A 72,089-nucleotide genomic window follows, 5' to 3' on the forward strand; every position below is an offset into this window, starting at 1 on the left:
TAAGTTACCTAGGTCATCATAATCGAAATAGTCAGTTTATATAGTCAACGGTGTTATAACTAAAAAGTGACTATTTCATGGTTCCAGTCTTATGCAAACTCTTAACATAGGATGCTCTCACTCCCATGTCTCTACATGAACGATTCAGGATCACATCGTTTGTACTAACTATAAAGCGGACCACGTCCATAGTGTTCCTGAAATAAGGCGCCCAACCTTATTCATGCACACTAGACCGTTTGGGCTATAAACAAAAACTTGATCCACATTTATGTCTCTACATAAAATTCAAGTCTACACTAGATAGCCTTGGGACATTAGTTATTTGATTCAAGATTATAGTATTCTATTTGCTGGAGAACATACAAACGCAGCGGAAACAGGATCGAAAAACTTACTCTATATGCAACTAAACACTTTAGTAATTAACATGCTTAAGACTACCCCTAATTACAATGATTAAGGTTAGAAGAAATTCTTTACCTTTGAAGCTGTCTGATGCTCTAAATCTTCTCACGATCACATACTTGGAACCACCACTAGAGATCACCCGCTATAATTTGGACTAAGAACCGGGTTGTGGTACCCGTCGAATGAAGGAATTTAGAGAGATATGGAATGAAGTTTTGATAAAAATTAGCCAGGAACAATCCTTTTTCTGCTTGAAAAAGAAGAACTATTTATATTCTAATTACATGTAGGATAATTTCTCAACAATTTGTATTCCACTAACATTTAGTGGAATTACTCACCATTCCATTTAATGGGATTTTTGGATATTCCTATTAATTTTAGTTAAGGGTAAAATAGTCATTTGACCATTTTAGTCAAAGTCAAACTTTGACTTTTTAAGTCAAAAGTCAACATTTTGACTTTTTATTTGAGGTTTTGGTTTTGAGGGTCCAGTTTTATTTTTAGAGGATGATCCTCTTGAAAATTTTCCTTTTGTGGTAGCAACATTTGCTTCCACTTGTTTTTCCTTACCTATGGTAAGGCTTGGAATCGCTGGAGCTCGTTAAAAAAGGTTGTCAGATTAAACTCTATCTTGTTCAGGGACGCATTTCTTTGAAATGGTATGAAGCTCTTGAGAAGAGACCTTAAGATAAAACTAACCTGATTAGTCTCATCGATGACACCACCATTTACTTCAGCAATGTTGAAGTGTATCATCATGTCCAGGACATGTTCTCTAACAGATGTCCCCTTCTTCATACGCTTAGTGTAAATGTATTTGATTGCCTCGTGTCTTAGGGACCATTCTGGTTGCCCAAATATTTCCTTTAATGCATCCATAATTTCTTTAGCTATAGCTAAGAATTTATGTTTATTTGCCAGAACATCTGTCATGTTGGCAAGAATGTAGACACAAGCTTTTTCATTAGCCTTTACCCATCGATCATATGCTTCCCGACCAGTTCGGTTAGCATTAGAGGCAGGGGTTTGAGGACATTCCTCCATTAAGACAAATTTGAAATCATCGACTACTAGTATTGTGTTTAGATTTGATTTTCATGCCGCATAATTATCGCCATTATGTTTTTCGAAAGCTAACAATTGAACTATTGAGCTATTCATGCTGAAAAACAAACATATTCTTTTTAGAGAAAAAACTATAATCCTTTAAAAGAACCAATCTAATTTGTCAAATATTAATAATGTACCCTTTCATTATTATGTTTTTTGCGACGATATTTCAGAGGTTTAGAATAACTTCTATCGAAGGGTAGTCGATTACTCTTCCTTTGAACCAAGACAATCTTGACCAAATGCTAACTTCTGAATATCTCATATTCGCTTTAGCACTTAGTTACCGCTAGTTCAGTCAAGAATATACTAACAACTTAGTAATTCTTGTAAGTGTAACTTTCCATTTTCAGATTTCAGAGATAAGAATCATTATGCTTTCGAAAGTGAAAAGACAATTTGAAAACTGATATAAGAAACCCTATCCATATATGGGGTTTGCGGTGTTCTGAATCCTATAATACAATCCTCCGAAGGGAATGTCGCTCCAGGATAGACAAGCAGGTGTATTATAGGAATCTCACGGTGCAACCCAATGGAAGAGACTGTGGGATGTGTTGTTACATATCCCTCTCCCACTTACTATGAACTACTTCCCTTATTCACCTTGATCTTGATCCATGCAAACACTCTCTGAAGGGAGTCCGCTTTTATACACGGTGCATAGCCCTGCATGGATCTCACGGTGTGAACTCTTAGGGACGCTAAAGCTAAAAATACATTACTTCTCTCTAGCAGAAGTGTTCTATAATGATTTTAAGGGTATTTGAAACTTTTTAGGATTATATTTAGGCTAACGTAAATAAATCCTAAGTCTAGTTAAAACATCCGAGCATAACTTATTATACTGGATTTTAACCTACGATGTCTAGGTGATAAACCATTTTTACACCTCTCATGCATGCTCATAAAACTAGGTTAACTAGGCTTAAGAACCTCCAACCTTAGTCATCTTATCTGAATTGTTGACAAGATCAAATCAGGTGAGCCTCTTGTAACCAGTTTTACAAGATATTGACCTAATTCTAAGAATTTTGGAAGATATGTTTAACCTAGGTGAACATGTACCTTATCTTTGTTATAGATTTTAAACGTCTAATTCATTTTATAACACTTACAAAAAAAAACTTAGGCAAACCTATAACAAACATCTAGCAACATATAACCATTATATAAACAAAATTAATTAATATGAATTTTGAATTTATTTAACTTTTAATTAAATCATATTTAATTAATATAAATAAATTATTAATTAATTAATTAATTATATTAAATCATATTTAATTAAAATTAACTTAATTAATTAAACAATTAATTAATCATATTAATTAATTTCCATATTAATTAATTAACATGCAAACTATACATTATAACCATTATAACATACTTTCAATGCATGAACATGTTAACCTATGATGGGATTTTAAAACTATATGGCATACTATATGCACATACAATTAAACATTAATTAAAACATACATCAAATGCATAATTAATTAAACCATCCTAAAATGGACTGGTTTCTAATTAAGCTAAAAACTAAATTATTACAATAATAATTTGGTGGAGTACATAAATCGCTCTCGAACTATTCCAACCGGGTACACGATCGCTGAGGGGCAGGCCAGACATGCACAATCGTTTAGGGAAGGCCGAATGAACACGATCGTTTAGGGAAAGCCCGATCGAACACGATCGTTTAGGGTAGGCCGGATGAACAAGATCGTTTAGGCCAAGCCGGATGAACACGATCGTTTAGGCCAAGGCCGGTCAAACACGATCGTTTAGGTCGGGTTCAGCTTCGGGTTTGTCTTCAATTTTCTCTAGAAAAAACAACTTCTCTCTTTGGATTAAAGAAATTACAACCTAATTTCAACTCTAATGACTCCAATAAATTTACAGACTCTTAGCCAAAAAAGAAAAAAAAAGCCCCAAACTGGGTTAATTACAATAATTAATACAGTAAACACTTAATTTAAGGCCAAAAACCATAATATATCCATTTTAGTTCAAACCACAACCATTTATCAAATAAATTGAAATACCCATCATATGCATATGAGTAAAATAAACATGCTCTGATACCACATGTTGGAGAACATACAAACGCAACGGAAACAGGATCGAAAAAATTACTCTATATGCAACTAAACACTTTAGTAATTTACATGCTTCAGACTACCCTAATTACAATGATTAAGGTTAAAAGAAATTCTTTACCTTTGAAGCTCCCCGATGCTCCAAATCTTCTCACGATCACACAATTGGAACCACCATTAGAGATCACCCACTATACTTTGGACTAAGAACCGGGTTGTGGTACCCGTCGAATGAAGGAATTTAGAGAGATGGAATGAAGGTTTGATAAAAATTAGCTAGAAACAATCTTTTTTCAGCTTGAAAAAGAAGAACTATTTATAACCTAATTACATGTAATTATTTGGATAATTTCTCAACACTTTGTATTCCACTAGCATTTAGTGGAATTACTCACCATTTCAGTTAGTGGGATTTTTGGATATTCCCTTTAATTTTAGTCAAGGGCAAAATAGTCATTAGACCATTTTACTCAAAGTCAAACTTTTGACTTTTTTAAGTCAAAAGTCAACATTTTGACTTTTTATCATTTTGTCCATTTTGACTAATTTCGACCTCTCGAGCATGAATCCACATTCATTTCTTGAAATACAAATCACATTTGAATATAAAGTCTTATAACCGACGATTATATCACATATATTCGTCGGTTTCTCTCTCTTTACCTAATTCGAACAATTCGAATTATTCTAACATGTTGTTCTAAGTTAAATCCGTATGAGCTAGCAGGGGAACCTAATGGACCTATAGATCATGGGCTCCAACTATTCAAGATTAACTAGCTAAACCCTTTTAGACCAAGCTAATCAACATTCGTTAACTAACGAGCCATTCCACTAAAGTCTCGTAGCTGCACTCCCCTCACTATAGATATATTTCTATCCATCTCATATAACCATGATCAATAAGTTAATCCTTCACAGGTTGTTCGTAACCTCAGCTAGGTCAATATACCATTTTTACCCCTAAGACTACATTTTGTTCCTTAAGTCCCACTGATTTACTATCGAACATTTGGTTTAAGGTCCAACCTATAAACCGAATCCCTCTCAAGTCAATGAGAGGTTAGGACCCCTATGTTCAAGACTTGGATTCAGTACTTAAGGGAACAACCTATCTACTAACCCTAAAGCGGGTAGGAGTGAATTTCATCTTACATCCTATGGTCCCAACTATTCACCCGATCTTATCCCTGAAATGGGAGGCTTATTGGACCAACGCTAATGAATTGTCTTCACCTATGCAGATCTAAGGATAATCTCGTGTGAACAGAAGTTCACAGTTAGCTCAGGATTAAGATTATGTTACCTAGGTCATTCAAAATCGAGATAGTCAGTTTTAAACAGTACACGCCGTTATTATGTAAAAGTAACTATTTTATGGTTCTGTCTTATGTAAACCTTTTACATAGGATGCCCCTCTTTAATGTCTTTACATGAACGATTTAGGATTACATCGTTTGTATTATTTACATTGTGGATCGCATTCATAGTATCTCTGAATAAAGCGCCCAACCTTTAATCATATACTATAGACTATTTAGACTATTTACTCGAACTTAATCCATGTTTATGTCTCTACATAAAGTTCAAGTTTACTAAAAAAATAGTCTTGGGATCTATGTTTATTGGATTTAAGAATATAGTAATCCATCTCTCAATAACAACTTTATTGAAAAGAATATGATTACAAACTATGAGTTTTAGGACATTAATTCCAATAATATTTTCACTAATAAGTTCTCAATAACTACTTTATTGAATAGAATATAATTTTAACTACAAACTACGAGTTTTAGGACATTAATTCCAACAATATTTTCACTAATAAATTCTCAATAACTACTTTATTGAATAGAATATAATTTTAACTACAAACTACGAGTTTTAGGACATAAATTCCAACAAAGACCAAGTGGGGAGCTGGGAACATAATCACACAAGATGGAATTCACTCATTCCTGCCTTTAGGGTAAGTAGATAAGTGTTCCCTTAAATGGTATCTCTGGGACTTGAACAAGAGAGGTTTCTGTTTAGTGGTTGGACCATAAACAGGTTGTTCATTAGAGGAGCACCAATATTTAAGGACTAGAAGTAACCGAGGGATAAAACAGTAATTTGACCTAGCTGGTGTTACGAACACTCGTGAAAGACTAACTTACTAGTATTGGTCTACATCCATGGACATAGAAATATATCTATAGTGAGAAGCGTTTAGCTGTAAGTCTTTAGTGAAGTGTACACACAGTTAACGAATATTGATTAATGTGTTAATGAGTTTAGCCAATTAATCTCATATCATTGTAGCTTCTGATCTGTAGGTCCATTAGGTCCTCTTCCTAGCTCGTAAACATAAATCTCATTTATACATAAATCTCTATCTCTAATTTGATAACCGACGACTATATCACATATACTTGTCGGTTTCTCTCTTCTCATCTAATTCGAACAACTGAATTCATTACAACATATAGTTCCAACTTTATTCCATATGAGATCGTAGGGGAACCTAATGGACCTATTAGATCATGAGCTCCAACAATCGAAGATTAACTGACTAAACTCTTTTAGACCAAGCTAATCAACATTCGTTAACTAGCTAGTTATTCCACTAAAGTCACATAGTTGCACTCCCTTCACTATAGATATATTTTTGTCCATCTAATATAACAATGATTAGTAAGTTAATCATTCATCAGTTGTTCATAGTCTCGACTCGGTCAAATTACCATTTTAGCCCTGAGACTACATCTTTTTGCTTAAGTCATATTGATCCACTATTAAACAATTGGGCCAACCTATAAATTGAATCCCTCTCGGGCCAACGAAAGGGTTGGGCCCCTTGTTCAAGACTTGGAGGCAGTCTTGAAGGGAACAACCTATCTACTAACTCTAAAGCGGGTAAGAGTGAATTCCATCTTGCACCCTATGTCTCCAGCAATCCATCCGATCTTACCTCTAAAATGGGAGGCTTATTGAGCCAACGTTGATGGCATAATTTTTTCTTTATGTAATTCTTGTAAAAAATTTCACCCCTCAACAGAAATTCCCAACTCAAATCTCTTACCTCAATTGATGATCACTCCTCCATGAGATTTCAAGAACAATTATGAATTAATTTATGAGAAAATATGCTAGAAAAGAGAGGAAAAATTCTAGAAAAAATGATTTGGAGAGAGTTTTTGGTGAAAAATGAAGTTGAATTGGAGAATTGATTTTGTGAATTGATGAGAAATTAGGGGAAAAAGGTTTATATAGAAAATAAATGGAAATAACGGTCAATAGGGCTCGAAGCCAGGACCTCTAACATGCATGTGTGCTCCAATTGACGGAAGAAAAGAGAGTTTTCAGGTTTTTGTTATTTAATTACAAGTTTGCCACTAAAAATTCTTGAAATAAATAATTTGGAAAGGCCGAAAAAATGTGATTTTCGTGCATCGCACGAGATGTTTACTAGTTTACATAAATGTAACAAAACCCAAAAATATTTACGGTCCATGTAACAAAAAATTAAAGCCTATGAAACCACCGTTGTTTTTCATAAATTCCATATTTGCCCTTTGTTGGTTTTGAATATTGTGAGAACATTCTTCACTTCATTTCTTTTTCTTCTTTTGCGATTTATTCTTCTCCTCTTCATATTAATACTTCTCCTTCTTTATATTTTTGCTTATTCTTGTTCACGATTTCTTCACTTCCTCTTCTAGAATTTATTCCTTCTTCTTGATCTCTCGTCAACTTTTTTTCTTCTTAGTACAAGATCTAAACGATATTGGTATAGGATCTAAACGATCGTGCACTAATATCTAAACAATCTGTTGTCTATCCCAGATAGACAAAGATAGACCGCTATCTCTAATAGATTAGGTTTGAAACAAGATTGTTTAGATTGGGTACTAGAGTACAAGATTGTTTAGATTGTGTACAAGGTTACAAGATCGTTCAAACTGAGTATAGGGGTACAAGATCGTGTCGTAAGATCTTTTAGATTTTGTACAAGATTGTTTAGACTAGGTATATGAGTACAAGATCATTTAGACTGAGTACAAGAGTACAATATCATTTAGACTAAGTATAAGTGTAAAGACCCAACCTCTTATACTGAGTTGTGGACTTTACTTTAAAAGAAAAGAATTAAAATTTATTTAAAGTAAATAGAAAATAAAACAAAACTGCAAATTGTCGTTTAAATTATAAATAGAATGTACGAAAATAAAAAAACAGAATTCCTATCTCGGGCCCTACTAGTTTTAAAGGGAAAAACAAGGAAATAAATAGAATAAAATAAAATGAAAAGAATATAGACACTGAAATCTGACACATGACGTAAGCAGAAGAAAACGTGTCCCTATGGCTCGCCACAGTCACTTCTGGTCATTTGCCAGCTTGCCTTTGCTCTTACCTCTACCTCTACCTCTGCCTGAAAATAGAAATAGAAAGAGTAAGTATAAAAATATACTCAGTAAGGGACCCACCACTAGTCCCGCTAGGTGCCTGTTAACTTTCTATTAGAGTCCTAAAGAGTGGCACCCCTGAACTGGCACGTTTCCAAACATGTGCAATCTGTGATCCCGTAGGAACAAGCGGTCTTTGGTGAACCCAAAGGAACACCTAAGACGATTGAGCTGTGAGTGATCCCGTCAAATCACTCAAATCATGTCTATGTCAATGTCAATATCAGACTGGTGGTCCCGTCGGACTACGCAGTCATAAGTGTGAGCAATCCCATCGGATCTCCCAAATCATGTCTATGTCAATGTCAATGTTAAAATCATGATCCCGTCGGACTACACGGTCATAAAAAAGAGTAGTGATCCCGAAAGACATTCATATGGGTACGACTCTAATAGGTAAAGCTAACATACACCCTATCCATAGTATGCATATAACATATCATCAAATCATATCATATCATGCCATAACATGTCATACCATACATATCCTATCATATCATGTCATATCATCCTCAATCACAATACTGTATCATTAAACGTTGGTGATAATATCAATGCATTATTAGCCCTAACCACAAAGTCATCCAGCAGTCATATTTACAATATCAGTTTCTATTTGTAACCTCAAGTTCTGTAGCTAGCCATCATCAGTACATAACCATTCATACATGCTGTCTCTTTAAATTAAACTCGAGGGTCTAGTAGTAGAATCTCTTACTTGGAGATTTGCTCAATCGAATTCTAACAGTAAAATCACGCTTTCCAAGCAGCGACGTCCTAAATAGTTAGAAAACACCAATTTAATAATTTATCCTTCACAGAATTAAAGTCCACAATTTTAGTCGAAGTAACTTACCCAAGATCAAGGTTGAGATCAACTTAGCCTTAACCTGGAAATTCCTCAGTTCCACTTCTAACGATCCATCAACTCTTTAAGAAAAATAATTTAATTTCAACCAAAATTAAATTATTTAAAGTCCAAAATTGAATATTTGTTGGGTATATCAAAAACCCAATCAACTTACCAAAAATAGGTGGGAAAACAACAAAAAATGGCTAGGTGGCTCAAAAGGGCTTGGCAGCTCGGTTGGAAGGGAGGAGGCAGCTCAGGTAGGAGGCGGGAACGGTTGCGCGCTAAAGGCGGCTTAGACCTGAAGCTGGAAACGGCTCACGCGGCATGGACCTGAAGCTGGAAATGGCTTCACACAGCGCAGACCTGAAGGCAGCTCGTGCGCGGCTACTCGGCTAAGCTCGACGGCTAGCTAGGTGTGTGCGACTCGGCTACGCAATGAAGACAGCGGCGAAGGCGAAGCTTCACGGCGAATGGTGTTTGGCTGAAGGGCGGTTGGAGAACGAATGATGAAGGCGGCGCGCGGATGAAAAGTGGCGGCTCCGAATACGGCGAACGATCTGACGCACCAACGGCTGCCGGTGTGTGGTCGTCGGTGATATGGGTTGACGGTGATGCTTGGCGGAGAAGAGAGGAGGGTCGACGGAACTCGCGAGTTAGGCGGCGGTGGCGGATTATTTAACCAATTAGGGTTTCTCTTTTCTTTTCCTTTGTGAAGAAGATGATGACCCACTTCTCAAGAACCTATTTAACCCAAAAAAATAACAATAATACATTTATTATTATTATCCCTTTTTCCTATTCCTTATTTAATTCCAAAACAACCAAATCTTCTCTCTCTTCATTTAAAACCCACCAAATCTCTCTTTTTATCTTTTCCCAAAAAATCACATATTCTCTCTCCTCAACCAATCCAATCATCTTTATCTTATCAAACTATCTTTTCATAATAATATATTATTTCATAATACAATTATTAATTCCTTAAACCAAATAATACCTAAACATAAATAACCAAAACAAACATAAATTCCAACCTAACAACAATTAGATATTTTCAAATATCCAATAGAATCAAATCTCCATAAAGTAAAATACTTCAACATTTAAATAACACCCAAAATTTCAAAATTACACTTAAGATAATAAAATTAAATTCCTCAAAATTTTGGGGAGTTACAATAAGGTACATGATCGTTTCAACTTGGTACAAGGGTACAAGATTGTTTAAACTTGGTATGGTATAAGATCATTTAGACTTTTGGTACAAGGGTAGAAGATCGTTTAGAATGCGTACAAAATATTTTTTCATGCGCATATGATTAATTAATCTCAGGGTATTTTTGTTATTTCACGTTGTGGGCTTGTAGGCTTTTTTCTTTTCAAAATTGTTCTATATAGTGTAAATATTTTCAAGTTTTGTCCATTTTTTAAAAAATCTCTTAAATAAATCAAATCTCATACAATTTTAAAAATCTCTCATTAAATGCTTCAAACTAAAATGAATAATAAATAGCCAAAGTCAAATTTGAAATGAACTCAATAGGGAAACTATTTTTAATTTTTTTTTTCATATTTGTGTCATTACGAATTTCTTACTTTTTAAAATAAAATAAAAAAGACAAGAAATTAATGAGGGTGTTATGGTTGTTTCTTACTTTTGTGTAAAATGGAAGCCTATTGTCCCTTTTATGTAGAAAATGGTATATTAAAATTTGGGCTGACAAGAAAAATAGTAAAATTGAAGGTTTACTTTGGATAAATAACAAAATTTAATTTAAGTTGGTGAAAAAACAAAATCGTAAAAAATGAAAAAATCCTTGCTATAAAAATGTCTTAAATGCCCCTATTCTAGTGAAAAAAACTAACATCACAAATGCAATTATTCCAAAATCCTAAATACCCCATAATTGACTCAATCTCCCCAAAAACAATGATTACAACTGTCCCCTTAATTTTTCCCTATTCAAACAGTAAAATCAATTAAAACCCATCAAAACCCCAATTTTCCTCAAAAATCCCAATTTCATGTCTATCAAAACCCCAATTTCAAAACAGAAATTCGACAACCGTCGCTTCAAAATGTGGAAGAGATTCAAAATGTGGAAGAGCTTACGACAAATAGCAAGTGTGGAAGTGCTTAAACGTTCTAAACCTTATTGAAAATGTTTAGCAAAATAGCTTTCGTGGAAGAGGATCACCGAAAAAGCATCTTCAAAAACTTCAAACCCTTCTTACAGATGTCTTCTCCGGCGAAAGAGCTTTAGAAAAAGAGCATCCCCAAATTTACAGTCTTCTTCTTCAATGAAAGAGCATCAGTTGTCGCTTCAGCGGAAGAGCTTCAAAACTTCCGAAACTTGTAACCAATCTTCAAAACCTTCAATGAAAGAGCATGAGCAGTGTCTGCAAAAAAATCTTCATCAAAAAGTGTCCAGCTTCACCTCTATATAAACAAGGTTTCTTTTGCTCCTTCTTCTTTCGTTCCGCTTGAGTTCCTGCAACTTAATAAAAATGTATAATGTAAATAGCCTACTTTCGTCTTTAATGATAAGTTATATATAGAAGAGACACTTTCGATCTAAATAGTTATTTGGTTTTTTAGTTATTGTTTTAAAATACATTAACATATATCATTAAAGATCTTCCATTATTTATAGGAACAACTATAACAGAAATTCTTTTAATACTTATAAATTTTTATTCAATTTGTAATTTGTAGCAACATTAAACATGAAAAAAGAGAAGGGTGAAGGACGAACAATATTGGGCAACAGATAAAACCCCATCAACAAAATTAGAAGTAGAAACTCTGTCAAGTTCGGACGAGTTATGCATCTAAATTTTTTTCAATGTGACAAAACTTCTAATGTAGTTATATGCAAATATTCCTTGAATAATAACACAGATACCTAGTTAGAGAAAATATATAAAGAAGGAAGACGTCACTACAATATTTATAAGGTCAAAAAAATTCCAAATATGCATAATTTGCATTGTTAAATTCTTATATGCATATCTACAATAGAGACAAGAAGATCCAATGGTTGTATGCTTCGGAAGCAAGCATGACAATTCTAAAACTTCAAAGAAGAGGGGAAGAATAAACCTTCAAAAGATGGTAATGTTGTGCAGAAAAAACCAAGGATGAAAAGCTTGGTAATCCGTCTTATTTACCTGACTTTTTAAGCAATACATTGTAATTGTAACCCAAAACAAATGTATAGGCTAGCAAAAGGAAAGTATTGAAACCAATAAATGAAGAACAAGAGGAAGAACCACAAAAAGACTAGAAGGTATAATATCTACATTGTTGTACTTCAATTAATAAAGTATATTGTATTTGGTACATTGATGTTGTTGCACTTCGGTCTTCAATTCAAAAAATTGTCCAAGTCTGGCAAATAATGATGAAAGAAACGAGGCAACAACTGAACGGATTGTTAAAAGAAACAAAGACTGCAATACAGAAATTGGATTAGTGAAAGGTTGAGTCGCGGAACACGCTCTCTTTAAGATGTTTCGCGGCTATGCTCTGAATCGTGCAAACAGAATTATGCCTCGCCTCCAGGATAAAACAATCCTTTTTCGTCAATTAGTTTTGCATAGAAACTAATTGGAACCGAAACACTAAAAAAAGAACAACTCGAAAAACTTTTAAGAGAATGAGAATTTGAGAGAAGATTGTTTGTTGTGTCTAGAAATGAAAACTGAGGGATGTATATATAATGGTAGAGGATCAGTAACGGTCAAAAGAATTTAATTGTGAAACGTCACAAATTTATTATAATAAAACTTTTAACGATCAAAAAATTAATTTTGTAACGTTTAACGGTCAAAAAATTAATTCGTAACGTTTAACAGTCAAAAATTTAATTTTGTAATGTTTAACGGTCAATAAATTTTTCATCCAATAATCCCCCACTTGAAATTTTTTTTACTATCGGTCCCTACTTGAAAATTTTTAAAAATATTTTCATTGAGCAGTGTTTGTCTCCACAATGTTGTGTTTAAGTAAAGGTGTCTGATGACTTGAACCTTTACGTAGTGACAATAGTTTAGAGTATTGTAAAGTAACTCGTAGTTTTGAACTTTACTTCTAATGTTATCACAAACACAACATTATTTGAGTGAAGTTCTAAAATAGTCCCTGCTTTATGGCCTTGCATGTATATCCTAGTTTAATGAATGCTCTAGGAATCTGTCCAGAATTCCATAGGAAGCGACCCTCACTTCCACATTCACAAAGGTGAATCTATCAAGAGTACTCGTGTAGCTAGGTACCTTACTTGATATCAAGTATAGATTTTATTAAGAACAAAGTTCAGCCTCATCATACGTTTCAGAATGTCATGCTAATCACTAAAACATAAGAATTAGACTTTTAAATATTTAGCATGATTCTCATCATCTTACTTGTGATCAGTTATTACCCATTGAACTTGTTTCTTTAGATCTCCAGTCTTTCAAGTTGGGTTTACCTCACAGTAATTCAAGTTTTAATAGGCTTGAGTCTCATTCTTTCTGATGTTTTAAAAATCTTTTCTCTAGCGAACCCTTTCGTCAAAGGATCAGCCAAGTTATCATCAGACCGTACATAATCTACTGTCACTGCACCAGTAGTAAGCAATTCTCTAATGGTACTGTGCTTACGACGTATCTGTCGTCTCTTACTGTTATAGTAACGATTTTGAACTTTTGCGATAGCTGTAGTACTATCACAATGGATTAGTATGGCTGGTATTAGTCTTTCCCATGTGGGAATCTCTGATAGCAAGCTTCGAAGCCAGCTTGCTTCTTCACTAGTAGCAGCTAGTGCTATCATCTCTGACTCCATCGTTGACTAGGCTAAGATTGTCTGTTTCTTGGATTTCCAAGCCACAGCTCCTTCTGCTATATTAAAAATCTAGCCACTTGTAGCCTTCGAGTCATCTGAGAGGGATTTCCAATCAGCATCACTGTAACCTTCAAGTACAACGGGAAACTTGTTATAATGTAATCCTAGGTTTTAGGTTTTCTTAAGGTATCTCATTATTCTCTCTATCACATTCCAATGTTCTAGACTGGGTCTGCTGGTAAACCTACATAGTAATCCTACGACGTAAGCTATGTCTGGTCTAGTGCAATCGACAACATACCTTAAACTACCTATGATACTAGCATGCTCAGATTAGTTAACACTGTCATCAGTGTTCTTGAATAATTTCACACTAGAGTCATAAGGTGTACAAGCTGGTTTACTATCGAAGTAGTTGTACTTCTTTAGAATCTTTTCTATGTAATGAGATTTATCTAAGGAAATTCCTTTTTCAGTTCTTGTAATTTTGATGCCTAAGATTACATCAGCTTCACCTAGGTCTTTCATGTCAAAATTTGCACTTAACATAAATTTTACATCATTTATGACGTGCCAGTTTGATCTAAAGATTAACATGTCATCTATGTATATGCATATGATAATACATAACCTACCTTCAGTCTTATAGTAGATACATTTGTCACTTTCATTTACTTTGAATCCTTTTGACATGAGTAAGTTGTCAAACTTTTCGTGCCATTGCTTGGGAGCTTGTTTTAGACCATAGAGGGATTTATCTAGTTTGCAAACTTTGGATTCTTGATCGTGAACTATGAAACCTTCAAGTTGTTCCATGTAAATCTCTTCTTCTAAATCACCATTTAGGAAAGCCGTTTTAACATCCATCTAATGGATTATGAGATTATTCAGGGCAGCTATAGATATCAACACTCTAATAGAGGTGATTCTAGTGACCGGGGAAAAAGTATCAAAGAAGTCTATGTTTTCCCTCTGCCTAAATCCTTTTACTACTAATCTAGCCTTATACTTATCTATTGATCCATCAAGTTTGAGTTTCTTCCTTAAAACCCATTTGCAGCCTATAGCTTTACATCCAGAGCGTAAGTGAACTAAGTGCCAAGTTCTATTGGATTCAAGAGAGCCCATTTCATCATTAATAGCTTCTTACCATAAATTGGCATCTACTGAGGATAATGCTTCTGTTAGATCTTTTGGATCTTCTACGTTGTACATTTCGAAGTCTTCTTCAAAGTCTTTAACTATTCTAGCTCTCTTGCTTCTTCTAGGTTCAGGATCTACTTCCTTGTCTAGGGTTTGGATCCTAATTGAAGGTAGATTACTGGAACTTGAGCCCCCACTAGTTTGACTATATAGGCCCCCACTAAATCTTGATTTAAAAGGAAATCTATCCTCAAAAAAATCTACGTCATTCGATTCTATGATTACTTACTATTTTCAGCGTATCCTATGAAGACATATTCATAGGCTCTACTTGCTAATTTCTTTCTTTTTGGATCAGGTATTCTAACATAAGCTAGACAGCCCCAAGTTCTAAGATAAGACAAGTTTGGTGTTTTATGTTTAAGGACTTCGTATGGTGAAGTTTTACTGTTTGATTTAGGAATCCTATTAAGAACATAATTAATAGTCTTAATTATTTCACCCCACCAAGATGGTGCTGCTTCTAACTCAAGTAAGATAGCAACTATTAACTCAGTTAGAGTTCTATTCTTTCTTTTTGCTTTTCCATTCATTTCAGGAGAATAAGGTGCAGTAGTTTCATGTATTATTCCTTTTGAGTTATAAAACTCATTGAAAGCAACTGAATCATATTCAGTTCCTCTATCACTACGAAGTCTCTTAATTCTTTTGTTAAACTGGTTCTCTATTTCAATTACAAAGACTTCGAACATTTCATAGGCATCACTTTTATTTTTAAGCAGATAAATAAAAGTGTAGTTAGAACAATCATCTATAAAGGTAATTACATACCTTTTACTGTTTCTAATTAAAGTGTAATCAAATACACATAAGTCAGAATGAATTAATTCGAAAGGCTCTGTTACTCTATTTACAGACTTATGCAAGGTTTTAGTTATCTTAACTTGACTACAACATGCACATTTCTCAAAATCATGCAGAGATAACTTAGATATAAGATTTAACCTACTCATGTTACTAATTAATCTTTTATTAACATGACAAAGTCTAGCATGCCAAACATTAAATAAAGTCAATATGTAAGCAGAAGATAAATCTTATTAATTTTTAGATTCAATTTGAACATGTCATCAGTAGCATAACCCTTGTTGAGGAAATATCCAGAGACCAAATTCTTTCGAATTTCTGGAGTATGTTGAACATCCTTCAGCACAAGCGTCTTGTCGGATATGAATTTCAGTTCTACTTCTCTAATACCAGCCACCTTGGTTGTGTGATGATCTCCTAGAAGGATATTTTTATCCTTAACTTCATTATATTTTCTAAAAAGACTAAGGTTGTGTCGTGGCAGACATGGCGGGATGCACCGGTGTCTAGCCACCAACCTTCAGACCTCCAATCACATTAACTTCAGATATCATAGTTACTAATTCATCTTCTATCAGGTTCGCCTGAGCAACAGGATGACTCATGTTTCTACAATTTCTAGCTACATGACCAAGCTTATTACAATTATAACAAACAATTTGTACCGTACTTCTGGACTGTGGGTTGTTTTGTTTGTTGGATTCTCGTTTCATCTTGTTTCCTTTCGGCTTCAAGTCTTGTTTCAGAACGGCAGTAGGCTTCTTTCTGGGGATAGCGTTCACCTCTTCTCTTTGACCATGCTTCCTTGCTTCCTCTTCTATCCTTAGCCTCGCAATTAGACTTTCCAATCAGATTCCTTGGTTTTGTGCCTTAGGGTGTTCTTGAAATCCTTCCACAGTGGAGGTAATTTATCAATAATAACAGCAACTTGAAATTGATCATTGAGTGGCATACCTTCATTGATAATCTCATGGGCTATTTTCTGGATTTCATTTGACTGTGCCTCCACGAATTTGTCATCAGTCATTTGATATCTCAAGTATCGGCTGACAGCGTACTTCTTCGACCTCGCCTCCTCAGTATCGTACTTCTTTTGTAGTACATCCCACACTTCTTTTTCAGTAGTCATGGTACTATAATAATTATATAATCCATCAGTAAGACCATTAAGAATTAGGTTCTTACAGATGAAGTCAGTTTCTGTCCAGGTGGCGAGGTTCTTTAGTTATTTTTTTGTAGAATCTTTTTCTGAGACCGTTGGTTTTTCAGTAGTACACGCAGTAGTCACCTTCTTCAGCGTGAGGAAAAATAACATCTTTTGTTTCCACCTTTTGAAATGTGCTCTTTCAAATCAAAATGGACGGTTGAGATCGGAAGACATCAAATCATATTGGAATTGTCCGGCCATCACAGTAGAGAAGAACGTCTTAAAATTGTTGTTGCACTTCGGTCTTCAATTCAAAAAATCGTCCAAGTCCAGCAAATAATGATGAAAGAAATGAGGCAGCATCTGAATGGATTTTTAAAAGAAGCAAATACTGCAAAACAGAAACTGGATTAGTGAAAGGCTGAGTTGCAGAACACGCTCTCTTTAAGACGATTCGTAGCTCTGCTCTAAATCATGCAAACAGAACTATGCCTCATCGTCCCCAAGATAAAACAACCATTTTCGTCAATTATTTTTGCACATAAACTAATTGGAACCGAAACACTAAAAAAAGAACAGCTTGAAAAACTTTTAAGAGAACAAGAATTTGAGAGAAAATTGTTTGTTGTGTCTAGAAATGAAAACTAGGGGATGTATATATAGTGGTACACTGTAACAAATGAGTCTTTTAATAGCATCCAAGCATAGCATGTTAATGTTAATGTTATAATAAATAGAAGGAAAAGACACAGTGGAAAACAAAAATAAAAGCGCGGAAAACAAAACCCAAATGCCCTTTTTCATTTTTTTCAATCTTCCCCCAATTTTTCTTTTCTCGCTGACCCCTCCCTCAACGTGGCTACCACCTGAACGTCACCGCCGACTCACTGCACTCCTCGCCCAACGGCTCTCTGCTCATCGAACTGGTCGCCGACTCGTCGCACCGAACAGGTAACGTTCTTTTAAGGTTTTCTTCTTCTAACTTTACCTTTCGTCTCTTCCTTTTCTCTTCCTTTCACTTTTTCGTAGGTTTAATCTACTATTTTTTGTTCTTTTGAACTGCAAATGGCAGATCCGCCAGGAATTCGCTTTCTTGATGCCTTTTCTGGTTTTCGTGAAGCTTCGAGTGTTTTTCGATTTCTCTTCTAAGTCGTGTTGTGAGATTGTTTTTCATTTTTCAATAATTCTAAAGCTAACCTTTAGTAAATTTAAATTCACACAGCAATTCCTCGGTTCCATCATCTTCTTCATATTCAACTTTCTGATCACGGACGTTTCTGCAACTATTGGCAACTGTATTTTGATCACTGACGACAAGCATTTCTTCCTAATCAATAATAAGGTATTCTCCTTTTTTTACCCTTCTTCTCCTTCTTCTGTTTCTTCTTTAGGGTTCTGATTATTTCATCCTTCTTTATTTTGTCTCTCCTTCTTCTCTTTTAGGTTTTACATTTTTAGTTATGTTCCTTTTTTTTTTTTGTCCTTATTTAATCAAATCTAAGAGCTAAAATTTGAGTGATAGGCATGGGAATTAAAGTGATTTTGGTGGATTATTTTCTTCTTTCTTCTAAATTTCTGTTTTGGATATTTTAAATAAATTTTAGGTTTAACTTAATCAGTAAAGGCATTGAATTAAAGTGATTTTAGTGGATTAATTTGAATTTAGTATATGTCATATATTTCTATCACTGATTTATAGAGTTATGGAGTTTTGTATTTTTCTCCTTCTTCTTTGTTCTTTTCTGTTTCTTTTTTGTTTTTGTTTTTTTTTTTTTTTTTGAAGATGTACATAATATTAGTTCTTCCTTATTTTTAATTTGTTTTTGTACTTTGATGATATACATATAATTTGAAATTATATTTTCTTTTGTTTTTGATGTGAAGATATAAGCATTGAAAATTTATCTATTCGATAATGATAGAATTCAATCACTTTCTATTCGTTGTTTATTGTGTGAAAATACAGTAAGCTAAAATTAGTTTTGAATAGGATTATATCACTTTCTATCATTGATAGATAATGATAAATCTCTGAGACAATGATAAGTTTCTATCACATTCGATAAGTTTTCTTTTGTGTGAAAATGAATTGACTTAAAATTAGTTTACAATAGAACTCTATCGCTTTCTGTCACTAATAGACAATGATAGATCTCTATCACTTGCTAGTAGTGATAGACAAGGATGGATCTCTATCACTTTCTATAAATGATTGAGATAGCTATATTCATATCTTACTCCAGTTAGCGCGCTTTTTATATAATGTTTTTTTTGGTATATTTGTAAATGTTGATTTCTTTTTCAATTTTCATTTATTAGGTTTGTTCGATCAACAACATTAAATACAATGTAATAGTTGGTGATAAACAATTCATAATGCAACTGAACTTGGGATCTTGCCCCCGTTGAGTTTGGGATTTCCATTAACATAGATACTTATGCTTATGCTTTTTTTATTGTTATTCAAGAACATTGTTGTCAACATATAGGGATTATGTTCGACCTGCTGGAATTCATTCAAATTGAAGAGAACAATATCTTTATATCAATAAAATGAAACCAATGTCTTTCATAACTAAAGTTGCTTAGATAAACAAGGACAATCAGAAAGTTGATGCTAAATCATATATTTCTTTGTCTCTAAACCTGTGTGCTAATTTAGTATATAGGAAGATTTAATCATTGTCTCTAAAACTGTGAGTCATTTATGTGTTTAACCTACGTCCCTTCTGTCATGATGATTTTGCACAGATAATGGCTTCTAGTTTGACTGGATCGACGATGAGGGACCCCCTTTCAGAGAATCTTATGGGCTACTAAATATTCTAGTTGTAGCAATAGTTAGTAAAATTTGCAAATGTGGCTTTGAGAATCTTTTATTTTACTAGTCATTGATATTTTTCTTTTCATACATGATTGGCTTATTAATTGAAGTATTCCATAGTTGAGCAATGAGTTCCATTCATACTAAACTAAGGAAGCTGGCTATTTTTACTTTGGTCTGTGCTCAAATTTTTAAGCCGTTTTAGTACTTATTCATTTTCTATTGAACAGTCTCATAGGGCATATGATCAAATGGAAATGGCATCTTTCTTGAATTTTGAAGTGTTTTTTTTTCCCGAATATGTTGACAAGCATGTTAGAATGAAGGAAAAGCTAGGGAAATCTGGATAAGGCAGTTGAGCATGGTGAATTATCCAAACCACTTATTTAGGTACTCTCTTTTCTCTATTTGAAACATTTAAATTTTTCTCTCATAAGCGTCGTTTTCATGTGGTCAAATGTATACTTTTTTGCCTCCACGATTCATCCAGGCCTTGATACATTTTGAGGCAATTCAGTCTACGGCAAAGAGAATTGATTATTTAGATTCATTAGTTGAAAAGGTCATAGTGCCCAACACAGAGAAAGCAACGGTCGTGAGTGCTTCAATGAGGGAGGAGTTATCAAGCATTTTCTTCGAGGTACATTATGAGACTTCGGTATGTATCTTCTTGTTGTTGGTTTTTGTTTCTTTGCTTGATGGGATTGTACGTTTAGGCTTATCTAAACTTAAGCACCTTTGATTTGGTTTTTGTTTCTTTACTTGGTGGCATTGCAAGTAGTTGAGATTCCTATTTGGTTACTGGTTTTTTTTTCCTTATTTCTTGCTGGTTTTGGTTCATTATACTAGTGCAGAATTGGTAGCATTTTCCTACTTGGTTTCTTCTCTTGTTTGAATGAGTATGTTCAATTATTTCGATTGTATGATTTATACTTTGGTATGTAAGGTATAATTTCTTCTCCCTTTAGCTCCATTGATTTAAGTTCCTTATGAAGTTGAGATACCGATATTAGTTATGATAATGTTTGCTGCTCTACTAATGTTATGATAATGTTTTCAGAGAGAAGCTGAAAAGCAAGGAATGTACGCAAGGCAGTCACAGGCAAGGGAAGAGGTAGAGACGTTGTGTGAAGAAGATGAAGACGAGCACGGTGACACCTTATGTGGGGTATGCGATGAGAACTATGCTTCAGATGAATTTTGGATTTGCTGTGATATTTGTGAGAAATGGTTCCACGAAAAATTTGTTGTATGAAGAAATGCTTCAGTTTATCAGTTTTCTTGTGATGTATTGAGCTTTCTAAAACAGGGTAGTTGGTTTTTGTTTAGGTTTGTTCTTAAAGGATTTTTTTCCTTTATAAACAAAATTGTAATGCATAGAAGATAACATATATTATTCAATGAGATATTATATGTATAGTTCTATGGTAATTCTTCTATTAATAATGTGTGAAATGTTAATAAGGCCAAATGGTTTTAAAATAGCTAGTGAAACTTTTTTATAACGCTTTTGGAACGCAAAAGAAAGCTATAAAATTTCTTTTATAGCGTTTTTCCAATGTCATTGAAAATGTTATTTAAACATTTTACAGCACTTTTCCAACGCAATAAAAAACGCTATCAAAGTGTTTCGATAGCGTTTTTTCTCACGTTATAAAAAGTATTTATAGCATCATATTTTTGCTATCTCTGGGAACATATTACAACATTTTGTATAGCAGTAAAAAAACGCTATGAAAAGTCATGGACTTTCAATAACATCGACTACGACAGCATTTCGAAAACACTATCGAAAATCAACGATAGCGTTTTTTTGATGCTATAGTAACTGATATTTCTTGTAGTGGTGGAGGATCAGTAACGGTCAAAAGAATTTAATTGTGAAACGTCACAAATTTGTTATAATAAAACTTTTAGTGGTCAAAAAATTAATTTTGTAACGTTTAACGGTCAAAAATTTAATTTTGTAACGTTTAACGGTCAATAAATTTTTCTTTGTAACGTTTAACGGTCAATAATTGGTAAGAGAAACTTTAACCAATAAATCTTGATGAACATGAGAGTACTGAAAGTGAAGAAATAAACAAGAAGAAGAAGACCAACATGAACAAGGAGAAGATGGAATAGAGGATAATGAGGAACAACATAATGTAAAAAAAAAAAAAAAAGACACAATGACAACAAAGGAAGAATCAATAGAGATAAATAACAATATTTCAAAATATTATTAAAAATACAAATTTTCTGAATATTTTTTAAAGATAGAATTGAATGATAACTATAAAGATCATATTAAAAATTTCTTAAAGGGATCTTTGAAAAAATATAACAAAGTTGCAAAATATTTACACTGTATAGAACAATTTCGAAAATAAAAAAAGCTCGCAGGCCCCCACTAGAAAATACCAAAAATGTCTGCGATTAATTGGCACCGAGAACACGTAATATATTTGGTAAACGATCGTTTAGATTTGGCTATTCTTTCCTACACGATCGTTTAGATTTGACTATTCTTTCCTACACGATCGTTTAGATTTGTCTATCCAAATCTAAACGATTTTTTTCAAGATTATCTTAGTACACGATCGTTTAGATTTAGTTGTTATTACACGATCGTTTATATTTAATCGTTTAAATTTGGGTAGCGAAATCTAAACTATTTTTTTCAAGATTTTTTTGTGCACGATCATTTAGATTTTGTACTCAATCGTTTAAATTTGGGTAGCTAAATCTAAACAATTTCTTTTCAAAATTTTTAATAAATGATCGTTTAGATTTGATTGTTTAAATTTGGGTAGCCAAATCTCAACGATTTTTTTCAATATTTTTTGGAACACGATCATTTAGATTTTGTTATTTTTGGTGCATGATCGTTTAGATTTGGCTATCCAATAACCCCACGATTTTTTTCACGATCTTTTATATTTGGCGCACGATCTTGAACAGCAAAATAACAGTTTGAAAAAAAATAGATTTTTTATATTTGGTACACGATCTTGAACAAAAAATACAATTTGAAAAAAAATAAAAGAAAATTTGCAGAAGAAGAGAAAAGGACGATTAAAAGGAAAAGAAAAATTGCAAAAGAAAGAAGATTGGAAAGGAAGGGCAAACAGAAATATTTATAAAAAAAATTGCAAAAGAATAGGAGAAAAAGACAATGGAAAGAAAAAATTGCAGAAAGGAAGAGAAGAAAAATGATAAAAAGAAAAGGCAAACTTGGAATATTTTTAAAAAATGACCAACTTCATGGGCTTTTTCAATTTGTTACACATGCCGTAAATATTTTGTCGGTTTGTTATATTTTAAAATTAACCTTTCTTAAAATAAAAATATAAATCTACAGTTTAAAATAATAAAAAGAAAAAATATAAAGAAATGTTACAATTAAAAAATTATTATAACCAAATTTCAGAAATTAAAAAACTGCCCTGCATTTTTGGAATCTAAAATGTTTCAACTTTGCCCTATGTTAATGGAATGTATTAAATATAGATTATGGACATGCAAAAAATAAACATATAAAGATACATTTTAAAATAATAAAAAGGAAAAGTATAAATAAACATATTGTCAACACTTATTAGAATTGCATATCTTCTCCATATGATATTTGCCCTGTATTTTCAAAATCTAATTAAAAATATATATTAGGGGTCTTTTCAAAAATATAAAAAAGCGGCAAAATATTTACACTATATAGAACAATTTCGAAAATGAAAAAAGTCCAAAGGCCCACCGTGTAAAATACCAAAAATGCCCCGCCAATCACGCCGTCAACAACGCGCGCCTAATATATTTGCGATGGTTTAGATTTGGTTATTGATCGTTTAGATATGGCTACAATTTATACGCGATCATTTAGATAATGGCTACAATGCGATCGTTTAAATATGACTACAGTTTATATGCGATCGTTTAGATATGACTACAATTTATACGTGATCGTTTAGATATGGCTACAATTTATACGCAATCGTTTAAATATGGGTTTTTCAATTCCATCGTTTAATATTGTTGCACGATCGTTTAGATTTGGGGACCTAAACCTAAATGATTTTTTTTAAATTTGGTACACGATTTTTTTAATTATTTTGGTATGCGATCGTTTAGATCTTTTTACACAATCCGTTTACTTTTTTTACATGATCGTTTACTTTTTTTTTACATGATCGTTTACATTTGGCTGCTCCAATCCAAATGAATTTTTTTCAAGATTTTTTATACACGATCTTTTATTTTTTTAACACAATCATTTACTATTTTTAAATAGATTCTTTATACACAATCTTTTATTTTTTTTACAGAATCGTTTACTTTTTTTACAACATCGTTTACATTTGGCTACTCCAATCTAAATGATTTTTTTTCAAGATTCTTTATACACAATCTTCTAGATTTTGCTTCTTTTTTTTTACAAAGTCGTTTAGATTTGTTATCCAAATGCAAATGCGTAAAAAAAGAAGGAAAAGTAGAAAGGCGATGGAAAGAAATCGAAGCGAAAAAAAAAAGAGGAAAAAGAAGAAAAACAATTGAAAGATTAAACGACGTAAATAAAGAATTGAAAAATAAGAAAGATGATGGAAAAAAATCGTAGAAAAGAAAAAGAGGAAAGAAGAAAGACGAAATCGCAGGGAAGAACGGAGAAGACGAAATAGAGGAGAAAGACGAATCGCTGAAGAAAGAAATATGGAAGGGCAAACCTGGAATATTTAAAATGACTAATTTTATGGGCTTTGTTACACGTGCCGTAAATAGTTTGGTGTTTTGTCACATCTACAATAGTTTTACTAGATATTATGCATTACTTAATTATATAATTTCAAACTCTTATTAAAAATATATATTATATATTATTTAACTATATCCTTTATCGAAGTTGTTAGTAAATGATTTATGATATATGATATAACTAACTGAAAATCTGAAAGATATATATTCTATTAGGGGGAAGTTGCTACAATCTCGCCCAACAAGAAAATCCCGAAACATTTTGTAAAATACAATGTATCTCCCACATCCGCATGATCTTGCCGCATGATGAATCCATTAAATAAACTATACTTTAAATCTATGAACTATCCTAGTATCAAGGGCAAAGGGTATAGTCGAGATTAATAGAATTCCATAAATGTGCGCGTCCCTCAATTGCTAAAAATCTGGTAAGAGCGACGTTCACTGGCACAAGCGATGCGCATACTATACGCGATCGTTGAGAGGGTGAACGATAGGTCTAAAACAGCTCCATCTCGGGTCTAAGCTTCAAAACAGCACTTCTTCTTCCCAAATGAAGTAATTACAACCTAAATTCAACTCTAATGACTCCAACAAATTACATACTCTTTGCAAAAAATAAATTAAGCCACCACAGGGCTTATTACAATAATTAATGCAAATAAACAACTTAATTTAGAGCCAAATCCATAACTAATCCATTTTAGTTCAACCATAGCAATTTATCATATAAATTGTAAGAACCCACCATATGCATATGAGTAAAACTAAGCATGCTCTGATACCACATGATGAGAAAAACAACAGAAAGCATGCAGCAGCGGAAGAAAAGGATCATGCTTTACTCTATATGCATCTAAACGATTTAGAAATTAACACGCAACTACTAAACGACAGACATAAACGAAGAAAGTAGAAGGTAAACGATGAGCTAACCTTTGTAGTTCTCAACTTTTTCTTCGTTCCAAAGCTTCTTCTCTGCCTGAAGATCACGAGCAAAGGACAACCACTATGTTGACCTACTAATCTCAAGACCAAGAATCAAGTTGTGGGACTAGTTTTTATGAAGGATATCTTAGAGAGATGAAAGGAAGAAGGTGTATCGTTTAAAGATTTTATATGAGAATCATCATCCTTTTCTCATTCTGAGATGAGAAGTTTATATAAAAAAAATCACATGCAAAATGCATGCAATTTATTTCATATAATCTCAACACCTAATTAATTCATTAACTATTTAATGGAATTAGTGGCTTCTAATTCATAATAAACTGCCACATTTCTCACTAACATTTAGTTAATAAAGAAATTAGTCAAAGGGCAATTTGGTCATTTGACCAATTAAGTCAAAGTCAAACTTTGACTTTTCTTAGTCAAAAGTCAACTGTTTGACTTTTTGCTATTTTACTCGTCTTGACTAATTTCAACCTCCTAAGTATGAATTCGCATTCATTTTTCTAAAATTCAAATCATATTTGAATATAAATCCGGTCAAAGTTTTGTTTTTAAAAGTCAAAAGTCAACATGTTGACTTTTACAACTTTGACCGTTTCAAAACTTTCCAAGCTTCTAAATATGAACCTATATTCATATTTATTTAAATCATATTTAAACAGAAAGCTTAAAGTTTATATTTACCAACTTATATCTTATATATTTGTCGGTTTCTCTCTTTTTCTAATTTGAACAATTCGAGTTACTTCAACATATTGTTTTTAGTTGAATCCATATGAGCTAGTAGGGAAACCTAATGGACCTATAGATTATGGGCTCCAACGATTCGAGATTAACTGGTTAAACTCTTCTAGACCAAGCTTAATCAAGATTCGTTAACTAATGAGTCGTTCCACTAAAGACTCATAGTTGCACTCCCTTCACTATAGATATATTTCTGTCCACCTCATATAACCATGATGAGTAAGTTGATCCTTCACAGGTTGTTCAGAATCTTGGCTGGGTCAAAATACTGTTTTACCCCCAAGATTACACCTTGCTCCTTCAGACCCACTGATCCACTATTGAACAATTGGTTTAAGATCCAACCTATAAACTTGAAACCTTCTTGGGCCAATGAGAAGCTGGGGCCCCTTGTTCAAGACTTGGATTCAGTCTAAGGGAATAACCTATCTACTATCCCAAAAGTGGGTAGAATAGAATTCCGTCTTGCATCCTATGTCCCTAGCTATCCACTCGCTCTTATCCCTGAAATGGGAGACTTATTGGGCCAGCGAAGATGAGCTGCCCTCACCTATGTAGATCTAAGGATACTATCGAATGAACAGAAGTTCATAGTTAGCTCAGGATTAAGATCAAGTTACCTAGGTCATCATAATTGAAATAGTCAGTTTATAGTTTACGGTGTTATAACTAAAAGTGACTATTTCGTGGTTCCAGTCTTATGCAAACCATTTGCATAGGATGCCCCCACTCCCATGTCTTTACATGAACGATTCAGGATTACATCGTTTGTACTAACTACGGAGGGAGCCGCATCCATAGTGTTTTTCTAGAATAAGGCATCCAACCTTATTTATATACTATAGACTATTTGAGCTATTAACTCGAACTTAATCCATGTTTATGTCTCTACATAAAGTTCATGCGTATTGACAAACTTAGTAAAATAGCCTCAGGACCTTAATTTATTAGTTTTAAGATTATATCATTCAACAATAAACTTTATTGAATCAAATAACAAAGTACGAGTTTTAGGACAAATTTCAACATCAACATGTGAAAGAAAAATTCCTCATGTCACTACAAATTAAGGTTTTAGGGTAAGATTAGTTCTACAGTCAAATGGGTTCAGAAATGCGTTTGCATGTTCCATTCATCAAATAAGGAGGCTTGTCCTTCACATGGACAAAGTTGAGCAAGTTAGTTTGGGCGTTCGACTCAAAGAGTGCATGCTCCATTCATTGGCAAGGGAGGCCGATTTCCATCTTGGCTAAGGACGAACGAGTTAGTTTCGACCTTCAACCCCTAGTCCCCCATCTCCATATCTAATTGGGCCACTGGATTTAGTTTTCGACTTGATTTCCATATTTCTCTTAATGTAATAGTATGAAGAAAGATTTAGTTCCATAATGGGAAAGCCTATCCTCCATCCAAAAGAAAAGTCTAGACTCAATCCCACGGAGTGGAAGTTTAGTGGAATTCATGAGTCCGACTATAGTAGGGAAATCAAATTCACTTAAAATCGACCATATCCTCTACTTCAAATTTACTCATAACACATGATATCAACATTGTCATGATGTAAGTGGACATACATGAGAAAATGAAATTGAAAAGAAAAACCCTTGATAGACACGATTGTGTAGGATCAAATTGATGAAAGATTCATACAATCCCAGATTCTCAACAAAGTTCAAATTTATTGCAACATTTAAAAGTTCTAAGAGTTTTATTCAAACAAAAAACAAAGTTGAAGAGTATTTTCTACCATCTAACTAAAAATATTTTTCAAACTCTCGGAACCAACTAGAAATCAAATACAAAAAACAAAGTCCAAACATGCCACTTTTGAAATCTCAAAAACAAAAGCATGACAAATAACACATTTTTTGGCCAATTATTTTGAAGGGTTCATGTCCTTATGCCATCTCGGTTTGGATCAATATCGAGACTAAAACTAAACTTAGCATCTTTTGATGGCACACTTGAACCACCAATTCTATGGTTTCTCAAATGGCAATCCCAACTAGGACGACAACTAAGAAAGAACAAAAAGCTTCTGCTCATATATTCTGATTGAAAAGTCACAACTATAATCATTATGAAATTTCAAAAACATCAAAAGCAAAGATAATAGATGGTACCAGGACAACCCATTAGAAAGATTACTATTTTGCAAAAGAAACAAAACTTCACTTTACAGCATTTCTCATAAATTGTTCGTTCCAATTGAATCATTAAACACTCCAAAGGAAACATGTTTCTTTATCTGTCACCATAAAAGGAGCTCTTGGCTATGGCTCCTGTTTATTGTAGTTTCATTGTCAATAATCAAACCCTCCCAATTAATTGTGGTATGCTTGCCGATCATAAAAAGAACTGTGATCTTTTGCTAGTATAGAAAACTTCATTGGTTGAACAAACTTCAAGCTCAAAATCTTGATCTCTTTCCTTGGAGCGTTGAGTCCAACCACGTACTGAAAAGGAAAGACAGATGTAGCATCGCATGTCTTCTCTCATGTAGAAGCCCGCACAATGGGCTCTGCACTCTCCTCCTCTACAGAGATTCTCCTCTGTGCATCAAGTTTTGTTTCGTTGCCAATGGTATTTGATATGGCTTTCGATAGCCAAAACCCGGGTCTCTCAAGGAACAGTGCTCGATCAAGAACCAAAGGTTCTCTCAATGTTACTTCTATCCCATTGTCTATCCACAATGTCAAGGTTGCTTCACCTTTGAGACCTAAAGAAAACCAGCCTAAACCTGCTATTGAAATATCAATGCTATTGACAACCCAACTCGTGCCAGAAATTTTGACCTCTCTCTCTGCCCATTTGCCTATTTCAGAAGCACGGTCGACACCAATGGGGGGCTAGAAGAAATAAGAAAATCAAATATTGATCAAGTGGCAATCATAAAATACTGTATTTTCCTTTTCTTCCACCTAATATAGCTACAATTAGGAGTGCTTTCAGGACCAAAAGCACTTCATTCGTGTTCAAAATAAAGTGTTTTCAAGTACTTTTGTATAGCAAGGAATATTTTGTTATTTTGTTATACAAAATAAAGTGTTCTCAAAATGAAGTGTTTTTACTTGCTTCCTTGTGCATATTTGTATAACCAGGAATATTTTGTATAATTGCTTGACAGAATATGATAATCACAATCGTATGGTACTACTTCTCATAAATTGTAATAAAAGAGTGTGATTGAGAGTGATTTTGAAATGTTAAAGATTGTGTTTATCATATTCAAAATCACTCTAAACCATGCTTTAATCATCCAAAACCATCTCCCCCTCCCCTGACTATTAAATCAGAGCAATTTTTTGGGAGATGAATGTTAGTTGCTTAGATATTGAGATGCAGTGAACTAAAATGACTAAAAGGAAATGGCAGAAGATGGATAACATAATACCTTAGCAAGCACAGATATCCCTAGAGAAACTAATAATCGAGAGAAATCCAATAGGAGACATTCTGGAGATAACAACATTTACATTTTGAAATGTGAATTGAGTGAAACAAAGTCAATTACCTGCAACCTTATACCAGCGTGTTTCTTCCATATCTCATCAGCACTTTCAATCTTCCCCAAGTGAAGAGAAACATTTGGTGATGCCCAAACTGTAACATATATTGTCTCTACTGAAGCTTGGTTAAGGTCAAGTCTTACCAAACCACCAACATGTACAGTCTGCCCAACCTGCCCAATATTGTTAATTATAATTAGGGTCTAACAGCATCCTCGTATCTAGTGAACAGCCACATTAACCAAGTCTCTGTATAGTTTGATGCTTGTCCACCATTTGCATATACCAGTAAAAACTAGTCAACTAAATCATTGAAACTAACTAGCCAGCAACAAGAAAATCGTGTAAGGTGACTAATTTTTAGTGGCTATGCCCTTTGCCTCAAAAGTACCATTATTCTTTCAAAATTTGCAATATACCCTTAAACTTTCATAAAGGTTTCAAACTAGCATTAAAGTAGAAATTTGCAAGAATGTTAGACAAAGAATGGGACCATGGGACCAGGAATGGTGTGGTAGTGACCCAATATGGAAATTGGGACCTTATAGCACCACATCTTTTGTCACTGCCATCGCCACACCCATTTCAGGTTCTAATTTCCATCCAAAATTCAGACAGATTTCTTCACAGAGGTAGTCTTCAAATATTTACAAAAGGTCCAAAGTAAAATTACAATTTTTGAAAGAATTTGGGCATTTTTTAAAAAATGGGCAAACTTTAGGAAATATTTTCTTTTTTGGTTATTTAACCTTTTTTATTTGCATACAAAATGAAGGCCTGTCAACTATTTTGAAGCGGTAACTACAATCCATTTTGGAAAACATCGACTAACTACATCAGAATACACTACTAGTACGATATTGATTTACTCATTTTATCTACACTAGACCATAAATTTTCTATGGAAGTTCTGATAAAAGGTTAGTGAAGAAGAAAAAATGAGCAAGAAAGATTAACATTATGTCAATTGAGGGTCGATTAATTGATCCTCGGAAATAAGTGCAGTATAATAGAGTAGATTCTTAAACATTTAGCATGCTATCATTTAGGACTCAATGTGGACTTAAAATCTCAAATATGGATTACACCATTATAGAGATCATAAATGTTAATAGCCAAGTAACAAAGGGTTACAGTCATCTAGACGATAGAATAAATTCAAGTTTTCATTAAAAACAAGTAGAAAAAAAAATTCACTCATAAAAACACAACTTGCCTTCACTCTGTAAGTTCTTGGTTGGAGCTCCTTTCGAATTTCGACCATCTTCTGTTCTTCCCTATTCAATCTCATGGACATTAGATAAGGATGTAGAAGCCCGGGAGTATCAAACAACTTTGCCTTGGCTGACAAAATCCCTGCAATTCTCAAGATCCCGAGCGTAGTCCCAGGAATTGGAGCTTCTGTAAGCTTTGTTACTTTAGCCCTTTCTTTTTTTGCTAATGCGTTAATGAGAGTAGACTTCCCAGCATTCTGAGCACCAATAACCCACACATTTCCTCGTGGACCAGCCAATTGTTTGATCAAAGACAATAGATTTCTCACACCGACATCTTTTCGAGAACTAACCAAATAAACGCCAGTTAATTTAGGTGCACCCGCAGCCTTAGCACGGTGCCGAACCCATCTATCTAGTCTTGTGGGTGAAATTTGAGATGGGAGGAGGTCAACCTTTGTGGCCACAAGAACAAGCTTTGGTAACTTTTTACTAAGCTTGGGGTCGTTCTTATTCCCTTCCAAAGCCTTAAACAACGATTTTGCCGCACGCTTTGGAAAAGAACCATCGAAATCAACACAATCAACAACCATAACAACAACATTGTTTAAATTTGATGTGGATTTCATCAAACGGTTGGCCATCAATCTATCAAAATCAAAATCAGGTATCAAGTTCTCAGCAGCTTGGTTCTTCACCTGCCCATAATTCCTCAATGAATGGCACCTTGCACAAACTGTTACCTCTTCTATCTCTTTCTGAGCCTCTCTAGCTCTCCTCTTCTTTTCAGACTTAGATATTCTCTTCTTCTCAGCTCTCTTCACTGTTTCCTCTGTAATGTTTCCATATCCCACATCAGCAGGAGCAAAGCCATCCAATTCCAAATCATTTTCATCCTCCATGAGCTTAGCTTCCCATTCATCGGTGTCCCAATCAAAGCCATCCTCAATTTCTTCTCCATCACTATTTTCTTCTTCATCCACAACATCACTGTCTAGAATTCCATAGAACTCATCTTCCACATCCTCCACATCTTCCATTGGCTCTGAAAGTGAAACCTTTCTTTTCTGATAAAACCCAAGAAGGTTTGGATCCTCATCTTGCATAAAAACTCCACAGCCAGGACATATGTCTCCGTTTTGCTCGTCCTCATCTCTTCCCTCACTCAAAACAGAATCTTTTGTCCTGCCTTTTCCCTGAATCTTAGAACTTGTAGCGCGAACAATTTGTTGGGATTTCACGGCTAAGCTAATGGGTTGAAATTGAATCTTGTGGGCAGTTCCTAGTCTATTGGGGCCTAGTAAAAGAGGGGTTTTTGTTTACTCTACGAACCAAAGTATAAAGGAAAATGCGGGGAAAAGGGAATTTACCTGGAAAGAAAGGAGGTCGTGTTCGTACGTTGAGTCCACGATAGAAATTATTGTCGGGGAGTTTCAGATTGAGCTCCATTGCAGATAACAAAATTGCCATTTTTTGGAATACAATAGTTCTACTTCTACAATGAAGATGGTAAATTGCCAAAGATAAGCAAGGCTAATAAATTTGAATCAAATTGAATTTTGGGAATTTTCCAAAACGTTAATCCAAATTCAAGTATCTAGAAAGCAACCCAAACATTTCCTAAATGTTTTTTTTAAAGTGATATATTCCTAAGGAGGGGTGTTCGTACCGAACAAGTGTAATAACTCATATTATCCAACCCAAATTATAAGTAAAGGTTGTTGGGTTCGGATTATATTTTAAAATTTTCGATTGATCTAATCCAACCCAAATTTCTAATATTATTAAAATATATATTTAGTTATAAAAAATGGAAACTTGAAGTTTCAAAAATGCCTTAAAATTTAAAAAATAGTTCAGAAATACTATTTTGAACGAAAATCTTTAAAGTTTTGTTTCAAAAATAACCATGACTATTGAAAAGATTCATAAATACTCTTGAGCTTAAAAAATTTTTGAAAATGCTCTCATTGATCCAAATTTTACACCAACTTTCTCACCAACCAAAATTTAAAATTAAAACCATAGTTTTAAATTTATATAACTATTAACACAGAGAGAAATAGATCACGAGCACAACCAATCTTAATAATTATTGTTGTAATTAACATCCAATTAATCATCGAATAAAACAAATGTATTTGACTATTAACACTAAGTGATAGTCTCATAGATCTATTAGTGTGAGATTTTTTTTTATTTGACTAATTATTATATGTTAATTATTTTAATAGTTCTGTCTTAATAACCATTCATGTCGAGATATTAGTGCTACAAATGATTTGATTATAATCATTCATGTCGAGATATTAGATCGAACACCATGAAATGAGTAGTCTCTATTATTAACACCTTTACTAGTCGAGACCATATTTCACCAGGATGAATATAGGAGACTTGACCTGATTGACCTGAATCCTGAGTGAGTTGTAAACTCCTGTCCATGAAGGTGATCCTTTGATTTACATGGGTAAGAGTGTCCTATGTCATCGACTAAATATATGCCTACCATTTTGGGGATTCGTCTAATTAGAGAGCTGGGAACACAGCTACACAAGAATAAATTTACTCCTTTATAGGTAGAGTAAGTAGAAAAATTGCTTTCTTAAAGTGATTCTAGCACTTGAACAATGTAGCGTCACTCCCTCTCTTGGTCCGAGTGGAGTTTAGTTATAATGAGACTATAACTTATTGTTCATTAGAGGAATCAATGACGTACTTAATGAGTTAGATGTAACTACAGGGACAAAACAGTAATTTTCGGCCTAGCTGTATTTACGAGCGATTTGTAAAGAGTCATTGCATCGTTAATTGGTTATATCTAATGGACACAAAAGTATATCTACAGTAAGAAGAGTGCAATTGTTAGTCTTTAGTTAAATGACTGATAATTAATGAACGGAGATTAATTTAATTGAAAAGTTCAATTAATTAATCTTATATCATTGGAGCTTCAATCTGTAGGTTGGTCTCCTTGTTAACTTAATAAGGATAAATGAGGATCAAATTATTTTGGTTTAATTTGAATTGTTCAAATTGATTAAAGGGAATAAATTGTATATGAAACAATTAATATAATGTATATGATACATTATAATATGAAGTTTTATGAGTGAAACTAATATGTTTAAAATTAATATGGATTCGATTCATATTAGCACTAAAAGTCATATGGGAGATCTAAACCATTGGTTATATTATATATGATATAATATAAAGTTTCTATTATTTTTATTTTGTTTTGTTTTATTTTATTTTAATTAAACGAGAGGGAGGGAGTCATTTGATAACTACCCCTCCATCTCTCTTTAAAAAAAGAGGTTAAGATACAATCTTCTTCCCTCTGGATTATCACGATCTCTCTTATGCAAAATCTTTTAGAGAATTTTTTTTCCTTCACCAAATCAATATCATAGAAGCCCACAACTCTCTATTGATTTTCACCTTGAGAATAATGAGAAAGACTTTGTGGTGTTCTTGGGAGATTCTACAAAGAGGTTGTCACACCCCCTCCCGAATCACCTGCTTTGGACCCGAAAGGTGGTGTGATGTCAATTAAAACCATCCACCTCTAGAGCAATTTCAGTTGACTCTTAACATAAAACATAAAACAATTCCCAGTGAAAGTCTTTAAAACTTGATAAAAACTTTAAACAATAGTTAACCTATTTGAAAACGATCTTTTATAACTACCAAGAAAACATAACAGGTGCAATAAGAATAATTTTTACAAAACATGACCACATTTCCAACAAATCGTTTCCTTTCATGACTGAAAATTGATTGGCTTGGTAGTAGTATGCCCAGCACGTGGACACACTATCTGTACCTGGAAAGTAGGAAAATATTTTGAAAGAGTAACTCACAAGACTTATTGAGCAACCATTTTATAAAATAGGTTTTCATAAACAGTTTATTATAAAAACTGAAACTTGAATAACATTTATCAATAAATAGTAATTTCATAACATGATACTTGAAACATTGAAATTTAGCATAGCTTTTGGAAGACACAACTTTCACTAACATAACCTCGAAACGCTTTGCTCTTAAGCCTTAACATTTAGCCAAAATTTCCTCTTTTTCCAACAACCATGACACATTTTTTATGACACTTTTATCCTTAATTTCCTTTAATACTTAAACTCTCAACCACTTTAAAGTACTTAAGTTTTTCAATGGTCTTAGAAAATTTGGGGTTTAACACTAAACACCTTGCTCTTAAGCCTCAACACTTAGCCAAAATTTTCTCTTTTTCAAACAACCATAACACACTTTTTATGACACTTTTATCCTTAACTTTCTTTAACACTTCAACTCCCAACCACTTCAAAGAACTTAAGTTTTCTAGTGGTCTTAAAAAATTTGGGGTTTTACAGAGGTGTTCTTGGGAGAATGTACAAAGGTTAGAATTCTTTTTTTTTTCTTCTTTTCTTTTCCTCCTTAAAGCATGTTTAGTTTTTACTTTTTTTTTTTTTTTTCAAATTGAATTTCCTTTACGTAGTATTCATATGCTTCAGCTATGGAAATACTATTCCTTCGAAAGATAGGGAGAATAAGGGATGTGAAAGGAAAAAATAGGGTTGAAGGAGTGTTAACCATGATGAAGCAAATTGGCCTCACATCATCACTATAGATGGCAAGGAACCTAAAGTATACCACAATTCATTATTGTACATTTGGCTTTTGTGAGAACCATTTGAATCTAGAGATTTCTATTTAAAGTTTTTGTTTCCTTTTATTTGGTCTCTTCATTTACAAAAATAACAAAAATTTCTAAAGTTGTTGAACATATAGTTTTTGTTAGTATTCAAATTTTATATTATCATTGATAGATTATATTATATAAAAATATTAAGTATCTTATTTATTCATCGTGTTAGGAGAACTACCCTTAACAACAAATAACATAATCAAATTTAACCGATTCCAAAAGATTTAAAATAAATAAAATAGTGTGTATATATATATATATATAATTTTCATTTAATTATTCTATTTTTAATTCTCATGTTAAATACAATTAAAACTTAATAAAATCTACATTTGACTGTTATTAAAACTTCATATACATACATTTTAAAGATTGGTTTTATAGCTAGTGTATATAAATATGTGTATAATAGTGTATTAGGTATATATCAAATGTATTAAATGTATATTGGGTCTATCAAATAATGTAGGTTAGACTTGTATTTTTTGTCATATCTACCCAATATAAAAAATATGGCAAACTTGCAAATATGTAGTCTCAAATTGTCATCCATAATTTCTCTACAAATTTTAAATAATTGCACATAAAACTTGTATCTAAATATGATCTAAACTAGAATAACCCACACAAGTTTAAGAAGACCAACCGAACTGATCCGGTCAACTTTGTTCCATATGTAAATCGGATTTACCAGTACTTTTCGTTCGGTTCTCGGTTTGCCCAAACTGGGGCCACTCAAAATTAGATTTATGGTTCCGTTCGCAATTTTAGACACATTTTTATTTTGAATCGGTCGTTTGTTGAACACGTTCTCTCTCAATTAGTTTAGGGTTCATCGTTCTCTCTTCTCGCGCTAGATCTCTCTCTCAGGTTCGTTTCTTTCTCTTAGGCCATTTATCAGATGATCCTCTTCGTTCTCAGATTTTCGTCCGGCGTTCGTCCTCGGTTTCTCGGCAGACTTAGAAAATTGGTTTCCGTTTAGTGAGTCTGTTTGGGGTATTACGAATGATATTTTGTACTGGGCTTTGAGCAGTTTCTCACTTTATTATAAGGGGAATGCTGCTTAGGAAGCTAAATCTGATACGTCTAAATTCGTTTGTATTTCTAGTCACTTGTTAATGTATATGATTATAGTCTTCTTCTTTCTGGGAATATATGCATCTGAAAATTTATTTGTTTGGCTTTTCTTTATAAAGTATGTGGACATATACATTCGATAGCTAATCCTTGATTTTTTTTTTTTTTTTTTTTTTTTATATATTGTTTGAATCTGTTTTTTAAATTTCAAGATGGTGTTTCTTGGATGAATTGCATACTGTTGAATTAGAAGTTTATTGGTTAGATTATTTATATTTGCCCTAAGTTCTGTGGATGAGTTTGTGTCTTTGACCTTTTCGTTTGCCTTTTCTTTTGGCTGAGGGCATTTTACATAGCCTCTGCTCTGAAAGGTGCAGTGATTCTTTTTCCTGGCTTTTCTCAATTTTCACAATTTAGATTTGTCTAAAACTAAATATCTACCCATGATACTATTTTTTGTTAATTTGAGTTTTTCAGGATGGCTGCTAAGTCGCTAGAGAATGAAAAATCTTGAACATTGTGTTCTGAAGTTCAAGGAACTTGTGAAGTAGGAATACTGCCCTTTAAATTTAATCACATTTTGTAAATATTCAAATCCTCGAACGAATATTCTAATTATTTATCTACTTATTTGTTTAGGCATTAATCTGGTTGCCCACTATATTAACTATTAAGCTTAGAAGCCTAGGCAAGTCCGCGACCCATATCTATGAATTGGGCCTTTAGTTGCATGCTACGATTCTTGGGTGTTCGCTCCGTATCTAGCAGTTCATTGTAAAATCCTTAGCATGCTTGGTGTCTTGATTCTTCTTACTTCACTGTCTTCTTTCTCTTTCGGCTATGAATGCTTTGCCTTTTCGTCTTGATTGATATCCGTAACATCAATTTTGCCCAATGATGGAAAATCACTATGAATTGAACAGGTGCAGTTGGCTTTGTTCGTCATTAGCCTTTTCTAATCTCCATCTCCATCATCACCTCCTCTTTCGTTAAATCCATACATCTGATCACACATACATCACTGTTTGTAAAGGCTTTTGATGAACAAACGCCATTTGCTTTATTCCGTGTATGATTCTATTAAAGCTATGAGATCTGAGGGCTTTCATTCTATACTATTTTCTTCTAAGTTTTGTTGTTCTTTGGTTTGTGTATTGCTTTTTTCCCTTGAATTTAGGGCAGTTTTTCGCTGCACTTCTTACGAAAATGCAGCCTAGGAAGCAGATAATTCCACCTGTTCAAACACGTTATTGGGTTGTGTGTATTTGTGTTGAGTGCTCTGTCATTAGCTTGACAAATCGATAGAAAAGCACCCGACTTTATAATTTTTTGCATTGGAATAGTGATATTTGCTTGAACTTGTGGCTATAAAGAAATCTTGATTTACACTATTCTAATATGATTACAGCATTAGCTATGGTGGTTGAGTAGACACGTAAGGAAGCTTTACACATTGAGAACATCTCCATATGGTCTCTGACATGCCTCTCAAAAGTACATATTTTGTTTCTTTCACTTTGACTGGAAACACTTTAGTTATTAGTATTATTATTTTATAATTGTTTATTAATGCTCAGTTTTTAAAAATTTCCATTGTTAAATCACTTATTTAGTTGGTTCATATCAAGTGGATTTCGAGAAAATTACTGGTTGTCATGGTATGTTGACTTTTTGTTTGAAAATACTTGCTTTGCTTTGAAAATTGCATCTGCCCGATGATAGAATACTCTGATTAGAGCCGTTACTAAAGATCTTTATTACAAGCCTTTGCCACTAACCACCAACTCATACATGATCTCTCTCTCTCTCTCTCTCTGTGTCTGTCTATCTATCAATATAGCCTTCTGATAAACCATATATCTGCTTTCTTTTTTTCTTTGTTTTTTTTATAAGTGGTTAAGGATGTGTAGAGGCTAGTAATGAAAATCAACTGCGTACCTAGCAATGACAAATAATGTTAACGAGATTTGAGGGCATCTTGCAAATGGTTAATTTTTCATGAAACTGCAGCTAATGTCCTTGTTAGATCTTACAACAGTGTATTTGTGAATTGCATTTGTCAAGTAGAAACATTGTTTTGAAAAATATTCTAAATGACATTGGAACGGTTTTTTTCTTTTTTGAATTTGATCTTGGAACTTCAGATAAGCTTTAAATAAGAAAACTAAGGGTGTGTTTGGGGGAGGGAAAGAGTTATGGGAGAAATGGTTATGATAATTTTAGTGTTATGATAATTTTAGTGTTATGATAATTGTTATGATAATATGTGTTTGGAGGAAGAGTTATTATTGGTAGTGTTATTATAATATGTGTTTGGGGGAAGAAATATGAAATGTAGTGTTATGATAGTATGTGTTTGGAAAAGAGATTATTATAGTAGTGTTATAATAATATTTGTTTGGGGAAAGAATTATTATTATAGTATTATTATAATATGTGTTTGGGAGAAGGATTATTATTGTAGTATTATTATAATATGTGTTTGGGGAAGGATTATTATTGTAGTATTATTATAAAATGTGTTTGGAGGAAGAGTTATGAGTGTAGTATTATTATTAAACTTGTTTGGGGTAAAGATTATGTTAATTAGATTTATATTATTTTTTTAAATAAGGAATGTTAATATAAGAATAAAAAATATATAATTTAATATTTTTTTTATTCATGATCAATATTCAATTATATAATTAGAATAACCCAAATATAATTCTGTATATAGGTTTTGAAATATTTTTTTTACGTACCCTGTGTAACAAAATATTTGTTTTCTAAAATAATTATATTGAGTTCCATTTAATAATTTTGTTTCTTTTCTTATGTTATGTCGTGCAAAATTAATTTGTAAATCTGTAAATTCATTAGCGCATTTAAACCAAATTATTTTCACGTGTATGCAACTTATAAATATTGTATAAAAGAACTTCAACGAAAACACTACATTAATACGATAATACAACAATTGATATCATTATATAGGAAAGCGAAATGAAAATACAAACCAATTAGCTTCAATAGAATTTTAAGTTCGTTACATAATAAGACATAACAAGTTAGAAGAACATATAGTTGAAGTAAGAAAAGTTTCATTAATGCAAATATAATAAACTAGTAGTTTTCTTGAAGAATGGTGATGCAGTATGAGTACTTCATATTGTCTGGAACGTCAAGGAAAGCTTTCATGTCATTGATGTTATGCATAAGTATACGCATTAAGCGATACCTATCCATCAATGTCAGCTCAGGGATGACTTCCGACTGTCGGACAACCTCTTGACGTGTTTGGCTTGCGTCTTGACGTTGTAGGACAGGTCATTCAACAATGCGGTTCAGTTGTTCATTTTCGTACTCAATTGCAGTGCAAACTATGTCCTCACTATCTGCGACATGTCCTGCACGTTTTTGCTTAGATCTGCTTGAAACATTTCTACGTTCACTGACCCGAGCGGTTCTTGTTCCCATCAAATCATCAGGCGACATGTTCAATCCCTGACTGTACATTGTCGGGAAGTCTGTATCCGTCGCAGCGTCAGCGGCAAATGCGTCATACCCAGTAAGATCGTTTGATCCAACGTTCGCAAAACTCTCGGCCTGGCCTTCCGTTGCACGATCTTTGCCAAACACATACGACAGTTCGTCATAGTGGGGGAACGACTTATTAAGGAGGTCCTTCGTCGTCGAATGACTCTGTATAAGTGCAATAATAAATTGTTAGTCCATTTATTGAAATATAGTACAGTAAGTGTTCAAATGACTAGTAACGCACCTTGACCCAATTGTCGACGATGCATTTTTGTTCATCATTCCACCCAAAACCACTGTACGTTGGGCCACGCATCTCCGCAAGTGCATGGAACATTCTCTTCATCAATTTGATTCGGCTAACGATCGTTGAAGCATAGATATTACAACCTAGGATCTTGAAGGCCATCATTCTCGCCAGCTGATTTAAGTACCCGGGGCGAAAGGTCCCGTTGTCGGACCTCCACCTACCAGCATTGACCAACTCCACGAGGCACTCGACGAGGCCTTCCTCTTCCTCATTAGTCTAACTGTGTTTAGGTAGTCTCGATGAACTTGTCATGTTAGAAGTCAAACGCAAACATATTAGTTTCATTAATTTCCCTATGATTAGATAACATAAATACGATTAGTTTCATAGTACAGTTAACTCCTACTGAAAAAGAGTTTGACATTAATTTACTTGCATAACCAATACATTCAAAATAAGACTCAGTGCAATCACTACTTAAGTATGAAAACGAACTGTGAACATTTTTAATTTTTCTACTGGTTATGCAACTCCCAATCAGTAAACATTTCTTCTGCAAGGTCGTCTCTCCATTGAGTCCACTCATTGGACGTCTCTATGTAATGTATGTCATCGGCGGCAGTAGTCGAGTGGGTGGAATCAACCTCATCTATGTTGTCTTCTATATCAAAGTTTGTCATCTCTCTATTGATAAGGTTGTGGAGGAGACAACATGCGAGTATTGTGCGACATTGGACTTCTACAGGGTAGTATGACTTTCCCCGCAGTATCGTCCATCGACCCTTCAAGACACCAAATTCTCTTTTGATTACATTACGAGCAGACGAATGCTTCATATTGAAGAACTCTTTCGACGTTGAAGGTGCATTTTCAGTGCCACGCCATTTCTGCAAGTGGTAGCGTTGGCCTCTGTACGATGCCAGAAAACCATCGGCATTTGGGACCCCGCATCAACCAAGGTAGTAATACCTTATGATCACATTGCACGATTAAAATGTCGCAGCTGTTAATTGCAAAATTGCATTCATATGTATAATGCCATAGGATATCATCCTTGGGCACCTTCAGGCCATTAGGTCTTGAAATGGCATCACGGAGGATGCGTGAGTCTGCAGCTGGTCCTTCCCAACCGACAAGTACGTAAACAAATCTTCTTTCATGTCACACATGCCAAGTACATTTGTGGCCACCTCCCCCTTGCGTGTTCTATACCTAGCCCGGTCACTTTTTGGAACGTTGACTTTTGTATATGTTCCATCTAATACACCTAAGCAATTCTGCAACGTATAACTAAAGATTATTGAGAAGATCTAACGTCGTTGGGTTCGAAGTACATAGTTGGAGAGAAATAGGCACCTCAAACCACCTCCATCTTTGATCTGTGCAATCGCTATTTACTGGTTGTGATTTTTTCCAAAGCTCGTCATGAAGTCGAATAACGGCCAACAAGACCATGTTAAAATGACGGGAAATTGTCTTACCTGACCGCATGAACTTCCGTTGAATGACACGATTTTTCACGTCGTGCACAACAATATGGAGGAACATTGCTACCATCTCCTCAACATCGACGACTTCTGTCAACGTTAGTCCAGCAACGGTCCTTAGTAAGTGGTAGAGAATTGCGAAACATCTTCGGTCCATTCTCGTACTCTGGTGACACACTACGTTTGAGCCATGAATCATGCGGAAAGAGGCTAACTGTCTAATCGTATGCCTAGTGTAATGGGGGATGTGTGTTATCCTTTTTGTGTCGTTATTTAACAGCTCCAACATTTGTACCAACTGATGTTGGGATGTTACGAATGCATTTAGAAGAGACGCAAACTCGTGTTCATCCATTATAAATACTAGATTTACACCATCTTAAAAAAGAATCCTAAGAACTCGTTACATTCGAATGTTATTAGCATAATGACATACTTGAAATTAATTTATAAGTGTTGGAAATATGTTCAAATTTAACATAAATTTTATATTTTATTAATTATTGTCACTAATTTTGTTAATTTGGTTTCAATTTTTACTATAATTTGATTCATTTTGTTATATTGTAAAATGTTTTTTTGTTCATAATTTTTCTCATTGATGTAATTACATTTTCTTTGTTTTTAGTCATAAGTATATTTACGTTAATGAATTACCAACTATAATTGTACAAACAAAGGAATTTGTACATAAAATTCATTATATACTAAATCATATATTTGTACAACCAAATCTAATTATATAAAAATGGTTTAAAAGTACAAAGAAATAGTCATAAATAAAAAAAAAATTGATAAAATATTTACCTTGATTTAATAAATTGTATTTTTTAGTAATAATTTTAATATCGAAATTTAACCCAAAAAAAGAAAGAAAAAACCAATCTATTTTTTCCCGTTCCTTAGTCTTTCAAGTTCATGTTTAGAATATATTTATACGGGAACCATGTATACTTTTTCGTAGTTATAATTAGATAAGTTATTTTTTGGCAAATGAAATATGTGTTTGTTGTTCATTTCGAGCATAAGTTAATGGTAAGGCGATCTTTTGATTTAACAATATTTAACCTTTTAAATAAACTATTTTTCATACACAAATCTTCATATAATCATTTCTAAAGGTAGAATATATTCCATTTCCATCTCATGATTCTTATACAAGTATGCACAAATTAACAAAGTTGAATAGATGATTAGTAATAGGGTAATTAGCAAAAAAGCACCAGAAAAATACTAGAATTTAATTACCAAGTTTCAAATTTCAAAAAACCACCAGAAGAGTGAAGTGAGCGAAGGGTTTGAGTTTAGAGAAGGAAAATTATTATTAAGTTAAAACGACTTTGTAAGAATAATACAATTTACACGCTACAGTTCGAAGCATTTCATATAACATAAATAAATTATAACGAAAGAAAAGAATTAATTACAAAAACAACTAAGTAGACGACATATATATCGACTTCGTAAATGAAGGAGTTTTATAGCCGTAGTACCTCGTTTACGAATGCTTAAACCTTTACAACCTAAAGATATAGACAAAAAAATGAGCTTGTCATTACATATGCATGCCGATAAAGATAACGTATTGTAGAAAAATTAAGGAAAAAGCGAAAATGAAACATACCTTAACCATAAATGGAACTTCACAAATCCATGGAACCGTCCAAAAAATCAAAGTGTGAGTACATAATGTATGTAAAAGAAGGTAGCCTCAGAGTTAATTTGATTCCCGCAAAGACGTTCAAGAAGAACGGATTTGCGGTACCATTTTGTGCGATGGACATGATAACATCATATGTAAAACAAAAGCAACCAAAGAGAGACATAAAATAGAGATCGTTCTAATGTGTTTTATGGAGACATATTCAGAAAACTATGATCAGTGTGACATCATAGTACGCGAACAAACATGGAGCATTGAAAACAACAAGCATTACTTGTGACAGTGTATGAGGAAAAAAACCATAGGGAGAAAAGAGTAGAACAAGCATACTTGTTTGTACAATTAACAAATAAGTGTGAAAATTTTGAAGAACATACAAATTTACATAATCAAACAATGGAGCTTTTTTTGTTGTAAGGGGTCAATCGAAATAGGAGTCAAACAAATTTACAAAATCAGTGTTTTGTAAATTACATACAGAGGCAAAGAAGGCGGAACATAGGGGCTAAATTGAATATATCTTTTAGCATAGGAGACATATATCAAGTTTCGTTGGAAATGTTACATTCAAACATGATGAACATACCAAAGAACAAAGAATGGAATGCAAGTAGACCAAAAAAAAAAAAGTAGGTAAAGTGGCAAACGTAATGGAAATGCAAGTAGACCAAAGAAATATTGAAAACAGTGGGTAAAGTGGCAAACATGTTACATTCAAATATTGAAAACAGTCGGTGAAGTGGCAAACGTAATGGAATGCAAGTAGACCAAAGGAATTTGATGAACATACCAAAGACACATGGAAGTATACCAAAAGGGAAAGATAGTCGAACATGGAATGGAAGGAGAAAGGCTCCATTATATAGTAAAGGGAGTATTAGCCAGCAATAATTAAGTCCAACAAGAATCTCATAAAAAAGGGGATTTCACAAATGCAGTCAAACTTTAAGCAAGTAACAGGTCATTTTTTTCAACAGAAGTACACAGTAGACATGACATTTTTTTACATAGGCTACAGGAATAGATACAATTGAGGGTCTAAGAGCAATTGAATACAACAATTGAAATGGAAGATGTTCTAAAACAAATCAAAACATGTTCAAAATACAGAATTCCAACAAAATTTATCACATTAGGAGGCAAAACAAGTTATGATCACATATGGACAGAAAACAAAGGAATACATGTGAAAAACAGAGAGTGAGGATGAGTAAACAAATTCGGAATACATGTGAATAAGGGTCACTAGACTTATATGTGCATCCTTCAAGGTCAGTAGACTGATATGTGCATCCTTCAGGGTCACTAGACTGATATGTGTATCCTTCAGGGTCACTAGACTGATATATGCATCCTTCAGGGTCACTAGACTAGTATGTGCATCCTTCGAGATCACTAGATTGATAAGTGTATTATTTGGGGTCACTAGACTGATATGTGCATTCTTCAGGGTCACTAGACTGATACGTGCATCTTTCAGGATCACTAGATTGATACGTGCATCATTCAGGGTCACTAAACTGATAAGTGCATCCTTCGAGATCACTAGATTGATTATGTACATCCTTCAAGATCACTAGACTAATTATGAACATCTTACGAGATCACTAAACTGATTATGTACATCTTACGAGATCACAAAACTGTTATGGTGCAAGTACCTCCTAATAAGAAGTTAACAGTTTTTACCCCTAATGAAACTAGTAGTGGATCTCTTACTGGGTATACTTTTATACTCACTCTTTCATGTTTAACATTTTTAAGCAAAGGTAATATAGAGGTAAACTGGTAAGAGATAAGAAGGACTCGTGAACGCCATATAAAAATATTCTAAAAAATGCTTATGCTTACAATTTTAATGTTTTACTGATTCTCTTAAGTTTTGATGATTGAAATGAGTTTCATGTTTAGAACAACGGTTTATTTCTTGGTGATTTGAAATACAATGCTTTTGAACTTTTATTTTTATTTGAAATAGAGTCTGAATAAACTTTCTTTAATGTATATTTGTTTTTAAACAGATTTTACGATCTTTTTTGTTTAAATGAAGTTTCTTTGTGTTAAAATAATGATCTCAGCTTAGTTTTATAAAAACATTGAGTCATTACATTGCCACACTATAAAGACATTAAGCCCACTAATTGTTAGTGGGTTATATATTGTTGGTCCATGAGCTTGCATGTAAATTCATTATAAATTTGGGCTCTTGAGTCATTGAAAAGGGTTGGAGTTTTTTAAAAACAAAATTGGGTTGCTGATTTTTCCTTTGTAAAAATTTAAAAAAACAATATAGCCCAACCCCATTCCATAAGTCCATTTTCACCTCTTTCTCTCTCCCAGTTTTGTTCGTCCATTCGGTCCTACAACCCGATTCTTAGTCCAAAGGATATTAGGTGATTACTAATGGTGGTCCGGTGAAGATTGTGTAAAAATATTCGAGTGATTTGAAAGCTAAAAAGGTATTTTCTTGAAAAATCATAATTCATGTAGTTCATGGTTATACATGTTAACTAGGTGTAATTAGGGTAAAATTGTGATTCTATTTCGCTACTCATGTCTCATTTTCCTTCAACTACAACATCTCAAGACACACAGTAGATAAATGCTACAAAATCCATGGATTTCCCCTTGGTTACAAGTCCAAACAATAGAAGCGACCCAACTCCAATAATCCCAACAATGTCAACTTTGTCACCACTCAGAACAATGAGAACATTTCATAAAACACAATCACAACTCAACCCAACATGATGATAAATACTACCAGTACTGCAGAAACACTGATCCAATGTCAAAACCTCATCAATCAACTCTAATCACAATTAAATGTCTTTACCCATGGAACTATACCTCACACATAGCAAGTACCTCATACTCAACCTCTTATTGGTTAATTACTCATCCACATATATTTGTTGTTCCAAAGTACACTTCACTTCCATTGAAATATGCTTTACATTGTCACGCCCTGTCTCACATGCGTCCTTTACCTAGCTATGCAAAATAGATGCAACTAGAGCAATCTCGACACCTCAAGTTGAAACGTCAGAAAACTCACTTAAGCCTTTAAACTTAAACGTTAACGAGCAGTGGAAAATTATTACACTTCAAAAATAACTAATAAAAAATCACCTCTTTATTACTTAAATCAAGCATTCTACACTGTACACTTTACATGCTTCCTTAATACGCAAATTAAACAATTAGACTCAAACGCCTTAACTAACTTCCATAAAACTGAGTTGCAACCCTTTTAGTACAAGGCTTCAATATACAAAATAATTTCATATTTACAAAAAAAAAAAAAAAACAAAGTAAAAGAACTTAGATCAGTTGCTTAGCTTCCACGTGTAGTAACTCATCTTATCTTTCCTTACTTGGCCTTAACGCCTGATCACCTGGGAAGGGAAACTTGAAAACGTAAGTCAAAACTTAGTGAGTGATATTTTTAGAAAACCTTTGGCCTACAAATCATTTAAAACAATTTATCAAATAGGCTTCCTCACCTCTTTTACAAATCATAAACACACACATTAATCTTTCGCATTCCTTTCATCGAGAACATGAACCATTCCCATGCATAGACTATTGTAATGTTCTTTTCATCAACAACATCCCTTGGAGAATACTTTGGTTCACTTCCCCTTGCTCAGGCCGCTAAGTGCAATATGCTCCTTTTACGCATTGTCCAACTTCATTTCACCATGCAGTCCTTTTCTACATGGCTGCCTTTACTCCTTATTTCTCATAATAGTTAGCTTATAGATAGGAATCAAACTAATAGTTTGCAAACAACATGACATTTCGCATAAGGCAAACTTTCTTTCAAAATCATTCTTTTATAAAAATGTAAGTATGAACAATCATTACAAAAGAAGTAAAAGAGAAAGCTTTAGAAATCTGAAACACTTTGAGGAAAAATCACTCGCAGCACTGAATCTTTCTTTAGAATGCCTAGGTTCAAGTCTATTCTTCTCACCTAAGATCTCTTCTTTTCCGCAAAACATCTCTTAATAATTTTAGCTTAACCCTCCTTTCATCTAACCTTTCTCTCTCATTTATACTAATCCAAAATTAGATTAGTCATCCTTAAGTTCTCATAAGCTCGCCAGCTTCTACTTAAAGTGTTACACGTGTAAGCTTGATAACTTTTCAACCATGCTTAACTTAAACTCTTATATGTGGTCCATTAATCAAAATCAGAAAATTTCCCAAAAAATTCTAACTCTTAACGTCTGGCTTCAGCCCACATAGAACCTTAAACTCTGCCTACTTAGTCTCTTTTGCCTTTTCCTTCACCTCACCTCGCCTTAACTCGATGCCAAGCAAAAGTCTGATGTGTTTTTATGCTCAAACAAAAGTCTGATGTCACACTTATCATTTCTCAATTCTTTAAACTCATTGAAACCCAATATGGAAAAGTGATTAAACAGATGCTTTTTGACAATGCTCCGAAATTAAAATTCACTGAGTTCTTTAAAGAAAAAAGAGTCTTAAATCAGTTTTCATGCATTAACTGCCTCCCACAAAACTCTATGGTAGAAAGAAAGCATCAACACATATTATACACAATATGAGCACTATTTTTTGAATTACGTGTACCCTTAACTTTTTGGGGAGAATATATATTAACTGTTGTTTATTTGATCAACATAATTCCCTTAAAACTATTACAATGAAAGTCTCCCTTCCAGCTACTCAACAACAGCCCCCTAACAACAAGAACTTAAAAGTGTTCGACTCTCTATGTTATGCTTCCACCTTACCACACAACCAATCCAAATTTCATCCAAGAAAAATCCCTGTTGTCTTTTTAGGCTACGTTTAAGGCATGAAAGTATACAAACTGTACAACATTAACCAAGAAGAATTTTTCATCTCAAAGAGATGTCGCCTTCCATGAAGGAGTATTCCCCTTTCACAACTCATCTACCCCCAAAACACATGGAGGATCCCCTACTCGATCTTTCCCTACCAAAGGCATTCCATGACTGTTGTGATCTCCCTACCAACCCTCAACCAAATACATTAAGACACATACCAGATTCTCCCCACAGAACCACAAATGAAACAAATGACAACGCAACAGAAACCATCATTCAATCAACACATGAACCAGTCCCATCCACCCAACAACCTATGCTAGAAGAAAACACTATCAAAACCACCTTAAACATTTTAGTAAGAAGATCCACGCGAACCAATAAACAACCATCGTACCAACAAGCCTATCATTGTAGCCTCCTTATTGTTTCAAAAATAATTCCCATTATATCTTAACAACTACTATTAACTGATTGGTCTGTCAGTAGTAAGCTCAGCACTAGAGAATACATAAACCATACCTGAAAAGTGAGAAATTATTTGAAAAAATAAGTCGATAGACTTAGTGAGTGACAACTTAATATAATATGCTTTCTAAAAATGGTTATGCATAAATCATTGGTTTATATAAACATTCAAACAGTTACAAATCATTTCATAAACACGATACTTGAAATTTATACATTTAGTAACATTTCTTGATCATAAATCCATAACCCGTTTTTAGCATGAAATCTCGATGTCGGTAACACCTCATCGTCAAAAGAGGGTTTTAAGTGTCGGAACACCTTGGAACACCTCATCATTAAAAGACGACCTAAGTGTTAAAACACCTCATTGTCAAAAGACAAACTTCTCTCAACATAAGAATAGTTTTCACCGTATCCTTTCCTCATAGGCACAACAAAGTGTACCTTCCTTAATGTATTTAAACATAGCCTTGTCAACTTTCACAATAGTAGCAGAATTAACTAATATGTGCACATAAGGTCATAGAGAGTACATATAACATACGTGCATAGATTCATAAAAACGTGCTTGAAAGCTTAGCTTGAAACACATGCTTGCTTAATAACTTCCTTTTAATCTCATAGCTTCAACATGCTTTTAACATAACATAAATTTTGGAAATCAAGCTTAAATCCATGCTTTACTAAATCATGCTTTTAGCTTTCTAACACTTAAACACATGCTTTGCAAATCACAAAAGAAAATCAGTAAGCTCAAACATATATTTTCAAAGCATACTTTTAAATATCATTAGCAAAACACATTTAGAAACTATTTTAGAAGTTCATTTTGTTACTCATAGTCTTGCACTAGTTTCTCGATCGATAAACTTGACCTATTTCCTTTTGACCTGGCAAGCAAACCAAAACCAAAAATTAGAACTCTTATTATCCTTGTCTTTTTATAATAAGCTTAAGATGATGTACAAAAAATGTCGCTCAAGAATTCAAAAGTTAAGAAATAAAATTACAATTCACACTTTTCCCATAATTTTCCAAATTTAGTATCCTAACTTCATACGCTCATAACTTCCTCAATACTAGACCAAAATTAATGTACTTTATATCAAAACTCTTTACTTTTGAACCCTCTACAACTTATGTGAAGGATGAAAATGAGATTCCTAGTGGATTTGCTAAAAAATCTCTTGAAACATAGCTACTCCAATTTTGCATTCTATGCAACCCTCTACTTTTCTCCTGAAATTAAACCTACTTCCAGATATATTTGGCTCACAAATTCTTCGTGAAGGTTATAAAAAATTGAATAAGCTCTCCAACCATGTCAATTAGTTAACAACCAACTTCCTAAAGAATTTCCTTTCATATTTTCTACTAACTCAACTTTTCTCTTCTTTCACCAAATTCTAGGAAATCTTAAGGATCCTTAAATCAAGGGTGTACACCATACTTCATGTCTCCACCCAACATGAGCCAACCTTTTACCATGAAGCTATCATCCATGAACATTGGCAAAAGCCCATGGCAACTAAATTAAAAGCCATGGAAACCAACTAAATGTAGAGCATAGTCCCCTTACCAACTGGTAAAAATACAGTAAGTCGTTGTTAGATCTACAAAATCAAATATAAGGCTGATGGAATAGTTGAACGCTACAAAGCATGCCTCATTGCAAAATGGAACAAAAAATAAGAAGGCCATAATTACTTTGAAACCTTCTCACCAGTTGCTACAATGGTCGTTGTCAAGACCCTACTAACTGTAGCAATCTCAAAAAACTGACCGCTAACCCAGTTAAATATGAATAACGTCTTTCTACATGAAGATCTGTTTAAAGAAGTATACATGGACTGACCTCTAGGCTGCAAACCAAACCTTACCATTCAAGGGGAGAAAAGGGTTTGTAAGCTACACAAGTCCATTTACGGCCTAAAACAAGTCTCCTGTCAATGGTTTGCAAATTTTTGCAATACATCATTTCATTGGGATTCCATCGATTCAAAGCAAACTACTTCATTGTTCATAAAAGGCCAAGGTGACAACTTTCAAACTTTACTTGTTTACATTGATGACATAATAATTACAGGAGCAAATATCCATCACATCCAATAGCTAAAGAACAAGCTCAATGATAGGTTCCTACTTAAGGATTTGGGATCCCTTAAATTCTTCCTCGGCCTTGAACTAGCACAATCCTCCTTTGGTCTCTTCTTATCACAACGACACTATGCACTACGTTTGCTAGAAGCACTACAGGAAAAAAGTGAACGGATGAAAGCCCTTGAATATTGAAAATATTATAGAACCATTACCAATTTTAATTGGAACCTAAAAATACCAATACATTGACAAAAAAAATACAGAAACTGATTTCTATTATGGTTAAGTATGCTATCAAGAAATAAATTACAAAAAATGAAAACAGGAAACTTACGATCGTGGACGACTCTAATCTACAAACCACCACATTTAGAGACACCACAACTTGGAAACCTTTCTATTCTTTAGTTTATTTGGTTTGTGGGAACCAAAATTGGAGAAGGAAATTTTCAGAGAGAGCGAGAAATAGTTTTCTTCTTGGAAAAACATTTCAGTACGCAACCCAAAACTCACAAAACAATTCTGTTTTGTTATGCAGATATTTCACTCTTCTTCAGACGGAATAAGTGGGAAGTTGAGAGAAAAAATGGTAACGTGGAAAAATCACCCACGTTTCCTATTAATTTAATAAATTAATATTAATATTAAAATAATTAATTAATTTAATTAAATAATTAATTAAGTTAATAAATAATTAAATCATATTTAATTAATATTTCCTTTAAATCATATTTAAATTAATATCTCTCGCATAACCTATAGTTTTAATTTAATCAAATAAAATTAAATCAAATTAAACTAAACTATTAGTTAATTCTCTAATTAATTAATTGCTAAATTAAATATCATATATTTAATTTAATCCAAATTTGAATCATATTCAAACATAAATTTCTCTTGTAACTTATAGTTTTAATGTGTATCATATACACATTAAATTTTAATCTATAGTTTTAATATGAATCTAATTTACATTAAATTAATATTTAAACTCATTCAAATATTTTATTCTCTCATAAATTAATTTTGAATCATATCCAAAATTAAATTTATATAACAAAGTTTAATTAAAAAAATAAACTTTATATTACAAATATATCACCATACACTATATTAATTTCCAAAGTAGTTTTGAACATTTCAAACTACAACCAATATAAATAAATCTCATTACCCTTTACGAGCTAGGAAGGGCACCTAATGGACCTAATGATCAGAAGCTACAACGATATGAGATTAATTGGCTAAACTCATTAACTACATTAATCAATATACGTTAACTTTGTGTACACTCACCGGCGGATTTAGCATAGGCCCAGGAGGGCTCGAGCCCCCCTCAACTTTATTGTCTTTATATAATATAAATACAGAAAACTATTTTTTTTTAATATTTATAGTTAGCTTAGTGGTTACTCTGCTTGCCAGCCCCCTTCCAACCAAGGTTCAAATTTTACCTTCGTAGTTTATTTTCCATATTTTTCTTTTAGCCCCCTGTCAATATATTTTTAACACCAGCTGGGTTAAATTACCGTTTTACCCCTAGGTTACTTCTACTCTTTAAATACCAATGCTCCTCTAATGAACAATCTGTTTATGGTCCGACCACTAAACAGAAACCTCTCTCGTGCCATAGAAAGGGTAGGGCCTTTTGTTCAAGTCCCGGAAATACCATTTAAGGGAACACTTATCTACTTACCCTAAAGTCGGGAAGGAGTGAATTTCATCTTTGTGATTAATTGATTATGTACCTAGCTCCCCACTTGGTCTTGTCCCCAAAATGATAAGCATATTGAGTCGACAATCTGGTCGCTCTCACCCGTACAAATCAAAGGACAATCCCTCGCGAACAGTTTATAATACACTCAGGATTAAGACTAAGTTACCTAGGTCATCCTAATGAAATAGAAATCCAACTAGTTAACGGAGTTACATCTAGTGGTTACTATTTCATGGTCCAGTCTTATGCAAACTTATTGTATAGGATACCCTTACTCGTATGTCGCCTACATGAAACACGTTAGATCAGTGCGTTTGTATCAAATACAAAGTGAGACGTATCCATAGTGTTACCAGAATAAGGTACCCAGCCTTAACCCTATATTATAGACCCTTTAAGCTGATCTTGAACATTGATCCATGTATGTCTCTACATACTATTCAAGACTTATAAAAAAACTTAGGATGTTAATTTATTAGATCTAGGTTATTAAAACAAAACTAATAATATAATCAATAACACTTATTGAAAATATAATAATATGACACTTTATTAATAACGGTCAATGGATTATATTTACTATCTATGAGTTTTAGGACATAAAACCCAACAAAAAGATTTACGATAGCTCGCAAAAAACACTATCATGGACATTTTATAGCGTTTTACCAAAAGTCATGATAGCTCACACTATTAAAAGTCTGAATTTTTAATAGCGTTTATAAAAGTTATAAAAAGTATGCATTTTGATAGCATTTTGGAATTGTTATAAAAACAACTTTTTAAAAGCATATTCTTCCATTTATATAATTTATGATGGTGTTTTGTTCAAGCTATGAAAAACATTTTATAGCAAATATAAAAAGCTATTGATTGTTTATAATAGCATTTTTTAACAAATATAAACGTTTAGTCATACCTTTAAATAAAAGCTATAGCTATAATAATGTACATGTAATATTTTCACAAATTTTATCTATACTAAACTTTTTTTAATATCAATATTCAATTTCCAACATCAACATTAAGTTATGTGAATGAACTCTATTTAAAATGTTATTGTTCATGTCTCACACATTGTTAGCTAATAAAAAATCAAATAATAAAAATTAATCCTTATAATATAGAATGATTCGTACCATCAAAATGTTATTTAATGTTATTTTCACAGAAGATTCATATTACCTTACACAAAATGTTATTTATGTTATTAAGTATTCTCACAAAATATAGTCACTAATATAATTCTACCTAACACAATGATTAACCTACCATCCATTAGTTATAAAATTTATTAGAATATAAATCTAAATAGTTGAAGCTTGTCGAGTCTTGTGATGACATCTTGGGCTTTGTACAATTGTTTTTTTATCAACCTACACAACAATTATGAGTTAAAACTAAATGAATAATTAAACTTATACACAAATATTTTAGTTGAAAAAGCTAGCTAAAAGTTAATAGTTAAAGAATGTACTTACTTAAAATAACTTTGTAAGAAGGCCATGCTACTGTGCTTCCAGCAACATTCTTAATGTATGTCATCTCTAAGTTAGGTCTCCATAAAAATGCATCCAACCCCTTTGGCAAGTCCTCCCAAACTCTAATAGCATGTGGACCGTTTGAAATATGGTGAACAGTAACTTTAGGATCATTCGAGAATCATCGACCTTCAACAACCACCCCTCCTATACCACCCCAATCTAGTAATATGCACTTGCAGTGAGTATTATTGTTATTAATACTCTTTACCAACAAGGCAATATTAAGCATAATGAGCAAGTTATAACGAGTTATTTGTACCTAACATAGTTCAACAAAATACTAAAATTTAAATAAAGTATAAGAAATAAACAATAAAAACCTTACCAAATGTGAAAATTCAATCGAATTAGTAGCAACATCGTTAACCATTTGACATTTGTAGCGTTAGAAAGTTGGTCGCTTCCATTACTCTAAAGTTAGAAAATTAAAAAAACATTGTATACAAGTTAAACAATTAGAAATAAAGAATATGAACCCATGTTAAAGTATGCTATCAAACTTCATACGTGTGATTTAAGAAGGTGATTTATCAAAGATCTCATTTGAGACATTTCAACCTCCATCTTCTCACTTTTCTTCGAGTTTGACACACTGGCTATCTTTTTTAGACAATAAAGAAGACTTTGAAGAGGTGACTCCAAATCCAAATGCTCTAATATGACCCCGATCAGGACCAAGAACTTTATTTATTGCATTGTTTGCCACATCGTTTGAAGAAGTGTTTATTCCTTAATTGTCAATTTCTTTAATACGCTCATAAATTACATAAACGCGTAAACACAAAAAGATAGTCAATTTATTTTATCAGGGTCTTCAAAAAAACTGGTAACCCAACCAACCCGGATTACCTAACCCAAACCGTAAGGGTTGAGTTGGATTAAATTTTATTTTGGGTTAGGTTAGGTTAGATAATTGAAAACAAACAATGGATTGGGTTACTGAGTTGGACAATTAAGGATCAGATTGACCCAATCCGATCCGATTATCTAGTCAACACGATTTCTTAGTCCGATTTTCCATTGTTAAAAAAGAACTACAAGATTGTGTGGATATGATCTATATGATCGCGCACCATAGTTAACCTGATCGTTTAGGGTGGTCAATACGACCATTTAGATTTGAAACATTTTCCATCTTTAAAAAGAATTACACGATCGTGCAACAATAATCTAAATGATTGTGTATCATAGTCAACCCAATTATTTAAGGTGGCCAACACGATCATTTAGATTTGAAACATTTTTTCCATCATTAAAAAGAACTACACGATCGTGTTGATATTATGTATCATTTCCTACCTTATTGTAGACTTAGAATTTGAAAATAATATGAAAATTATTGGGATGAAAAGATGAAAATTGATTCTTACACTTATATAACCAATATAAAAATTTCAAAAACAATATAATTAAAAAGAAAAAAAGACCCACCACATCATAATAAACATTAACACATCATAAACTTAATAAACATTAACACATCATAAACTTAATAAACATTAACACATCATAAACTAACACATATCAATAGTTTTTGTTATTCCAAGGGTATCAACAATAAAACTCTTCAAATGAATAATTCCCCCCTCCCCCTCCCAACACAATCATAACCGAGTCAAACATTTGATAAACCCCACTCTTTAGTGAACATTCTTTGTCTCAACAATATGTATAAAAGTTTGGCTTCTTATAACTTGTCATTGCAACCAGTAAAGATGCACTTCTAAAATCTATAAAACTCTTCCATGTATCAATATCTCTTCGAAACTAATTAAATTTACTTGACCATGAAATAGTGATAATAAAAACACAGAAATTTTGTACTAGTGGAATTGAAAACATGTCTAAAAATGAACTTCTAAGGTCATGCATAAATAAGAAATGACATCAAGGTCACATTACACACAATTTTTTTAAGTAGACATAGAAACTTAGTTGATAGAAGCAAAAGAAACAGGATGTAACGCCCCAACAAATTTGATTTCCTTTTTATTATTATCTTAAGTGTGGATATGGAAATTTCGAATTTATTTGAGGAACTTGGTTATTTTGACCTTGTGATTAATTAAGGTTTGGAGTTATAATTATTTTGAATTGGTTAATAATAGTATTATTTGGAAAATAAATTTGGTAAAGTTATTTGGTGAAGATTAAAGATAGTTGGGTGGAGGAGAGAGAAAATTGATTTGGTTAAATTAATGGTGAGATATTATATGGTAAAAGAAAAAGGAAAAGAAGGGATGTATGTGATTGGTAGGAATTGAGATTTTTGGGGAAAGGGGGTAAAGCATTAAATTAAAGCAAATAAAATAAAATAAAGGGTTTTATTTTATTTACATGGGGCATTGGAAGGTGCAATTAATGCACCATCACCTTCACCAAGGAGAAAAAAACCCTAGCCCTAAAATCCGCCGCTGCCTCTCCCTCATCCGCCAGCCGCCGCCGTCGACGTCATCACAGAACAGCCGAGCCGACCGACACCATCCGAGCCGCCACCCTTCGCGTGTCAAAGTTGTCGGACCCGCGCCGCTAGCCGCTTGAATTCGAAAGCCGACCCGCATCGTTAGCCGATCCCTTCTGTCATCTGCGTCGCTCTGCAGCCAACTTACAAGCCGCGCCGCCACTCGTCCCGAGCGCCCCGATCTAATTCGCGTCGTTCCACCCCGAGCCGATCAACGTCGCTCTGCCCGATCCGCTCCGCGTCCCCTTCGCCACGAAACCAGCCGTCGTCTAGTTGCGACCGTCCGTCGGAGCCGAGCGCCGGCCGCTGAAACCGAGCGCCGTCGATTGAAGTCGCGAAGCCGAACCGCGTCTTCGACCCGCGTCCAGCCGCTAGCCGAGCCGTGCAGCCGCTCTGCGCCGCCACTCGACCCGAACATCAAGCCGCGTCAGCGCGCAAGTCGCGCCGCGTGTACCCGCAAGCCAAGCCGCGCCTCCCTTCTGCCGCAAGCCGAGCCGCACGCGCGCAGCACCTGCGCTCGAGCTGAGCCGCGCCTGCACCCAAGCCGAGCGGTCCCTGCTTCTCCAACGAGTCGCCAAGCCTTTTTGGAGCCACCTAGTTCTTTGGTCCTTTCCCCCACGTGTCCTTGGTAAGTTTGTGATAAGTTGGTTGGGTTTTTGGCATACCCAACGAAGAGTAATCTTGGTTTTAAATAATTTAATTTTGGATTAAATTAAATTATCTTTCTGAAAGGGCCGGTTGGACCAATTGGAGTTGGAGCGTGGGATTTCTCGACTTAAAGGAAATTATTGCAACCTTGATCTTGGGTAAGTTGCTTCGAACGACTCTTGGACTTCGTTTCCATGAAGGTTAGGTTATTAATTGTTGTTCCTAACCATTTAGGACCTTGCTGCTTGGGAAGCACACTTTTCTTACTGTTAGGACTCGTCGAACAAATCTCCAGGTAAGAGATTTCTACTACTAGCTCTATGACTAGAACCATGAGACCGCATACACCTCCAGTTATGCATGTTAAGGACTAGACTGTATAACACATGTAAATTAATGAGAGCATGATGTGACTGATGATGTGGTTTTATGTGATGGCATGGTAATGTGATGAGTGGCTTGTTATGACTGTATGTTGGATATTGTGATGAGATGTGAGATGATGATTAGACTGATATGATTACATGATGATGTTATGTATATGTATGCTATGGTTAGGGTACCTGTTAGCTTAGCCTATTAGAGTCGTACCTGCATGGGTGTCCTTCGGGATCACCACCTATTTAGGACTGCGTAGTCCGATGGGATGCAAGTCTAGCATGGATATAGATATGATTTGAGTGATTCGACGGGATCCTCGCAGCCCGATTGTTTTAGTGCTTCCTCCGGGTTCACTACAGACTAGTATGTCCTAGGTGCTCCCCCGGGACACCGAAGACTAGATTTTTGTTCCTACAGGAGCGCATGTTGCACGTGTTTGAGAACGTGCCAGAGATTGGGTACCATTTTCAGGACTCTAATAGGAAGTTAACAGGCACCTAGTGGGACTAGTAGTGGGTCCCTTACTGAGTATTTTATACTCACTCTCTCCATGTCATGCTTTTCAGGTAGAGGCCGAGGTAGGGGCCGAGGTAGGGGCAAGGGCAAGCTGGCGAGCGACTAGAAGTGACCGTGGCAAGCCATAGGGATTTCTGCTTCCGCTTACACCCCGTTTTAAACATTTAGTACTTGAGTTTTATTTTCTTCTTTGTTTACTATTTCATTTCTTTAAAAGTAGATAGATATTTGTTTATATTTCGCACATTACCTTGATTTGATTTTTATAAATAAAATTTTGAGGTTTTATTCGTTTTAACTAAACTTTATGACTTAAATCATGTTATTTACATTTAGTAATGACTTCGGATCAGTATAAGGAGTTGGGTCGTTACACAAGAACAATTATCAAAATTTGCAACCAACACCCATTATTTTAATCACATCAACGTAAAATAGGTATAATGGTTAAAGGCAATTCACAAATATCTAAGTCATAAAATGTTTCTTTTCCAAGAAAAAAAAAAGAAAGAAATATCTAAGTCACAAAAGAGCAAGTATTTCTCTTCTTCAATTTTAAGCTAATTCAAAATAGAGTGAAATATTACGTTATAAAAGGAGCACTCTAGAATAAATATAGAAGCTAAAAAAGAATAGAATGATGTAGCATGATTATCTCAAACACAAAGCATCCTAAACTTTTTTTAGGACAACTTTATAGCCAACAACTATCTCCCAAACCAACAAAAGAGAGAAGAACTATCTCCCAAACCAACAAAATAGAAGGAGAGGGAGTAGCACACACTTAAGGATTAAGCATGTGTTTAAGAGAACAGAGACTAAAGCAAAGACTTGTCCATTCTAAAATTAATCAAATTTGGAAACCTAAAGAGAAGGAAAGATTACTATAAAACATGAAAAAGAGAAAGAAAGATTTATCCATTCTAATTAGTCAATTTTGGAAAGCTAACTATAGAAATGTTTTAGATGAAGTATATAATATGTATCAAATGCTCTCACAGTTATCTCGTTACAAGCACGCACATAAGGATTAAGCATTACGTACAAGTAAAGGATTAAGTTCAAGGAATAACCCTAAAGACTTCTTTAAAATTTCTATTCTACCTACAATCTCCTACATGATCATTTAGCTTTTTACACACGATCGTTCAATCTCTTACGCGATCGCTTTAGCTTTCTATACGATCATTTACCCTCTTACACGATCGTTTCACTTTCTATACGATCGTTCAACCCCTTACACGATCGGTTAGCTTCATAACCTTCAAACGATCGTTTAGCTTCATAACCTTCAAACGATCGTTTAGCTTCCAACTCAATCGCTTAGCTCTCTAACCGATCGCTTAGTCTTCAATTCCTTGACACTTAGCCAAACTTCCTCTTTTCCAAATAACATGACATACTTTTAATGACACATTTGAGTCTCTTTTAATTTTAACTCCAAGAAACACCCGCTCTTCCAAGTTCTTAAAATATACTTGAGCTTCTCTAAAATCCGAGGTTTATATTTTTTTCTCCACTCATTTCCTTGGACATACAGAAGAGCCAGAGAGGATTGACTCGCTATCATAAACCAGTTAATATAAATAATATCCAAACTCAACTTCAAATAAATTCAGCTAAGAAACTAAATAAATAAAAACTCAACTTCAAATCAGAAAGCTTGAAAAAGCAGCTATAGAAACCACAAAAACTGAAATCTAAGCATTCAAAGACCAGAACATATTAAACAACAAACATCCAAAACCATAATCTCATCATTAGGATTTTGAAGAGGTTCTTTGTACTATTTGTTAAGAACTACACATAACATCTTTAAGAAACCTTTAATCTCATATATACCCTATGGTGCAAATGAAAAAAATTCATAGCCAGGTAAAGCTAATCAAATAGAAATGGAAAATATAAATAACAGAAACAATAGACTGTAGAGTGAAAGAGAAAAGTACTAAATCAAATTATTTTAAGAGTTTTCCAATAAAAAAAGGATATTTATTACTTAACATACAAGAAATATGTAACGTCCCGAACTTTCGAGGTAAAATTTATTTTTCTATCATTTTATATAAATCCTCGGGAATGTTAAATTTTGAATTAATTTCTGAAATTCTAAATTTATAATTGTAAATTTTATAATAGTAATAGAATAAGTAATTATATTATTATTACTATTGGTATTTATTATTATCCTTACACATAATTTAATATCAATATTTTCTATTATTATTATTATTATTATTAGTACGATTATTACTAATTAAATTTTTATTTTAAAGTTGAAATATGTATATGCATATAATAATACTTTATATATTTTTTAATTATTTATTTTGATAAGTAGAAATTAATATATGTATAAATATATATAATAATAATATCTTATTTATTATTATTATTATTAAAAGTTATATATATATATATATAATAAATTTGTTTTTAAGAATACCCTAACCCGCGCGCCGCTTCCCCCCCCCCCCCCCCCCCCGTGTGAAACTCCTTCTTCTTCTTCCTCTCCCTTCCTCGCCCGACGCCGCGCCTCACCGTTCTCTTCTTGTCTCCGCCACCATCACCATCCTCTCCGTCTCCGTCCTCTGCCCCTATCTCCATCTCCGTCGGTGTGCGTAGCCTCGCCGGACGTTCGCCGCAGCCACCATCCGCAAGCCGCAACCCGTCTCTTCGTCGTCGTCCGTCGAATCCCAGCCAACGCCACCGCCGCTCGTCGCGGCTCCACGAAGCAGCCACCCGCATCCCTCGTGTGTCGTCCGCAAATCGCCGCCGCCGTCGTTCGCCGGAAGAAAGAAGCCTCAGAACCGTGCTGCCCGTTTCGCCCAACCCGACCCGGTTCCAAGCTGACCCGACCCGAACCGGTTTCCAGTCCGAGCCACACAAATCCGGGTGAGCCGAGTTGAGTAAGCCGAGCAGAGTGAGCCGTACCCGAGCCGCGAGCCGTACCCGAGCCGCCATCCTTGACCGAGCCGAGCCCTAAGCCGAGCGAGCCGCGAGCCGAGCCGCGAGCCGAGTAAGCCGAGCCGCGAGCCGAGCCGCGAGCCGAGTAAGCCGAGCCGCGAGCCGAGTGAGCTGAGCCGCGAGCCGAGTTGAGCCGAGCCGAGGCCAAGCCGAGCCGAGCCACAAGCCGAGCCGAGCCGAGACCAAGCCGAGCCGAGCCGAGCCGAGGTGGAGCCGAGCCGAGCCGAGCCGAGCTCCTTGTTTCACCAAGCCACCTAAGCCTTCCTTCCTCCGCTCCGGGTCACGGTGAGTCTTCGGTAAGGATTGTTCTGATGAATTCCCTAATGTTACCTCGTCCGATTCGAGTTTGAATGTTGAATTAAGATATGGCCCTACTTTTCTCCCTTGAAGGTAGTACAGAGTTGACGCTTAAGTTCTCGGGTTCCGCGGCAGACCTGGTTGGAGATAGCTTCCTTTCCTTGGGTAAGTCAACGGATAACCTTTTTAAAACAACTGCTACTAAAGTCATCAACTAAAACTTTCGTGTTTCGTTAGGTAGATCTGTCGAGCGTGGATTTCGATCGAGGGGCATAACCGAGTTTCAGGTAAGGGTTTTCCTACTACTGGACCCCGAGTCCAGGCTGAAACCGTAGTAATCCACAGGAGATTACACGTTTGTGACTATACTGAATATCTGTATGCGTGTTGACTGTTAAGTACTGATACTATATTTTGTCTGATGAAAATATACTGTGACTGCTATTTGTGGATTGAGAATTTATGTTGATGGACCCTAAACTTACGGTTCAGTATGTAGTAAAACACTGGTCTGGATGTGGTTCATGGAATTTGGACGGGGATGGACCGTGAGTCCGGTTTTGGTTGGTTAGTCGATTGGACTTAGGGTTTTCCCTATTGGTGTGCGAATCGGTAATGCATATAGCAACTGAGGGTGTAGATGTTTAAACTTATACTATCTGACTGATAAAGCCTATGGCGGGACTGTGATATGAATGCCGTTGGGATGTGATTGATGTAGACAGTTTAATTTGGACTGAGGGGTAACGGTTAGCTTCATCTATGGGGTAGTGTGCCTTACGGATATGTGCATCCTTCGGGAGCACTAGACTGATATGTGCATCCTTCGGGAGCACAAGACTGATATGTGCATCCTTCGGGAGCACTAGACTGATATGTGCATCCTTCGGGAGCACTAGACTGATATGTGCGTCCTTCGGGAGCACTAGACTGATATGTGCATCCTTCGGGGGCACTAGACTGATATGTGCATCCTTCGGGAGCACTAGACTGATATGTGCATCCTTCGGGAGCACTAGACTGATATGTGCATCCTTCGGGAGCACTAGACTGATATGTAGGGTACCCCCGAATAGGAAGTTAACTGTTGTCCCCTAACGGGCCCAGTAGTGGGTCCCTTACTGGGTATGTTTATACTCACCCTTTCTCTTCTTTAACTTTTCAGGTAGGGGTACAGCGAGGGGCAGACCGACGAGAGGCAGGAAGGATGCGTGAAGGCCATATGGACGCGTCTGATTTTCTTTCGCTTCCGCTATGTATTTTGTCAGAATATTTTGATTGTGGTTTTTGGACTGGTGACTTGACATTTTATCTTGTGATTTTTTTGAATTATTTAAAATAGGGCCCGAAACTGTCTTTTGTAAGGTTTATACTGTTTTAATGAATCGTATCTGGTCCGTTTTGAATTTTACGTTGAATGGTCGAGTTTTGGTATTTGGTAGTGACCTCAGCTTAGTCCGGAAAAGTTGGGTCGTTACAGTTGGTATCAGAGCCTAAGTTTTAGGTTCTGTAGACTGACTTATAATGTGAGTCTGTGTTTTGTGTCCTTATGGCTGAAACGATCCTTGCCGCTCGTCAGGTACGCTCTCATGAGAGTATATGTATAACTCTACATGCATTACCTTACCTAAGTTAAACTGCAAATTCAATTACCATTTATGACTAAAGGAATCGTTTGGTGGTTGTTAGGAAAATGCCACCAAGGAGAGGTGCACGTAGGGGTGGCCGAGGAGGCCGAGGAAGGGGAGCAGGACGCGTTCAGCCTGAGGTGCAGCCTGTAGCCCAAGCCCCTGACCCGGCTGCGCCAGTTACTCATGCGGACCTAGCCGCCATGGAGCAGAGGTTGAGAGATATGATTATGCAGATGCGGGAGCAGCAGAAGCCTGCCTCGCCAACTCCGGCGCCAGCTCCAGCGCCAGCTCCAGCACCAGTTCCTGCTCCAGCTCCGGCTCCGGTACCAGTTGCGCCTCAGTTTGTGCCGGATCAGTTGTCGGAAGAGGCTAAACATCTGAGGGATTTCAGGAAGTATAATCCCACGACGTTCGATGGGTCTTTGGAGGACCCCACCAGGGCTCAGATGTGGTTATCGTCCTTGGAAACCATATTCCGTTACATGAAATGCCCTGAGGATCAGAAGGTTCAGTGTGCTGTTTTTATGTTGACTGACAGAGGTACTGCATGGTGGGAGACTACAGAGAGAATGCTAGGTGGTGATGTGAGTCAGATCACGTGGCAGCAGTTCAAGGAGAGTTTCTATGCGAAATTCTTCTCCGCCAGTTTGAGAGATGCCAAGCGGCAGGAGTTTCTGAACTTAGAGCAGGGTGACATGACAGTGGAGCAGTATGATGCGGAGTTTGACATGTTATCCCGCTTCGCTCCCGAGATGATAGCGACCGAGGCGGCCGGAGCTGATAAGTTTGTTAGAGGCCTCCGACTGGACATTCAGGGTTTGGTCCGAGCTTTCAGACCCGCTACTCATGCCGATGCACTGCGCCTGGCAGTGGATCTCAGTTTACAGGAGAGGGCTAACTCGTCTAAGACCGCTGGTAGAGGTTCGACGTCGGGACAGAAGAGGAAGGCTGAGCAGCAGCCTGTTCCAGTGCCACAGCGGAATTTCAGACCAGGTGGTGAGTTTCGCAGCTTCCAGCAGAAACCTTTTGAGGCAGGGGAGGCTGCCAGAGGAAAGTCGTTGTGTACCACTTGTGGGAAGCACCATCTGGGCCGTTGCTTATTCGGGACCAGGACCTGCTTTAAGTGCAGGCAAGAGGGTCATACAGCTGATAGATGCCCGTTGAGACTCACGGGGATCGCGCAGAATCAGGGAGCAGGTGCTCCACATCAGGGTAGAGTCTTTGCTACCAACAGGACTGAGGCTGAGAAGGCAGGCACAGTAGTGACAGGTACGCTCCCAGTGTTGGGGCATTACGCCTTAGTCTTGTTTGATTCGGGTTCGTCACATTCTTTTATCTCTTCCGCATTTGTGTCGCATGCCCGCTTAGAGGTAGAACCCTTACACCAGATTCTGTCAGTATCTACTCCTTCCGGGGAATGTATGTTGTCGAAGGAAAAGGTGAAAGCATGCCAGATTGAGATAGCAGGCCATGTGATTGAGGTAACGCTGATAGTTCTGGATATGCTGGACTTTGATGTAATCCTGGGTATGGATTGGTTGGCCGCTAACCACGCCAGTATAGATTGTTCACGTAAGGAGGTAACGTTTAACCCTCCCTCGATGGCCAGTTTTAAATTTAAGGGAGGAGGGTCAAAGTCGTTGCCTCAGGTAATCTCAGCCATCAGGGCCAGTAAACTGCTCAGTCAGGGTACTTGGGGTATCTTAGCGAGTGTGGTGGATACTAGAGAGGCGGATGTATCCCTGTCGTCAGAACCGGTGGTGAGGGACTATCCGGACGTTTTTCCTGAGGAACTTCCAGGGTTACCTCCGCACAGGGAGGTTGAGTTTGCCATAGAGTTGGAGCCGGGCACGGTCCCTATATCCAGAGCCCCTTACAGAATGGCCCCCGCAGAACTGAAAGAACTGAAGGTACAGTTACAGGAATTGCTTGATAAGGGATTCATTCGACCGAGCGTGTCGCCTTGGGGTGCGCCAGTCTTATTCGTTAAGAAGAAGGACGGATCGATGCGTCTGTGCATTGACTATAGGGAGTTGAACAAAGTAACCGTAAAGAACAGATATCCCTTGTCCAGGATTGACGATCTATTTGACCAGTTACAGGGAGCCACAGTGTTCTCTAAGATTGATCTTCGGTCGGGATACCATCAGCTGAGAATTAAGGATGAGGATGTACTGAAGACAGCATTTCGTTCCAGATATGGACACTACGAGTTTATTGTGATGTCTTTTGGTTTGACGAATGCTCCGGCAGTGTTTATGGACTTGATGAACAGAGTGTTTAGGGAGTTCCTAGATACTTTTGTGATTGTGTTTATCGACGATATCTTGATATACTCCAAGACGGAGGCCGAACACGAGGAGCATTTACGTATGGTTTTGCAAACACTTCGGGATAATAAGTTGTATGCAAAGTTCTCGAAATGCGAGTTTTGGCTGAAGCAGGTGTCCTTTCTGGGCCACGTGGTTTCTAAGGATGGAGTTTCTGTGGATCCAGCTAAGATAGAGGCAGTCACCGGTTGGACCCGACCTTCCACAGTTAGTGAGGTTCGTAGCTTTCTGGGTTTAGCGGGCTATTATCGACGGTTTGTGGAGAACTTCTCCCGTATAGCTACTCCTCTTACTCAGTTGACCAGAAAGGGAGCTCCTTTTGTTTGGAGCAAGGCATGTGAGGACAGTTTCCAGACCCTTAAACAGAAGCTAGTTACCGCGCCGGTTCTTACTGTACCTGACGGTTCTGGCAGTTTCGTGATTTATAGTGATGCTTCCAAGAAGGGTCTGGGTTGTGTTTTGATGCAGCAGGGTAAGGTGGTCGCTTATGCGTCTCGTCAGTTGAAGAGTCATGAGCAGAACTACCCTACACATGATCTAGAGTTGGCAGCAGTGGTTTTTGCTTTGAAAATATGGAGGCATTATTTATATGGTGAAAAGATACAGATATTCACAGATCATAAGAGCTTGAAATACTTCTTTACTCAGAAAGAATTGAATATGAGACAGCGAAGGTGGCTTGAGTTAGTGAAGGATTACGATTGTGAGATACTGTATCATCCGGGCAAGGCAAATGTGGTAGCTGATGCTCTTAGTAGGAAGGTGTCCCATTCAGCAGCACTTATTACCCGGCAGGCCCCATTGCATCGGGATCTCGAGCGGGCTGGGATTGCAGTGTCAGTGGGGGCAGTTACTATGCAGTTAGCCCAGTTGACGGTACAGCCGACCTTGAGGCAGAGGATCATTGATGCTCAGAGTAATGATCCTTATCTGGTTGAGAAACGTGGCCTAGCAGAGGCAGGGCAAACGGCTGAGTTCTCGTTATCCTCTGATGGTGGACTGTTGTTTGAGAGACGCCTCTGTGTTCCGTCAGATAGTGCGGTTAAGACAGAATTATTATCTGAGGCGCACAGTTCCCCATTTTCCATGCACCCAGGTAGTACGAAGATGTATCAGGACTTAAAGCGGGTTTATTGGTGGCGTAACATGAAGAGGGAAGTAGCAGAATTTGTTAGTAAATGCTTGGTGTGTCAGCAGGTTAAGGCACCAAGGCAGAAACCAGCGGGTTTATTACAACCCTTGAGCATACCGGAATGGAAGTGGGAGAACGTGTCCATGGATTTCATTACCGGGCTACCAAGAACTCTGAGGGGATTTACAGTGATTTGGGTTGTGGTGGACAGACTTACTAAATCAGCGCACTTCGTTCCGGGTAAATCCACCTATACTGCTAGTAAGTGGGCACAGTTGTACATGTCTGAGATAGTGAGATTACACGGAGTGCCAGTGTCGATTGTTTCTGATAGAGATGCTCGTTTCACTTCCAAATTTTGGAAGGGTTTGCAGACTGCTATGGGCACGAGGTTGGACTTTAGTACGGCTTTCCATCCACAGACTGACGGTCAGACTGAGCGTCTGAACCAGGTTTTAGAGGATATGTTGCGAGCGTGTGCATTGGAATTTCCAGGTAGCTGGGACTCCCACTTACATTTGATGGAATTTGCTTATAATAACAGTTATCAGGCTACTATTGGCATGGCACCGTTTGAGGCCCTGTACGGCAAATGTTGTAGATCCCTGGTTTGCTGGGGTGAGGTAGGTGAGCAGAGATTGATGGGTCCTGAGTTAGTTCAGTCTACTAACGAAGCGATTCAGAAGATTAGATCACGCATGCATACCGCTCAGAGTAGGCAGAAGAGTTATGCAGATGTGAGGCGGAAGGACCTTGAGTTTGAGGTAGGGGATAAAGTGTTCTTAAAGGTAGCACCTATGAGAGGTGTCTTGCGTTTTGAAAGGAGGGGAAAGTTGAGTCCCCGTTTTGTTGGGCCGTTTGAGATTCTGGAGCGGATTGGCCCTGTAGCCTATCGCTTGGCGTTGCCTCCATCACTCTCGACAGTTCATGATGTGTTTCACGTTTCTATGTTGAGGAAGTACGTGCCAGATCCATCCCATGTAGTGGATTACGAGCCACTAGAGATTGATGAGAACTTGAGCTATGTAGAACAACCTGTTGAGGTGCTTGCTAGAGAGGTGAAGACGTTGAGAAATAAAGAAATTCCCCTGGTTAAAGTCTTGTGGCGGAATCACCGGGTAGAAGAGGCTACATGGGAGCGTGAAGACGACATGAGATCCCGTTATCCCGAACTGTTCGAGAAATAAAACTTTCGAGGACGAAAGTTCCCTAAGGAGGGAAGAATGTAACGTCCCGAACTTTCGAGGTAAAATTTATTTTTCTATCATTTTATATAAATTCTCGGGAATGTTAAATTTTGAATTAATTTCTGAAATTCTAAATTTATAATTGTAAATTTTATAATAGTAATAGAATAAGTAATTATATTATTATTACTATTGGTATTTATTATTATCCTTACACATAATTTAATATCAATATTTTCTATTATTATTATTATTATTATTAGTACGATTATTACTAATTAAATTTTTATTTTAAAGTTGAAATATGTATATGCATATAATAATACTTTATATATTTTTTAATTATTTATTTTGATAAGTAGAAATTAATATATGTATAAATATATATAATAATAATATCTTATTTATTATTATTATTATTAAAAGTTATATATATATATATATATATATATATATATATATAATAAATTTTTTTTTAAGAATACCCTAACCCGCGCGCCGCTTCCCCCCCCCCCCCCCCCCGTGTGAAACTCCTTCTTCTTCTTCCTCTCCCTTCCTCGCCCGACGCCGCGCCTCACCGTTCTCTTCTTGTCTCCGCCACCATCACCATCCTCTCCGTCTCCGTCCTCTGCCCCTATCTCCATCTCCGTCGGTGTGCGTAGCCTCGCCGGACGTTCGCCGCAGCCACCATCCGCAAGCCGCAACCCGTCTCTTCGTCGTCGTCCGTCGAATCCCAGCCAACGCCACCGCCGCTCGTCGCCGCTCCACGAAGCAGCCACCCGCATCCCTCGTGTGTCGTCCGCAAATCGCCGCCGCCGTCGTTCGCCGGAAGAAAGAAGCCTCAGAACCGTGCTGCCCGTTTCGCCCAACCCGACCCGGTTCCAAGCTGACCCGACCCGAACCCGTTTCCAGTCCGAGCCACACAAATCCGGGTGAGCCGAGTTGAGTAAGCCGAGCAGAGTGAGCCGTACCCGAGCCGCGAGCCGTACCCGAGCCGCCATCCTTGACCGAGCCGAGCCCTAAGCCGAGCGAGCCGCGAGCCGAGCCGCGAGCCGAGTAAGCCGAGCCGCGAGCCGAGTAAGCCGAGCCGCGAGCCGAGTGAGCTGAGCCGCGAGCCGAGTTGAGCCGAGCCGAGGCCAAGCCGAGCCGAGCCACAAGCCGAGCCGAGCCGAGACCAAGCCGAGCCGAGCCGAGCCGAGGTGGAGCCGAGCCGAGCCGAGCCGAGCTCCTTGTTTCACCAAGCCACCTAAGCCTTCCTTCCTCCGCTCCGGGTCACGGTGAGTCTTCGGTAAGGATTGTTCTGATGAATTCCCTAATGTTACCTCGTCCGATTCGAGTTTGAATGTTGGATTAAGATATGGCCCTACTTTTCTCCCTTGAAGGTAGTACAGAGTTGACGCTTAAGTTCTCGGGTTCCGCGGCAGACCTGGTTGGAGATAGCTTCCTTTCCTTGGGTAAGTCAACGGATAACCTTTTTAAAACAACTGCTACTAAAGTCATCAACTAAAACTTTCGTGTTTCGTTAGGTAGATCTGTCGAGCGTGGATTTCGATCGAGGGGCATAACCGAGTTTCAGGTAAGGGTTTTCCTACTACTGGACCCCGAGTCCAGGCTGAAACCGTAGTAATCCACAGGAGATTACACGTTTGTGACTATACTGAATATCTGTATGCGTGTTGACTGTTAAGTACTGATACTATATTTTGTCTGATGAAAATATACTGTGACTGCTATTTGTGGATTGAGAATTTATGTTGATGGACCCTAAACTTACGGTTCAGTATGTAGTAAAACACTGGTCTGGATGTGGTTCATGGAATTTGGACGGGGATGGACCGTGAGTCCGGTTTTGGTTGGTTAGTCGATTGGACTTAGGGTTTTCCCTATTGGTGTGCGAATCGGTAATGCATATAGCAACTGAGGGTGTAGATGTTTAAACTTATACTATCTGACTGATAAAGCCTATGGCGGGACTGTGATATGAATGCCGTTGGGATGTGATTGATGTAGACAGTTTAGTTTGGACTGAGGGGTAACGGTTAGCTTCATCTATGGGGTAGTGTGCCTTACGGATATGTGCATCCTTCGGGAGCACTAGACTGATATGTGCATCCTTCGGGAGCACAAGACTGATATGTGCATCCTTCGGGAGCACTAGACTGATATGTGCGTCCTTCGGGAGCACTAGACTGATATGTGCGTCCTTCGGGAGCACTAGACTGATATGTGCATCCTTCGGGGGCACTAGACTGATATGTGCATCCTTCGGGAGCACTAGACTGATATGTGCATCCTTCGGGAGCACTAGACTGATATGTGCATCCTTCGGGAGCACTAGACTGATATGTAGGGTACCCCCGAATAGGAAGTTAACTGTTGTCCCCTAACGGGCCCAGTAGTGGGTCCCTTACTGGGTATGTTTATACTCACCCTTTCTCTTCTTTAACTTTTCAGGTAGGGGTACAGCGAGGGGCAGACCGACGAGAGGCAGGAAGGATGCGTGAAGGCCATATGGACGCGTCTGATTTTCTTTCGCTTCCGCTATGTATTTTGTCAGAATATTTTGATTGTGGTTTTTGGACTGGTGACTTGACATTTTATCTTGTGATTTTTTTGAATTATTTAAAATAGGGCCCGAAACTGTCTTTTGTAAGGTTTATACTGTTTTAATGAATCGCATCTGGTCCGTTTTGAATTTTACGTTGAATGGTCGAGTTTTGGTATTTGGTAGTGACCTCAGCTTAGTCCGGAAAAGTTGGGTCGTTACAAAATATGACTCAAAACCTATGTTTCAAGATCAAATAAGTTTGATTGAATGAAACAATAGGTAGAGACTCACATTCCCGTATACTGAATTGAGAAAAGGCTACAACATATTTGAAGTTGATCTTCTGAGACATTTAGAGGATAATTCATAAAATAGTGAATCAATTTGGTAGTTGCTTTCAGTTTCATTGACAAATTTAGTGAATCAATTAAATGATTAAATCAAAGTAGTTGTTGGTGTTTTCAGTTCTACTATATGACAAGTGGCAAGTTAAACCCATCATTCAGCAAACAAAACATTAATATGGTATTTTCAGTATTGTATTTCCTAGGATATAAAACATCAACAACAAGATAAAATATACAAGCCCCGATGGTTTTCAATTCTACTTCTATTTACAAAATATGCACTCTCTTAAAATTTTCCATTTTTTATATAAAGTTTTTGTTTCATTTTCTATCTTTACTTCCCTTTGTTCTTCAATACCAGTTGTAATTTGAAAAACAAAATAATCATGTAGTCATAAATTATGCCACTAAAATACTAAGCATAAAAGGTTTTTAAATTTTGCCTCGTCTCTCTATGAGAAAACACCTCAAGGCTGCCTTAAGCGTTTTAAAACGTTGATTCCAACTTGAGAGAAGGATAGTAAAGCAAGGTCAAAAAAAAAAAATGATGTTGGCATCAAAGTGAACAATGGAGAAAGTAGAGAAAAAAGTATTGAAAGCAATTAACACCAACACGAGGCTTAGGTGGAAACCCGAGAACCAGGAGAAAAATCACGATACTTTAGTTTTATTATTTTTCTTATGAATGAATACAATAGGTACAAAGGGAGGAAATAAATAGAATACAATAGGAGTAAGAAACGAAAAGATATAGTAAATAAAATCTTCCATATCATTTTTTCCAAAAATACTCTAAGGGCAAAGCCCTACTAATTCTAACACTCTCCCTCAAGTTGGGACGTAAATATCAATAAGTCCCAACTTGCTAACACAAAGGTCGAAGTGTGGTCCGAGAAGCCCCTTGGTGAGAACATCAGCAACCTATTGGCTTGAAGGAATGTACGAAATGCATATGCTTCCACTATCAAGTGTTTCTTTAATGAAATGCCGATCAATCTCAACATGTTTAGTTCTATCATGTTGAACTGGGTTGTTAGCAATACTAATAGCGACTTTATTATCACAAAAAAGCTTCAATGGTGTCTCACATTCCTGATGAAGATTTGACAAGACTTTCTAGAGCCAAAATTCCTCACATATTCCCAAACTCATAGCTCTGTATCTGGCCTCAATGCTGCTCCTGGTCACATCACTTTGCTTTTTACTTCTCCAAGTTATAAGATTGCCCCAAACAAAGGTACAATAACCGAAGGTAGACTTTCTGTCAACAACAGATCCTACCTAATCCAAGTCAGTATATGCCTCAATGGTCTTTCTATTTGTTTTTCTAAACATCAACCCTTTACCAAGTGTATTTTTCAAGTATCTCAGAATTTTGTTAA

At 35.7% G+C, this 72,089-nt stretch overlaps 3 protein-coding genes, 1 long non-coding RNA gene and 1 other non-coding gene across 14 annotated transcripts; 3 read left to right on the forward strand and 2 right to left on the reverse strand.

Moving 5' to 3' along the window:
• The first annotated feature begins 17,585 nt into the window (after nucleotides 1-17,585).
• On the forward strand, nucleotides 17,586-21,188 carry LOC103502427 (PHD finger protein ALFIN-LIKE 5-like). 8 transcript variants are annotated; one of them, XR_007819366.1, is made up of 6 exons: nucleotides 17,592-17,869; nucleotides 17,991-18,044; nucleotides 18,141-18,260; nucleotides 19,670-20,132; nucleotides 20,233-20,382; nucleotides 20,803-21,188. XR_007819366.1 is itself a non-coding variant. In XM_017047730.2 (2 exons), the coding sequence occupies exons 1-2, from the start codon at nucleotides 20,200-20,202 to the stop codon at nucleotides 20,995-20,997; spliced, it is 378 nt and encodes a 125-aa protein (XP_016903219.2). In that variant the 5' UTR covers nucleotides 20,139-20,199; the 3' UTR covers nucleotides 20,998-21,188. The 8 variants fall into 8 exon arrangements, 2 of the variants coding, with proteins under 2 accessions (XP_016903219.2, XP_016903218.2); XR_007819369.1 differs by having other exon boundaries at nucleotides 20,054-20,132; XR_001764498.2 differs by lacking the exon at nucleotides 17,991-18,044 and having other exon boundaries at nucleotides 17,586-17,869; nucleotides 20,233-20,400.
• Nucleotides 21,189-28,309: 7,121 nt separating this feature from the next.
• On the reverse strand, nucleotides 28,310-32,470 carry LOC103488692 (GTP-binding protein BRASSINAZOLE INSENSITIVE PALE GREEN 2, chloroplastic). The gene is made up of 4 exons (XM_008447541.3): nucleotides 32,268-32,470; nucleotides 30,900-32,194; nucleotides 29,689-29,856; nucleotides 28,310-29,023 (listed from the first exon to the last, which is right to left on the reverse strand). The coding sequence occupies exons 1-4, from the start codon at nucleotides 32,365-32,367 to the stop codon at nucleotides 28,670-28,672; spliced, it is 1,917 nt and encodes a 638-aa protein (XP_008445763.2). The 5' UTR covers nucleotides 32,368-32,470; the 3' UTR covers nucleotides 28,310-28,669.
• Nucleotides 32,471-36,238: 3,768 nt separating this feature from the next.
• On the forward strand, nucleotides 36,239-40,792 carry LOC127148402 (uncharacterized). Of its 3 annotated transcripts, none has more exons than XR_007819371.1 (3): nucleotides 36,239-37,235; nucleotides 38,097-38,182; nucleotides 39,812-40,792. It is a non-coding gene; the product is annotated as an uncharacterized LOC127148402 (long non-coding RNA). The 3 variants fall into 3 exon arrangements; XR_007819370.1 differs by lacking the exon at nucleotides 39,812-40,792 and adding an exon at nucleotides 38,582-39,253; XR_007819372.1 differs by lacking the exons at nucleotides 38,097-38,182; nucleotides 39,812-40,792 and adding an exon at nucleotides 37,328-38,074.
• LOC127148751 (small nucleolar RNA snoR118) lies at nucleotides 36,613-36,695 on the forward strand. The gene has a single exon (XR_007819829.1). It is a non-coding gene; the product is annotated as a small nucleolar RNA snoR118 (small nucleolar RNA).
• Nucleotides 40,793-40,972: 180 nt separating the features above from the next.
• Nucleotides 40,973-42,101, reverse strand: LOC127148662 (uncharacterized). Its single transcript, XM_051082857.1, has 3 exons — nucleotides 41,939-42,101; nucleotides 41,427-41,578; nucleotides 40,973-41,344 (listed from the first exon to the last, which is right to left on the reverse strand). The coding sequence occupies exons 1-3, from the start codon at nucleotides 42,099-42,101 to the stop codon at nucleotides 40,973-40,975; spliced, it is 687 nt and encodes a 228-aa protein (XP_050938814.1).
• Nucleotides 42,102-72,089: the final 29,988 nt, after the last annotated feature.

This window comes from Cucumis melo, chromosome 3 (assembly GCF_025177605.1).
Source record: "Cucumis melo cultivar AY chromosome 3, USDA_Cmelo_AY_1.0, whole genome shotgun sequence".
NCBI classification, from domain to species: Eukaryota; Viridiplantae; Streptophyta; class Magnoliopsida; order Cucurbitales; family Cucurbitaceae; genus Cucumis; species Cucumis melo.

Excerpts from the sequence above, each read along its gene's own strand:
- LOC103488692 (XM_008447541.3), bottom strand. The coding sequence starts at position 32,367 with ATGGCAATTTTGTTATCTGCAATGGAGCTCAATCTGAAACTCCCCGAC. Across the intron at positions 29,857-30,899 it reads CAAGAACTTACAGAGTGAAG|GTTGGGCAGACTGTACATGT; the intron begins GCAAGTTGTGTT and ends AATATTGGGCAG. Across the intron at positions 29,024-29,688 it reads ACGCTGGTATAAGGTTGCAG|CCCCCCATTGGTGTCGACCG; the intron begins GTAATTGACTTT and ends TATTTCTTCTAG.
- LOC103502427 (XM_017047729.2), top strand. The coding sequence starts at position 20,200 with ATGTATACTTTTTTGCCTCCACGATTCATCCAGGCCTTGATACATTTT. Across the intron at positions 20,401-20,802 it reads AGGTACATTATGAGACTTCG|AGAGAAGCTGAAAAGCAAGG; the intron begins GTATGTATCTTC and ends TAATGTTTTCAG.
- LOC127148662 (XM_051082857.1), bottom strand. The coding sequence starts at position 42,101 with ATGGACCGAAGATGTTTCGCAATTCTCTACCACTTACTAAGGACCGTT. Across the intron at positions 41,579-41,938 it reads ACGGAAGTTCATGCGGTCAG|GACCAGCTGCAGACTCACGC; the intron begins GTAAGACAATTT and ends TCGGTTGGGAAG. Across the intron at positions 41,345-41,426 it reads TCGTGCAATGTGATCATAAG|AAATGGCGTGGCACTGAAAA; the intron begins GTATTACTACCT and ends TACCACTTGCAG.